Source organism: Meles meles, chromosome 13 (genome assembly GCF_922984935.1).
Source record: "Meles meles chromosome 13, mMelMel3.1 paternal haplotype, whole genome shotgun sequence".
Lineage (NCBI taxonomy): Eukaryota > Metazoa > Chordata > Mammalia > Carnivora > Mustelidae > Meles > Meles meles.
Genome location: NC_060078.1, coordinates 24,983,136 through 25,044,083, shown reverse-complemented (window position 1 = coordinate 25,044,083; position 60,948 = coordinate 24,983,136). Strand labels below are relative to the sequence as shown.

The 60,948-nt window shown below is 40.3% G+C and overlaps 1 protein-coding gene across 2 annotated transcripts; it reads right to left on the bottom strand.

Annotated features, from left to right (window-relative positions):
• Positions 1–495: 495 nt before the first annotated feature.
• Positions 496–35,920, bottom strand: NRBF2 (nuclear receptor binding factor 2). Of its 2 annotated transcripts, XM_046027832.1 has the most exons (4): positions 35,701–35,920; positions 17,922–18,006; positions 13,511–13,551; positions 496–1,990 (listed from the first exon to the last, which is right to left on the bottom strand). In XM_046027832.1, the coding sequence occupies exons 1-4, from the start codon at positions 35,728–35,730 to the stop codon at positions 1,280–1,282; spliced, it is 867 nt and encodes a 288-aa protein (XP_045883788.1). In that variant the 5' UTR covers positions 35,731–35,920; the 3' UTR covers positions 496–1,279. The 2 variants fall into 2 exon arrangements, with proteins under 2 accessions (XP_045883788.1, XP_045883789.1); XM_046027833.1 differs by lacking the exon at positions 17,922–18,006.
• Between the last annotated feature and the right edge of the window lie 25,028 nt (positions 35,921–60,948).

Sequence of the window (60,948 nt, the reverse complement as noted above, 5' to 3'; positions counted from 1 at the left end):
TACCCCTCGGCTCCACTGTCCCTGGGGGCAGTCTCTGAGACAGTGTGGGGTCTGTCCATCTGTCTGGCACTCCCGCAACTCCACACAGCGAACACAGTCTAGGCTTTAAACACACCCAGGGGGCCCGTAGCCACATTTCGCTTCCATCCTCCTCTTCCCCCTCCCCCTCCTTTGGGCTCCTGGAACACCGGTGGACGTGGCAGAGGAAGGGCGCACGTACACACGTGCAGGCTCCAAGCGGGGCCCAGGAGGACCCGGGGACAGCTGCCTGTGGCCTGAGCACTGTCGTGCGGCTGGGCAAGAAGAGGGGCACATTTAAACCTCAGCAACTCCCTTACTCTCTTTCACCACCCCGTGAGAGAAACGGACAACAAATCATGAAGCACGTCTTTAACCGAGAAATCGTTTGGCCGAGTCTCTTCACGTGAGTATTCAGAACCGACAACAGAGGAGCCACACAAAACTTGTCAACTACGACCACATCCAACAAAGGTATAAAACACAATTACTTTATTGACTTCTTACAATCAAACACTGCCAACTACCATCACTTCCACTCATGCATCAGTAAACGATACTTCCTTAGTACTTTCAAATGATACATTTAAACAATGAACAAAAAGTTAGAACTTAAAATGCACCCTGATTAATTATGTAAACTGGTAATTTAAAAAAAAAAGCATAACTAACAATTTGGTTCCTTTCTTCATAAAATGGAAATTTAAATTTCTCCTGATAGTCTTGAGGTTCTCATTATGTCATGAGTAGTGCAAAGTGTGGCACACAGAGTTTCATCTAGAAAGGCGTGTCTTACACACCTGATTCAACAAACGAAATGTGCAGAACAAAATGCATACAGTCAATGCATGATAGAAAGCATGTTTCAAATACAAGGTGGCCCACAGGCCGCCATATTATTTAGGTTTTGCATTATCATTTATGTCATTACAGATTAATTATACATAACATACTTTTATACATTTTAACCCTGAAGATAAGAAAAATAACTGCTGCTCGAAAAATTATTCCAGGTAGCCATTTGGTTTGTATCAGGAGAAAGTGCGCCTCCGAGAGTCTAGCGTCTGCCCCGTCTGGAATCCTCGGCGCGAGTGTCCCATCAGACACGTGACGCATTTCACAGTGAGCGTTTCCAGGCCCCCGCGCTGCCTCTCCCCCCATGGCGCATCTCTGTGTGGTTTTCCCTTTTTTTTTTCCTCTGGATGAACTGTATTACTCTATTATTTGTCTTGTCTTCTCAGCTCTTTTATGGCCTTCCATTTCAATTATTCATAAATCCTTTCAGAATATCCTCCGAGAGCTCCATAAGGGGAAGTTCTGGAGATGGAAAATCCAAGGGTGGAAGGTTGGGTATGGGGATATCCTTGGCCTTCCCTGTGTTCGCGGCAAACTTCTGCCAGCTCGAAGAGGCCGCAGCAGTCTCGGAATGTGGCGGCAGGCTCCACAGCTCCGACTTTTCTACAAAATCAGCATCAACATCCAGCTCCTTCTCTACTGGGCCTTTGAGAAGTCTGGCCTTTTCGGCCTTCAGCTGTTTGTTTTCTTTCCTTAATCTTTCATTCTCCGCCACAAGGAATTCCACGTGCCGCTTCAAATCAGCGATCTTGGTCGCCTGCTCCTCTATAATTGTCTTATCATCTTTGGGGGCTTTGCTTCCGATGTGCGGCTCAGCCGGCTCACTCTTCTGCTGAAGCAAAAACAGTAGTGTGTCTGGATCCCTGTCAAAGACCCCCTGAATTTCAGGCAGATGCTTCTCGGTGGCAGGGCTGTATTTCTCAGAGAGAAGGGGGCTCTGGCCCTCGGCATCCTCAGAAGAGGGCCTGTGAGATGCCTGCAGCGGGGTGGCCGCCTCCCTGTCTGTGCTCTGCTGGGCTTTCAATCTTTCCTCCCGCTTCGCCCTTTTCCACCTCTCCTGGATGAGGAGGAGCTGCTTCATGTGGCTATCCCTTTGCAATTCCAGTGACAGATGAGCCTATTGCACAGAAGGAAAGGTATCATTTAACATTTAAGTCTCTTTAGTAATATCCAATGAATATCATTCCAAGATCCTATCCTCCTTTCCGAATGACTAACAATTAAAATTTCCATACTATATTTGCAATTCAACAGAACCTCAAATTTTTTCAAAAGTACTAGATCTCAGCTGGGCCAGAGGCCACTCCCACCCACAGCAGTCATGGCCCCCCTACACAAAGAGAGGATCCATGCAGGCCACAAGGGGAATTAGGGAGGACTGCACTTCTGAGCCCCACAGGACATCTACATAAGGCCACTCCATCAAGACCAGGAGACGAAGGTGAACTCCCTAACAGATAGAAAGACAGTCAAAATAAGGAGACGGAACACATTCTAAAGGAGAGAACAAGACAGATCCTCAGAAAAACAATTAAATGAAACAAAGATAAGCAATCTACCCCATAAACAGTGGAAAGTAATGGTCATAAAGATGCTCACTGAACTTGGGAGAAGAATGCATCAATGTAAATCATCAACAAAGAGACAGAGAATACCTCCATAATACAACAAAGTGCCAGGCAGAGCAGAAGAATACAATAAATACAAAATACACTATTGGGAATAAACAGATTAGATGACACAGAAGAACAGAGCTGCAATCTGAAAGGGCAAAAATCACCCAAAATCAAAATCAAAAGAAAAACTCGTTTTGGATGAGGACAGTTACTTAAGAGATCTCTGGAACAACAAAGCATAGTAAGAAAACTTATATGAAGAATAACAACAATGTCTACAAGAGCCAAACTATGGAAAGAGCCCAGACATCCACTGACATATGGATAAAGATGATGGGAAATAGTTCTACACAATGGAATACTATGCAGCCATCAAAAGAATGACATCTTGCCATCTGCAATGATGTGGATGAACTAGAGGGTTTTATGCTAAGTGAAGTAAGTCAGAGAAAGACAAATACCATATGATTTCATTCATATGTGGAATTTAAAGAAAAAGAACACATGAACACAGGGGAAGGGAAGGAAAAACAAAATGAAAACAGGGAGACAAACCATTAGAGGCACCAAACTCTAGGAAACAAACTGGGGGGCATAAGGGGGTGGGGGGGTTGGGGTAACTGGGTGATAGGCATTAAGGAGGGCACGTGTGATCTCATCGTAACACTGGGTGTTATAGGCACCTGACGAATCACTAAATTCTACCCCTGAAATTAAAAAAAAAAAAAAAAGCAATAGAGTGTTTTAAAAATAGTTTTTATTTTAAAACAAGATGAAAAAGAAAGAGCTGAGAATTTCCTTAACATGGGGATGAAAACAGCCATCAGGTCCAGGAATCAAAAAAAGCCCCAAACAAAATTAACCCAAAGAGATCCATACCAAGACATCTTATAATTAAATTGTCAAAAATTCAAGTTAATCTTGGGGCGCCTGGGTGGCTCAGTCAGTTAAGCGTCTGCCTTCCGCTCAGGTCATGATCCCAGGGTCCTGGGATAGAGTCCCGCATTGGGCTCCCTGCTGAAACAGGAACTCACCTCTTTGGCTGCCGTTCCCCCTGCTTATGCCCCGCCCCCCCCGAAAAATTATAAAATTAAATTTTAAAAAAATTAAAGCGAATCTTAAAAACAGCAAGAGAAAAACAACTAGTTACATGTAAGAGAATCCCCGTAAGTTACCAGCTAGGTTTCTGTGGGGATTTTTTTGATAAATCTCTTTCCTCGTCTTTGTAACAACATCTAACTTTTAGAGTGGTTTTACTTTATATCATTTCTGCATAGATGTCTGCACTCTGGTTTAGATGAAAACTGTATAACCTCAATTACAAAATAACATGCTGGGATGTTATTAATTACAGAAATCAATTTTACTGTCACCATCAAAGTGATCACGTTCTACAGCAGTGTGAACCTGCTATCCACCACCACAGGAGCCGCTGCTGCAACTAGGCGGAGCAACACGGAAACAGTTTGGCAATTTCAGAAATGAAAACACAATGTAAACGAGTTCTGATGTGAAATGTGCAAATATTAGAATAAAACAGAACGAGCATCCCGTACTACTTAGTAACTGAACACGTCTACTTTTCTTTGGTGACCGAGCGAGGTGCAGGACACAGCTGGAACAGAGTGATCATGGACAAGTTAATTTCCACATGTTTCATTCTCAGGTTTCCAGAGTAGAAGCACAGACTGGACAAGCTGTCATTAAACAAGAGGTAGACCAAAAAACCCTAACAGAGTTGACCACAAATCACATGGTACAAATTTTAGGGAAGTGCAAAAACTCCTGTCTGGAATTGTGTTTTTCTGACCACCACCATGAAGAAGACAATGCAAAAATGTGGTCATCTCTTTTTCCTCTAAGACTTTATCAGGTCTTCTAACACCACAGCCCTGATTTACAGTAACAATACTAGAATCCTAACAAATAAAATCAATTATGGTATCTGGAAGGAAATGGAGAACACGTTTTATTTTCCTAGTACTCCGTTTAGGACCAACTAAGGCCCTAAATTCCAAGATCTCCTCCTAAATGCCAGAAAGGCTCTGGCCTTTTAAGATAAATGCTTTTGGCTGGTGCTCCTGTCTGTGAAAGCCTTCCTGCAAATTCCCTGGGTTCAGGGCTCCTGGTGACCCCCTGCCAAGGTCACAGATGGGGAGGGGAGAAGAGGGAACTCCTCCCAAAGCAAGTAAGGGAACAGTCAGGATGCATCCTCAGCAGGATGCCAGTGACCTTCCAAGGCCAGCCCTCCTTGGAGCCACCACAGGAAGGTAAGCCCAGGGCAGATGTCACCTGCCCCACTCCTGGATAAGAAGACTTGGAATACAAAAAGTGTCAATTCTTCCCAAAGTCGCTAATACAGGTTTAATGCAACTCCATCGACATCAGAGCAAGATGCCAGTTACAAAAGGGGGGCAGGCTAGGCCTCTGGTGGTAACATTACAGGAGGGGAATCCTCTGCCAAAGAAAAGTAAATGTTCTCAGTTATTGAATCCTGAACTCTAAAAATTCGATGTTGTTACAAAGACGATCCAATCCAGTTATAGCAAATCCTCTGCCAAAGAGTGAAAGTGTTCAGTTATTGAGAAGTATGGGATATTTGTTCTGTTTTAAATCTACAATTTGCACATTTCCAGAATCAGCTGGATTCTAAGCAAAAGATCTGCAGGCCATGAGCAGCACGTGGCTCAGTGGTTTGGGCCACTGCCTTCGGCTCAGGTCATGATCTCAGGGTCCTGGGATCGAGTCCCGCATCGGCCTCTCTGCTCGGCAGGGAGCCTGCTTCCCTCTCACTCTCTCTGCTTGCCTCTCTGCCTACTTGTGATCTCTCTCTGTCAAATAAATAAATAAAATCTTTAAAAAAAAAAAAAAAAAAAAAAAAAAAAAAAAAAAAAAAAAAAACAAAGCACGATATATTCAAAGTGCTGAAAGGGAAAAAACAACTATCCAGCAAGGCTATCATTCAGAATTGAAGGAGAGATAGAAGAGTGTCCCAGACAGACAAAAGCTAAAGAAGCTCGTCACCACTAAACCAGCTTTACAAGAAGCATTAAGGGAAATTCTTTAAATGGAAAAGGAAAGACCAAAACTAGAAATTAAGAAAATATATAAAAGGAAAAAAAAAAATCTGCCACCAAGGGAAAACACTTCCTAGTGGATCAACCACTGACGAAGCTAGTATGAAGACCTAAGTTGACATAATCTACTATAATTAGTTAAGGGACTCAGAAACAACAAGGTATATAATAGGGGACACCTGGGTGGCTAACATGTCAGGCCACAATAAACTCAAAGACTGAAATCATTTCAAGCATCTTTTCTCACCACCAGAGCATGTAACTAGAAATCAACTACAAGAGGAAAACTGGAAAAAACACAAACACGTGGAGGCTAAAACATGCTACGAAGCAAGGTCAATATAAAGAAAAATCAAAGAGGACTCCAGAAGAAGGCATGAAGCAATGAAACACAACAGTTCAAAGATGGTGAGAGACAGCAAAAGCAAAAGGGAAGTTAACAGTGATACTGACAACCTCGAAAACAAGAAAAATTTCACCTAAAATTTCACCTTCCTTTTCACTAGAAAAGGAAGAACAAAGTCCAAAGTAAATGGAAGGAGATAATAAAGATCAGAGTGAATATAAGTCAAACATTTTAAAAAACAGAAAAGATAAACGAAAAGCTGGTTTTCTGAAAAGATAACAAAACTGATAAACCTTCAGCAACACTCGTCAAGGAAAAAAAGAAGATACTAACATATAAAATCAGAAATGAAAAGAGAAGTTACAACTAATACCACAGAAATACAAAGAATTTTAGGAGACTACTACAAAAAATTACATGTCAACATACTGGACAACCTAGAAGAAACAGATAAATTCCTAGAAACATAACCTCCCAAAACTAAAGCAGGAAGAAATCGAAAAATTTAAACAAACTGGTTACTAGTACCTGAACAGAATCTGTAATCAAAAATTCCCAAGTCCAAGACCAGATGACTTCAGAGGTGAATTCTACCAAACATTTTAAGAAGCGTTAATATCTATCCTTCTTAACCTATTACAAAAAGTGGAAGAGCTAGAAAAGCTTCCAAATTCTATGAGGCCAGCATTATCCTAATACCTAAATCAGACAAAGAAAAATAAGAAAATTACAGGCTGATATTCCTGATGAACACAGATATAAAAATCCTCAACGAGGGATGCCTGGGTGGCTCAGTGGGTTAAGCCTCTGCCTTCGTCTTCCCTGCTCTGCAGGGAGCCTGCTTCCCTCCCTCTCTCTCTGCCTGCCTCTCTGCCTACTTGTGATCTCTGTCTGTCAAATAAATAAATAAAATCTTAAAAAAAAAAAAAATCCTCAACGAATTATCAGCAAACCAAATCAACACCACATTAAAAGGATCATCCACCACACTACCATCTAGTGGGATTTATTTCAGGGATCCAAGGATGGTCAATGTCTGCAGATGTATCAACCAGATATACCACGTTAACAAAATGAAAGATAAAAAAAATCATACAATCATCTCAAGAGATTCAGAAAAAGCATTTGACAAATTTCAACTTCTATGCATAAAGAAGGTCTCAACAAAATGAGTTTAGAGGGAATATAACTCAACCCAATATGAAAAACCCACAGCTAACATCATACTCAATGGTTAGAAGCTGAAAGTTTTCCCTCCAAGATCAGGAACAAGATAAGGGTATCAACTCTTGCCACTTACTCAATTTAATACCAAAGTCCTAGCCCCAGCAGTTAAGAGAAAGAAATAAAAGGTATCCAAACTGGTAAAATCATCACTATTTGCATATGACACAATACTATACACAGGAAACCCATAAAAAGCCACCAGAAAAGTATCAGAATAAATGATTTCAGTAAGGTTGCCTACAGAAAATATATAGTAATCCATCACGTTTCTATACACTAATATCAAAGTAGCAGAAATTAAGAGAATAGTCACATCTACAGTATATCATAAATTTAAAAACCTAAAAATAAATTTATAACCAGGGTGCCTGGATGGCTCAGGTGGTTAAGCGTCTGCCTTAGGCTCAGTTCATAATCTCCCTGAGTTTGGGCGGGGGGTGGGTTTCCAGCTCAGCAGGGAGTCTCTCTCTCCCTCTCTTTCTGCCCCTTCCCCCACCTCATGCTCTCTCCCTCTTTTTCTTTCTCAAGATAAAGAAAATCTTAAATAAATAAAAAAAAGGGAACACAGCTGGAGGTACTATACTCCCAGATTCAGCTACACTGCAAAGCGATGTAATCAAAACGGTATGGCACAAAAACAGACACATAAACCAAACAGAACAGAGATCACAAAAATAAATGCACATATAGTAAATCTATGACAAAGGAGGCAGGAATATACAATGGGGAAAAGACAGTCTCTTTAATAAAACTGGTCCACTACAAGCAAAAGCATGAAATTAGACTACTTTCTTATACCACCCACAAAAATAAACTCAAAATGAATTAAAGACGTAAATGTGAGACCTGAAACCACAAAATTCCTGGGAGAAAACCTAAGCAGTAAGCTCTTTAACACTGTTCTCAGGGATTATTTTTTGGATCTGTCTCTTCAAGCAAGTACGACAAAAACAAAAGTAAATGGGACTATATCAAAATATTAAAACTTTTGCACAACAAAAACTATCAACAAAATGAAAAGGCAACACCCTACAATGTGGGAGAAGGTATTCACAAATGATGAATCCAATAAGGGGTTAATATCCAAATATATAAAGCATTCACAGAACTCTATGAAACAAACAATCCAATTAAAAAATCGGCAGAAGGGGCTCCTGGATGCCTCAGCGGGTTAAAGCCTCTGCCTTCAGCTCAGGTCATGATCCCAGGGTCCTGGGATCGAGCCCCGCATCGGGCTCTCTGCTTAGCTGGGAGCCTGCTTCCTTCTCTCTCTCTGCCTGCCTCTCTGCCTACTTGTAATCTCTATCTGTCAAATAAAATAAAAAATCTTTAAAAAAAAAAATTAAAAAAAAATCGGCAGAAGACATGAATGGGCATTTCTCCAAAAAAGACATCCACATAGCCAATAGACCCATGGAAAAAAGCTCAAAATCACTACCCATCAGGGAAATGCAAATGAAAACCACAATAAGGTATCACCTCACACCTGTCAGAATAGCTAAAATCAACAACACAAGACACAGCCAGTACTGGCAAGGATGTAGAGAAAAAGGAACCCTCCTGCGTGGCTGGTGGAGCCACTATGGAAGCCAGGAAGGCAGTTCCTTAAAAATTAAAAAATTGAACCACCACACAATCTAGTAACTCCACTACCAGGTATTAACCCAAAGAAAACAAAAACGTTTACTAATTGGAAAAGATCTACACACCCCTACGTTCACTGCAGCATTATTTACAATAGCCCTGATATGGAAACAACCTAAGTGTCTATGGATAGATGAATGGGTTAAAAAAGATGTGGTGTATATAAATAACAGACTATTACACAGCCATTAAAAAGAATGTGATCTTACCACCTATGACAACACAGATGGGCCTAGAGGGTCTCACATTAAATAAATTAAGACAGATAAGACAAATACTACATGATTTTACTTGTAGGTGGAATCTAAAAAGTAAATGAACAGAAACAGACTTAAATACAGAGAAATGGTGGTGGCCACAGGAGAGGGGGATGGGTTGATAGGACAAAACAGGTGAAGGGGATTAAGAGGTACAAACTTCCAGTTATAAAATAAGTCACGGACCCCTGGGGATAAAAATACACTATATGTTTATAAAAAAATAAATAAAAAAATAAAATAAGTCACGGAGATGGAAAGTACAGCACAGGGAATCCAATCAATATTAATACTAGAGTAACACTGTATGGTGAGAGACTAGGACTATACTTATGGTCAGCACTGAATACACAGAACTGTCAAATCACTATGTTGTGCACCCGAAACTAATGTAACACTGTATTATCAACCAAACTTATAAACAAACAAACAAATAAATGACAGCTGAAGACACTCTCAGGAACACGCTCAAGGTCACATAGCGAAAAGGCAAAGCTGAGGTATGGACCAACCAGGGCAGTACAGACCCAGTGTGGTGGTTTTAAAACATGTAAAGAGGGGACCCATGCGTGGCTCAGTCGTTGGCAGTCTGCCTTCAGCTGGAGTCATGATCTGGGAGTGCTAGGGGTCCTGGGATCCACCCCGCCCCGCACTGGGCTCCCTGCTCAGGGGGGACACTGCTTCTCCTCACTTGTGCTTTCTTTCTCTGTCAAATAAATAAATAAAATCTAAAAAAAAAAGTCAAGAGACAGAGTCTGATACCCCTCCCCTCAAACCTGGGTGGGCCTTTGTGGTCAATTCAAGGAACAGAGCAGGAGGGATCATGCTGGGAAACTTCAACTGCCACGTGGCCAGATTACAGAGACCAGAGAGAAGAGGAGGGGGAGGTAGAGAAGGACATCAATGCTGTGCTACCTGAGGAGCTCTGCCTGTCTCAGGCCCTGTCAGTCTCCCCAGCCCAGCCACCGGAAAGAAGCCACCTCGGAGATATCATCAGCTGCCACCTTCTGACTACACGAGAGCTGCCCACTACCCCCAACCCACAACTGGTCAGCTGAGCTCAGCCAACCTCATTTGTGAACAAATAAGTACCTATTAAAAAAACAAAACAAGGGGCGCCTGGGTGGCTCGGTGGGTTAAGCCGCTGCCTTCGGCTCGGGTCATGATCTCAGGGTCCTGGGATCAAGTCCCACATCGGGCTCTCTGCTCAGCAGGAAGCCTGCTTCCCTCTCTCTCTCTCTGCCTGCCTCTCTGTCTACTTGTGATCTCTCTCTGTCAAATAAATAAATAAAATCTTAAAAAACAACAACAACAACAACAACAGAACAAGGGGCACCTGGATGTCTCAGTGGGTTTTTAAAGCCTCTACCTTCGGCTCAGGTCATGATCTTAGGGTCCTGGGATTGAGCCCTGCATCAGGCTCTCTGCTTAGTAAGGAGCCTGCTTCCCTTCCTCTCTCTCTGCCTGCCTCTCTGCTTACTTGTGATCTCTGTCAAATAAATAAATAAATCTTTTTTAAAAAAATAAAAAACAAAACAAAACCAAACCAGGGTGCCCAGCTGGCTCAGTCAGTTAAGTGTCTGCCTTTGGCTCAGGTCATGATCCCAGGATCCTGGGATGGAGCCCTACATCGGGCTCCCTGGTCACCAGAGAGACTGCTTCTCCGTCTCCTACTCTCCCTGCTTGTGTTCCCTCTCTCGCTGACTCTCTGTCAAATAAATAAACAAAATCTTAAAAAAAAACAAAAACAAAAACTTTTGATGGTAATGCAAAAACCTTATGCTCTCCTTCCACTTAATGAAGAGTAGTAACTCATCACCATGCCATACAGTTAACGAATTAACCTTTGTGTGAGCAGCTTCATGTGAAAATCTAGTAACTATGCAGGAAGAACTGTATGAACAGTTTCTGTCCTCATCGCTGAAGCACTCATTGTGTCTGACACCAAATGCAAGACTTGTGTGGAAGCAGTCTTTACATGGGCATAATGTTTTCTTACCATTTTATGCCTTTGCTTTAAAAGAGTTACATTACCATTCAGTACACCTCTCCCATAAATGGGAGAAACCGCATGTTAGCCTACCATCACAGGTTAAAATGTAACAATGTTTCCAATACCACTGTAATACTAAACACCATAAGCATTCTATAGTGAATGATTCATACATTAGTATTCAGGCTAGTCTACCATAAAGCAATCATATTGCCGCTTCTTAGTTATCAGTGCAAGAATTGTTATACGTGTAAATAAATGAGTTTTTTTCACATTTTCATTTTTGATGTCTCGTGTCAGTAACACATATAACACCTACAGTCCTGATGTTGGCAGGAACGACAATTGATCTTGTAGACAACAGAAACTTACTATGTCAACAAATACAAGACAGTACTCAACTTATTTTCTCTTCCTTGTGATTTTAGTATTTTTTTTCTAGCATATGTTTGTAATAAGGATACAGTATATAATTATACAACATACACAATATGTGCAAACAACTGTTTATGTTATCGTTAAGGTTTCTAGTCAATAGCAGACTATTAGTAATTAAGTTTGGCAAAAGCTACAGGCAGATTTTCTACTATTTAGGAAGCTGGCACAGCTAAGCCTAAAGTTGTTTAAGACTCAACAATATGGGGGCGTCTGGGTGGCTCAGTGGGTTAAGCCGCTGCCTTCGGCTCAGGTCATGATGTCAAGGTCCTGGGATCGAGTCCCGCATCGGGCTCTCTGCTCGGCGGTGAGCCTGCTTCCCTCTCTCTCTCTGCCTGCCTCTCTGTCTACTTGTGGTCTCTCTCTGTCAAATAAATAAATTTAAAAAAATCTTTAAAAAAAAAAAAAAAGACTCCATAATATGTATTTTCCACATTTTCTATACTGTGTTTTTTGTCAATGAGTATTTGTAGAAAATTTAACAATTTTCTACTTGTAAAGGTAACATATTCATAGTAGAGTATACACCAAAAAGCTTTAATATTTTGTTTAAAATACTATCTGGTATTCTGTTAACAATATTTACTGGGTGCTTTTAAAAAGTTCTAAGTGAGAAAAACAATGGTCTAAAAAATAATGATAATGTGATTCAATTAGAATTCTATTCTGCTAGGTTTTAAAATTTTTTAAACAAAAAAGTAAAAACAAAATAATTGGGCCTTTCTACCTTAGATAAGCTATTTCGTTTTAATTCATAAACAAAACCCCATTCACTCAGAAAGTCAGAAGTCCTTTCCAAATCAACATGTTAAGTACTTTTTTTGAAATGTCATTTGTACTTAGCTGAAAAGTAGAAAACTTTCCTCTTTAAACATTCATTCTACAACTAGTTAAGATCTTTTCAGAGATTTATTTTAATTATTAGAGAGAGAGAGATTTAGAGAGCAAGGGAGAAGGAGAAGAAGGAGAGAGAGCATCTCTGCGCAGATTTCAGGCTGAGTGCGGAGCCCAGAGTGGGGCTCAATCCCAGGACCCTGAGAGCATGACTTGAGCTGAAATCAAGAGTCAGACCTTTAGGGACACCTGGGTGGCTTAGTAGGTTAAGTGTCTGCCTCTGGCTCAGGTCATGATCCTGAGGTCCTGGGATCGAGTCCCAGGTCAGCCTTCTTGCTCAGAAGGGAAACTGCTTCTTCCTCTGCCTGCTGCTCCCCTTGCTTGTGCTCTGACAAATAAATAAAATCTTAAAAAAAAAAAAAAGTCAGACACGTAACTGACTGAGCCACCCAGGCGCCCCAGCTAAAATCCCTTTTTATTAATGGGGTTAAGGAGGTTCAGTGTACGTTTATATTACATGGCTAACATGAGCAGTTCTATACATTCAAGGGGAAGAGCATAGAATAGAACGTAACTTTAGGTTCTCTTGGTTCACTCTGAGAAAGTGGTATTTTTTCCCTGCCCACTGATATCCTCTTACAGAAAGGATCTCTTTAATTCAATTAGACAAACACTACTGAGTATCTCCTAGGTACCCTGTCACTTTTATAATCAGAAAATCATCTTTGGATAAAGGTATTTTCAAAATCTAGGTAGGCCATCCCCAAACACAGAAGAAATTTAAAGCCATCAGGGAAACAAAATTTAAAGGTACCAGAACTGCTTCGGAATTCAGGAAAAGACAAATTCAGATTTAAATTATTTTTGGCATGCAAAGGGGAGGCCAAATGGTTTCCCATTGACCAGATCTGCTCACTCTCCATGAGTCAATGCTCAGGAAAGGCCCCAGAAGTCTCTATGGAACACATTTAGTGACCCGAGATCTAGGAGTAACAAAGAGAAAATAGAAGTTTCTGCATGCCATGTCTGGGACACTGACAGCAGTTCACTGAGTTTTAATTTCTGAAGTACTCTTCTCTTTTCCATCGTATGTATTTTGGACTACCGTGTTCTGAGAGGGGCACAGTATTTTATTTTATATACAGTTCAAGTCCCCATAAGAAAATCCTTCTAACCCTTACCACAAAAATATTAAGAAACTATCTCACCTGCTCAGACTGTGTGAGCTTCATGGCTTCAGAAAGGTATGCTGGTTTAAAAAAAAAAAAAAAGGCATATTAATATGAGTATCATAATCTTATAATCAACAGGTCAAAGGAAGAGTTTAAGTACTCCTATGACAAAAAGAACTGGTTTTAGAAGCAATTCTGCTAAATGGTTATCCTGTTCCTGAAAAGAAATGAGGTAGGGATTTGAAGACAGGATTCTTAACTTCTCCAAGAAGAAGTCAGTGGTAACCAACTGTAGTTACTCTCTACCCACCCTGAAGGGATCTGTTCTTCAAAATCCTTATAGACTTCATAATTAAGAAAGTACAGATAGCCTAATCAGAAATATAGAATCAGGAAGGATTAAAATGAAACAAGAACCTATCAAAACCCTATTACTCATTTTGATCACAAAAATATCAAAAGACTGATTAATAGTGTCTTTTTACCCACATGAATACCTGGATTATTATCATTTTGGCCTCCTACGGAACTTTTATTGAATTACTTCTAAGCTATCCCATCAACCCACCATGAATCAGGTAGTTAAGAGCCATAAGAACTTGCTGACTTATTTATTGTAAGCAAGTTGTTGAGGATATTATAATGTCTTTTATGAAGACCATAAATGGTCAGTAATTCAATCAACTTCTCTCTGACCTTAGGATCAGTTCCTGGGTGACTTAATTGACTTGGATTTAAAAAGTCACCATAAAAATCCCTAGTTTTCCTCTCTCAGATATCCTCTAGAAAGCTCAAAGCCCAGTTCTCCTTCTATCAAATAAGCAAGAACTCATGGTGCATTTTGTGAACTATGCTTCCTGGCACTCCTTGTTTTATCCTTCTGTGGATTCCTCATCTGCTTATTTTTAATTACATTTTATATTTTGCTGTATTCCTCCCTAAGGCCTTTTATATACTATCTGGAACAGAAGAGTATATGACAAGTATTATAATAATAGATCGCACACAGTCTCCATTTTGTTTATTTCTTGCTTACTATAAACTTTTCAGTATCTCTCATCCCTACATTAAGTTCCTTTTTGCCTTCTTGCAGATATTACAATGCAATGTTTCTGTCGTCTTAATTCAAATATTTTAATGATTTTGTTGTCTGCCAGGTTCCACCAGTCTTTATGATACAGAATTAACTGGATGGTCTCTCCCCAACAGAAAATAGTTGGTTCTATAGCCTTTGCTCTAGCCATACTTACATTTTTTATCCTCAACTTTTCTGCCTTTTATTCTTAGTAAGTCTGAATAGCTACATATAGACCGTTTCTTTTTTCTTCATGTTTAAGGTTGTTGAGACATTCCATCTACTACTCTGATATAGTGTGGATGAACTTCCTAAACTTCCTATTATGTCTGCATACATTTGTGTCCCTATGCGAACTACAGTTTGCTTTAAATTCACTTTATAAACAAATGGAAGTTTCGAAAAACCAAGCTTAGACCAACTGGACCTCCCCTGTAGAACCTTGAAACGTAATATGACAGCAGAGGATACCCAAAGACACCGAGTTTTCAAAGTGCAAAAGGATCAACAAAAGTCATACTGTCACTTAAAGAACGTCCCACACTTCAATTTAAAATCTGGGTCTTGGGACACCTGTGTGGTTCAGTCAGTTGAGCGTCAGCCTTCAGCTCAGGTCGCATCCCAGGGTCTTGGGATCAGGTCCCGCATTGGGCTCCTTGCTCAGCAGAAGGCCTGCTTCCCCCTCTCCCCGCTCTCCCCCTGCTTGTGCTCGCTTGCTCGCTCTCTCTTACAAATAAATAAAATCTTTGAAAAAAACTTGAAAGTAAAATAAAATTTGGGCTTTAAGGTGTACTTGGCTGGCTCAGTCAGTACTATTTTTGACTCTTCATCTCAGGATTTTAAGCTACAGCCCCATGTTCAGTGTAGAGTTCACTTAAAAACAAAATATAAATTTATTTATAAATAAAATAAAATTTGCCCTTTTCGTTATTTGTGAAAAAAACAAAACCCACTTAGGGAAGTGGACTGCGTAAGACTACAAGCCAAGAATTCTAACCCACTGAGCCACCCAGGCGCCCTTAACCACATCAATTTTCAAACTAGCACTACATTCACAACTCCACTCTAAAACACGAGGCTATTTTTAACCAAGTCTGAACTCCAAATCAAATCAGCTCAGTGGGATTAACTAATCACACTTAAATTCTACCTCCCTAATTAGAGCTAATGGGGTCCAAAAGGCTGCCTTTATCTTTTCTACTACTCCTTGAGATGTCGCAGAATACAGATACTGAGAAAGTAGAGAGGCGTGTAAAGCCCAACATCAGTCTTAACTCCTCAGATAAAGACAGGGATGAAGGTTAGGAATGAAGGAGACCTTCCTACCTTTTATATACTCAGAATCTCCTACTGCTCAATGCACAATATATGCTGGTCACTCCACTGTATTATATATTTTTTTAAATATTTTATTTATTTGACAGAGAGAAATCACAACTAGGCAGAGAGGCAGGCAGAGAGAGAGGAGGAAGCAGGCTCTCCGCGGAGCAGAGAGCCCGATGTGGGGCTCGATCCCAGGACCCCGGGATCATGACCTGAGCTGAAGGCAGAGGCTTTAACCCACTGAGCCACCCAGGCCCCCCTCCACTATTATTTTTTATATACATGTAACCACAACCACCGTGGGTTATTTAATCAAAGTTATTATGTCAGTGGCATTCATCCACAACATTTTTAAATAGTATTTTATTGGGGCACCTGGGTGGCTCAGTGGGTCAAAGCCTCTGCCTTCGGCTCAGGTCATGATCTCAGGGTCCTGGGATCGAGCCCCACATTGGGCTCTCTGCTCAGCGGGGAGCCTGCTTCCCTTCCTCTCTCTCTCTCTGCCTGCCTCTCTGCCTACTTGTGATCTCTGTCAAATAAATAAAATCTTAAAATAAAATTAAATTAAAATAAATAAATAATATTTTATTTATTCATTTGACAGAGAGCACACACAACTGTGGGAGAAGCAGGCTCCCCGCTGAGCAGGGAGCCCAATGCAGAGCTCAATCCCACATGACTTGAGCTGAAGACAAATACTTAACCAACTGGGCCACCCAGGCATACCACACAACACTGTTTTTTTTTAAACAGTGTAGTACATTGTCTTTTCTGTGAGGTGACTATAAATTTAACAATTTGATTCACAACAAAATATGGTTTATGAAAGATTTAAAGAGTACGAGCTGCCAAGTTTAATTTTGTATAAAAGCTCTCCATAAAACTCACCATAAAAATTTATTCACAAAGACTTACAGGGTATGTATTATGCACTCAGCCCTACTGCTGAAGGGATACACTTCAGTGGCAAAACTTATTCTTTAAAAACAAGGCCTGAAATTTTCTCTGAAAATCATGGGTGTGTAGGCAAAAATCACTGACATAAAAGAACTTATTCAAAGCAGAGTCCACTGTGTGGTCTGTATTTCAGCACTAAGGCAACACTGGAGGGGTACACTCTGCCAAGAAACAACATGGCTTTAATCAACACAGCAGCCTAGAAGGAAAAAAATAGTGTCTTCCTCCACCAGAAAGACTACAGGACTTGCTCTAAGAAAGGTGGCCTATTTCAAATGCAGCATGAGTAAAACACTCCCTCCCCAAAGCTTCTAGGTTTGTTAACCAGCCAAGAGAAACCAGTCTTTACAAAACAGACCCCAAAGATCTTTTTCTGAGTTCAACATATGCTGAACTGTGCAACTGACTGTGATAAAATAACTGTTGGATGACAAGTTATTAATCCTAAATTTCACACTGAAAAGAAAGCAATCATCAGCAGATACCATGTACAGATGAAATACTCAGAAAGAAGCTAAAGAAAGAGCGTCATCAGCATCTTAGAAAACAGAAATTCAGTGATAACTGATTGGTTAAAATTAATTACTTTCATAACCCAAAATAGCTAACTGTTTGAAATCCATTTTCCCTAACAACTAAGATAAACAGGTAGACTTCTTGCAAGCACGTTTACCTTTAGGAATCTTTGGATTCAGGGCAACCCTGTCAGGACCCCTCTCACTCTTGAGAGTTTTTCCTATATCTTCACTTAATAAACTTCATTCATCACTTTACTCACAAAATAATAAACAAACAAAAGGGAATCTCTGGATTCAGAAACCTGTGTCCAGAGTCATTTACCAATAATATGGCATACACAACCTTCATGGTTTAGGAAGACTAGGTTAGGAAGAACTGGGAAATCCAACATACTCACTGGAAAGTAATCCACACCAATGTTCTCATGGGCCAGTAGTGTCAACCCTGTGTATGCAGGGCAACAACACATCATTACTATTGTGACTTTCGTTCTGAATAAACTGCTGAGAGACGCTGGAGAAAAGAAACTGCCCTCCAGTTTTAGACTCAGTATTTCTTTAGAAAAATACTCACCTGAAGCCTTTTTGTGACAAGAAATAGCCTCTTCGTATTTCCCTGCAGCTAATAAACGATCTGCTCGTCTGCTCTGTTGATGAGCCTAGAAGACAAACATTCCAAAATTCCTCTAAATTATAAAAAGACTTGGCTTTAAAAAAAATTTTTTGACAAGATAAATGATACCCCTTTTTGCCATATAGCAAACCACTACGGCTGTATCGGTGAGAAATCTAGTGGATAGCTCTTTGAGCTGAAAGGACTGGCAACTTTTCTCAACTCTACCCATAAACCATTAAGTTTCACACCAGGCACTTAATTCCTTCAGTGACTCACATTTTTCCACTCTTCAGAGATTAATGAAGAGTTCAATCACAGATTGTTATCTAAAATGTATATTTACTTGATTTTTAACAACCTCCTTTCAAAACAAAAATCATCTTGCAGATCTTTCACTAGTTTGTACCATTCAACAACTAATCAGGAAATTACTTATAGAAAAGTCAAGCTTCTCTTATATCAACTCATTCTTCCCTTCCAACATTACAGTGACTGTTATTAAGATAAAAATTTGTACACTGTACAGCTGAATTAACTATACAAATATTTAATATTAGTGATTTCTTTCTCAAGAACCACTGACCAAAACAACAAAGATAAACTCAAAACTCCCGAAAGCAAATGACTAAAAGAAATAAAGGAAAATGGATTAGTAAGTAGACATTGGTATCTTTGAATCTGTGCTACACTTTAAGAATGCCTACAAATGGGTGCCTGGGTGGTTCAGTTGTTTAAGTGTCTGCCTTCATTTCAGATCATGATTCCAGAGTCCTGGGACGAGTCCCACATTGGGCTCCCTGCTCCCTGGGAGGCCTGCTTCTCCCTCTGCCTCTCTCTCTGTCTCTCATGAATAAATAAATAAAATCTTAAAAAAAAAAAATTCCTGCAACTTTACAAGACTCTCTTTCTGATATAAGGAGGCCCAGCAGACTCCCCAGGGCCACATATCTTACCTAAGGTTATACATTAGCAGGCAAGAAGACAGACAGAAATGATCAATCCAATTCTTCTAACTAGTGTAGTTTTCCTCACATTAACACACAAATATTTAGCAAAGCTTCTTGAGAAAAAAAGTGAAAAGCACCCTACACACATTCACAGCAGCATTAGCCAGAACAGTCAAAAGGTAGAATCAACCCAAATGTGCATCAATAGATCAATGGAGGAACAAAACGTGGCATCCATGCACGTGTGTGTGTACACACACACACACACACACACACACACACACACACAGAGGAATTCGTATTCAGCCTTGCAAAGGAAGTAACTTCTGACACATGCTACAACGAGGACATTATAATAATATCCTATTAATAATAATATATATCCTATTAATCCTATTATTATCCTATTATATTATCCTATTATATATCCTATATATTATCCTATTAATAATAATAAAATAAGCAGTTACAAAAAGATAAATACTGTATGATCCCATTTATATGAGTATCTAATGCGGTCAGACTCATAAAAACAAAGTGAAATGGTTGCTGAGGGTGGCAGAAGAGAAAACTGAGCAGTTGCTGAAGGTGTAGTTTCAGTTTTGCAAGGTGAAAAGTTCTGGAGACCTGCTGCACAACAAGTGAATATACTTGCTACTATGTACTTAAAAAATGATAAAGAGAGTAAATTGTATGCTATGTGTACTTAACCACAATTAAAAAAAAAAAATTGGTTCAACTTCATTTCTTTAGTAATCTCTATAGCCAATGTGGAGCTTGAACTCACAACCCCAAAATCAACAATCACATGCTCTTCCAACAGAGCCAGTCAGGTGCCCCTTTTCCTCAATGTTTTAAGAAGACAAAAAGCAAATCTGTTCTGTCAGGTGTAAAGTGATTTATCTTGAATGCTTTTCAAAAACTGTGCCACAGGGGCGCCTGGGTGGCTCAGTCGTTAAGCATCTGCCTTCCGCTCAGGTCATGATCCCGGGGTCCTGTGATTGAGCCCTGCATCGGGCTCCCTGCTCAGGGGCAAGCCTGCTTCTCCCTCTCCCACTCCCTCTGCTTGTGTTGCTTCTTTCACTGTCTCTCTCTCTCTCTCTCTCTGTCAAATAAATAAATAAATAAAATCTTTTAAAAAAATAAAATTAAAAAAAAAAAACTGTGCCACAGATGCCTCAAAAAACACTTCAGAGAATTCAGTTTTGCAACTGAGATTAGAAATATTCTGGGCATGTTTGCAAATCATGCTCAATGTAAAACAGAGGTGAAAACAAAAGTAGAAAACAGCACTCAGCAATGCTTGCTGTTTACATTTTCCCTTCTATTTTTGTAAGGAAGACCCAGCAACACTCTTTAAAAGCAGGATCATTCATTTCAACTATTTCAGAGATTTTTTATTCCTCAAATAATAATAAAACTTTCCTCCTAATTCTCAATTTATTCCTGAAAATAATAACAGGTAAAAGAAATGGCTAAGGGATTAAAATACTTTTAGCTGAGCAAAAAAAATATGTTCCACTATCATATGATCTCCCTGATATGAGGACGTGGAGATGCAACATGGGGGGTTAGGGGACAGGAGAAGAATAAATGAAACGAGATGGGACCGGGAGGGAGACAAACCATAAGTGACTCTTAATCTCACAAAACAAACTGAAGGTTGCTGGGGGGTGTGGGGGTTGGACGGGGGAGTGGGGTTATGGACATTGGGGAGGGTATGTGCTATGGTAAGTGCTGTGAAGTGTGTAAACCTGGCGATTCACAGACCTGTACCCCTGGGGATAAAAATACATTGTATGTTTATAAAAAATAAGAAATAAATAAAAAATTAAAAAAAAAATATGTTCTGAACCAGGAGTATTTTATAGTACCCAGAAGTGGTACAGATCTTTTGGGAAAAGAATCTACATGAACAAAGATAAGTTATAATCAACACAATTTCTCTAAGTAATGTGTTCTGATAATATAGTTAAAGCAAGTGGCACAAGACTCTAGGCAGTAAATGAAAAACAAAGAAAGGGGTCAATCTGCAGGTGCCTTAACCTTTCTGAGCTTTGCAAGAAGCCATACATAAGAGACAAACCTGCTCTGAAATTTCAAAGTACCTCCTAACTATGGCTAAGTACAGATCCATCCCTACCATGAACCCAGGGCTCTGGGCTCAAGTCTAGGCGTTACCACTAACTAGTTAAATTACGTCATCCTTCAGACTCTATGAAGTGATAGACATGGAACAGATTAGTGCTTCAAGTTTTAATGGAATACAAACCACCTGGGAATCTGGTTAAAACGCAGACTAATTCCACTGGTCTAGAGCAGGTGCAGGTGAAGCACAGGTGGCTCCTGGACACACTGAGAAGCAGGGATGAGATGATCTCTTAGGTCACCTCACTCTGACACTATGTGTCTATGATCTGTGTCTCTGATGACATTAACCACTTTCTATGTTGTATTATATTTATGAAGCTTCCTAATTCAACTTCAAGCTCCAAAGTAACAGAATGAATTGCTTCTTGAACACCAAAGAAACAAAAAGTTCTCAAGTGGTGAAAACAGGGTCTCTTACCCCTCCTACATTCACTAAAACCTCCTCATGTAAAGTCTAATCTCTGGTCACTCTGCCAATTCAGGACTTACAGCTCATTTAAAAACATACACCAAGGGCGCCTGGGTGGCTCAGTGGGTTAAAGCCTCTGCCTTTCGCTCAGGTCATGATCCCAGGGTCCTGGGATCGAGCCCCGCTCTCTACTCAGTAAGGAAGTCTGCTGCCCCCATCCCTCTCCCCCCACCCACCCCTGCCTCTCTCTGCCTCTGCCTGCCTCTGCCTACTCGTAATCTCTGTCAAATAAATAAAATCTTTAAATAAATAAATAAAAACATACACCTACTCTAGGTTATTTGACACCACAGCAATCAAATTCCCTATTAAAAAAAAAAAATACAGATCCTACTAAGTTCTTGTTAGACACCTAGCAAGCCCAGACTCTGTACAGAAAGTGACTGCCTAGGTTCAAATCTCAGCTTGACCAATTACTAGACACATGAAATTCACTTTCCTAATTTTCTGCCTGAGTTTTCCCATCTCTAAAATGAGAGTATTTTTAAAATTAAACTAGTTAAAAGACCACAGAACCCTTGGTGGTACTTGCCATCAAGTTCACAATGTAGTTGGAAGAGACTAAACTGATTTTTTTTTTTTAACTGAAGATATTACAGGAAATTTATTTTGGTAATACTTCCTATTTTGTTTAAGTAGGATCCATCATGGGGCTTGAACTCATGACCCCGAGATCAACAGTCAGATGCTTAACCAACTAAGCCACCCAAGCACCCCAATACTTATTTTTTTTTAAAAGATTTTATTTATTTATCTGACAGAGAAAGATCACAAGTAGACAGAGAGGCAGGCAGAGAGAGAGAGAGAGGGAAGCAGGCTCGCCGCTGAGCAGAGAGCCCGATGCGGGACTCAATCCCAGGACCCTGGAACCACGACCCGAGCCGATGGCAGCGGCCCAAGATCCCTCTAATTGAAAACTGATCTCTTTATTTTTTTTAAAAGATTTTATTTATTTATTTGACAGAGATCACAAGTAGACAGAGAGGCAGGCAGAGAGAGAGGGAGGAGGAAGCAGGTTCCCTGCTAAGCAGACAGCCCATTGCAGGGCTCTATCCGACCCAGGATCCCAGGGATTATGACCTGAGCCGAAGGCAGAGGCTTTAACCCACTGAGCCACCCAGGTGCCCCTAAAATTGATCCCTTTAAATATTCTTCTTGGCAGAATCACAGCCATTAAACATACTAAGTCTATAAATAAAGTTTCTTTGGTAATTCAAAATAAAACGGGAACAAGAAGCAACTGAAATGGAAATATTTGTTGAGAGATTCTAAAAGCAGTCTGGGCAATGACAGATTTTAATTCGGATAACTTGGGGGTTTTTTGCCAAGTATTTCAAGATGCACTGATTTATGGAAAAGGCTTTAACTCAATATTTCATATTCATTAAGAAAGGATAAAAGACACTCCAGGTCTTTTTGAGTGGATTCACTAGTTATTCAAAAAATGTTTAAACCAAGAATGCATCTATTTTGGCTACTGAACAAAACAAATTAAACTTATATTTTATTTATCTTTTTCTGAAAGTATCAGTACCGGCCAGGAAACTGTTAGGCAGAAAAGGCAATATAACACTGTTCAAGAGCTTCAACTCCATTAACCCATTTTCATCTCCCTTGCTGGTAAATAAATGAGCTCAATTTTTTGTCTGTTTTAACCCTCCAGATTTCTCATAAGTGTATAAATCTTTCATAAAAATCAGTGTTTTCCAAAACAACAAAACAGAAACAGACACAAACACAGAGGACTGGTGGTTGCCAGAGGGAAGAGGGGTAGGTTGATGAACCAAATAGGTGTAAGGGATTAAGAGATACAAACTTCCACTTATAAAATAAGTAACGGATAACTAGACTCGTAAGGATCAATTTGCGATGCTTAAAATATCAAATCAGTATGGTGTATACATGAAACTAATATATTTTATGTCAATTATACCTCAATAAAAAAGAAGAAAAAATAAATAAAATAAAATAAGTAAGAGATGAAAAGTGCAGCACAGAGAATATAGTCAATAGCACTTTAATAACATATGGTAACTTTGGTGAGCACTGAGTAATGTACAGAATTATTAAATCAGTACATTGTACACCTGAAAATAATATATAACACTATGTCAACTATACTTCAAAATAAAAATCTGTGTTTTCTGTCCTAATTATCTTTTTCATTCTAATACATTACAATTAACTAATCATTAGTAGCTGCTTCTTACAGGCTATTTTCTTTTTTAATTCAAGTATAGTTGACACGTAACATTATATTAGTTTCAGGTGTACATGATTTGTTATTTGTGTATACTGCAAAATGACCACAATAAGTCTATTTATATTTAACATCATACACCATACATTATTACAAAAAAAAACTTTTTTTTTTTTAAGAGGTGGGGAGCTGCAGGAGAGAGAATCTTAAACAGGCTCAACGTGGGGCTTAACCTCATGACCCTGAGATCATGACCTGAGCCAAAATCAATAGTCACTTAACCAACTGAGCCATCAAGATGCCCCAAAACTTTTTTCTTCAGATGAAGATTTTTAAGATATACTATCTTTGCAACTTTCAAATACACAAACAGTATTATCAGCAACAGTCACCATGCTGTACATTCTACCCTAGGACTTATTTATAACCACAAGTTTGTACTTTCCGACCACCCCTCACCATCACCTAAGGCAACTCCCAATCCACTCTATGAGCTTGTTTTTCGTTTTTGCCTTTTAAGTTCCATATGTAAGTAAAATCACATGTCTGTCTTTCTCTTACCTCATATCACATAATGTTCTCTATGTCCATTCATTTTGCCATAAATGAGAAGATTTCATTGTGTGTGTGTGTGTGTGTGTGTGTGTGTGTGTGTGTGTGTGTGTGTGGCTGAATAATATCCCACTGTATAAATACCACATCTTTATCCATTCATCCAGCAAGGGAAACTTAGGTTGTTTCCATATCTTGGCTATTATGAATAATGCTTCAAAGAACATAGGATCCATATAACTTCTTTTTAAATTTTTTTTTTAACATTTTATTTATTTGACAGAGAGAAATCACAACTAGGCAGAGAGGCAGGCAGAGAGAGAGGAGGAAGCAGACTCCCCGCGGAGCAGAGAGCCCAATGTGGGGCCGATCCCAGGACCCTGGGATCATGACCTGAGCTGAAGGCAGAGGCTTTAACCAACTGAGCCACCCAGGTGCCGCACCATATAATTTTTTAAGTTAGTGTTTTCATTTTCTTCAAACACCCAGAAGTGGAACTGCTGGATCATAAGGTAGGTCCATTCTTACCTTTTTTTTTTTGAGGAACTTCCATATTATTTTCCATAGTGGCTGCTCCAATTTGCATTCCCACCAACAGTGCACAAGGGTTCTCTTCTCTTTACATCCTAGCCAACAACTGTCATTTCTAGCCTTTTTTATATTAGCCGTTCTAATATGGGTAAAATGGTATCTCACTGTGGTTTTGATGTGCATCTATCTCCCTGATATCAGTGATGTTAAGTATCTTTTCCTGTACCAATTGGCCATCTGCATGTCTCCTGTGGAAAAATGTCTATTTGGGGCATTGGGTGGCTTAGTCAGTTAAGTGTCTGCCTTCAGTTCAGGTCATGATCCCAGGGTCCTGGGATTGAGTCCTGAGTTGGGCTCCCTGCTCATCAGGGTATCCTGCTTTTCCGTTTGTTGCCTCCTCCACTCATGCTCTTTCTCTCTCTAATAAATAAATAAAATCTTAAAAAAAAAAAAAGAATAATGTCTACTCAGATCCTCAGCCCATTTTTTAATTGGATGTTTGATTTTTCTGCTATTGAGTTATATTAATTCTTTATATATTTTAGGCATTAACACCTTATCAGATGTATAATTTGAAAATATTTTCTCCCATTCATTTTGTCAATGATTTCCTTTGCTGTGCAGCTTATTAGTTTGGTAGAGTCCCACAGAATTGTATTTTCTTGATATTCTTTATTGATTCAGACGATTAGTTTACAAAAGACTCCCACTTTCAGCTTGGTAGCACTTTCTCTCTCATGCTCACTTTAATGAAGCCAACAGTCCTGTTGTGAACTGCCCTACGGAAAGGCTCACATGGAAAAAACTGAGGGTAGTTTGCCAAGAGCTGAATCCAAAAGCTGATCACAGAGTCTTCAAGAAATTAAATCCTACCATCAACCATGTGAGCGAGCTTGGAAGTAGCTCCTGCCCCAGTGGAACCTTCAAAGAGTACTGCAACCCCAGATGACACCTTGACATCAGTCTTGAGACCCTGTAGCAAAGGACCACCTAAGCCATGCCCTTATTCCTGCCTCACAGAAATTGTAAGAAAACAAATGTGTGTTATTTTAAGCTCCTAAATCTTGAAATACTTCGCTGTATAACTCATATACTAATATATGGCATCTTCATCTTTCATTGTAAGCTGCCTCCAACTCTATTAGAAGTACTTTTTTTTTTTTATTGTAAACACTGCACCCAATGTGGGGCTTCAACTCACAACCCGAGTTCAAGAATCACATGCTCTACTGATTGAGCCAACCAAGCACCCCTAGAAACCAATGTTTAAATAGGGAAAGCAGTGACTGGCCAATCCTCATGAGGTTGTGATACTGTCATTGAGTACTGGGTATTAGACTTCATGATACTACAATCTCATACTAAAGTACTTTCTGGCATTTAAGCTTACAATAAACTGATGTAATTTTGTTGAGAACCTCTTGAATTCTCAGGGAGATTTAGATTTATAACCCAGCTGTAAGGCACCACCAGCTTACCACCAGCTGTAGACAATTACAAAACTGGCTACAATATATAAAAACAACAGTTTACAGACACTGAACAAAATTAACAGAAGGCCACATTTTCAAGAAAAGGATAAGCACAAGGTGAGACCTACATTCACCTGGCTTCCTTCCTGAGATGACTTTCCAAAACATAGTGCAGAAAAATAAAACCCAAGCAGAAGGCAGTATCTAACTGGGAAGGTGGAATGAGGACTAGAGTCAAAAGACTGGAATTTGAGGAGGGTCCAGGATTGGAGGGAACTGCAGTGAAGAAGACAACCTAAAAATAGGCATTAAAAAAATCCTTTCAGGTCCTTAGCCAATGCCTAAGCTGCATATGCACAAGGTTTAACTCCAGGAGACCTAGCAGACACTGCACAGACATTTCAGAAGCCATACAGTGTTGGGGAGACAGGTTGCCGTTTAGGCTGGACAGACTACAGTAACCTTGGTGAACACCAGGGCTTTCAGTTCTGTCAGCCCTATGGACTAAGGATCCCACTCTAGGCATTATGGGTAAAACTAAAATGGGCCCACCCTAATAAAGCCTAAAAACCAAGTTTAGACTAGATCATGGTGATCTGCCAGTATTTTAACTGCCAACCAGCATGAAATACTCTTTAGAGGAAGACTCCTATTTCAGTCTCTACAACACATCATCCACAAAGCATGACATACATAAACTTACTAAGCATGTGAAGCAAGAAAAAGTGACCAGTAATAAAGAGAGAGACAATGGAAACAGACCCAGAGATAATCCATATGCTGGAATTAATATTGAGGAACTTAGAGTAACTATGCTTGAGATATTAAAGAAAAGATGGAACAAGAACACAACAGATGAAAAGAAAACTAAAGACATGGGACAAAAGTTGTAAAAACTGGGACCTTGTCCTCTTCACTGTTGAATCCTTGAGGTCCAGAACAGTACCTCAGGAGACAGTAATTACTCAGAGTTGTTGGTTAGCTGGATAAGGGAATGAATGCTAAGTTGCATGGAAGGATGGAGACTGGTAAATGCTGACAGAACATTACTATATTTCAGAAAAATATCAGAATAAAACTCTGCATCAAAATCTAAAGATAACTATACATATGTATACACATATATACAAAGAAAGAACTGGTCCTTGGTGCACTTCATTCACTATTTCATCCAACAACCAATCTCCCGGGCATTTTAACCAGAAATGTTCCTATTCCATCTTCAATACAAATGAAAGCCCAATACTACAAAATGTTCTAAAACATTTATAAACAGTAAAACAGCTCGATATTTAGTAATGTCTTACTGTGTGTCCTGTATAAATTCCTCCCTTGCTGAATCCTCATTAGAAACAGCTAACACTTCACAAATAACTTCACACATAACTCCTTCTGTGAACTGCTCTTCTTCCTAGGTAATCAACAGGATTCTTATGAAGTTGCCATGATCTTATATTACCTTGTCCTCTGGACACATAAAGAATCTCTTCCACTAGATTTTCAAGCTAGGAACAGAGAGTCTGTCAAGAAAAGTTCTAAGTGGTTTTAACTAATGTGATATTCAGGAATTAAATAATTTAAGTCTGTGGAGAGAAGTAAAGCAGTCAAGCCTGAAGAGGCAGAGGGAGAATCTGATTATCTTTGAGCCTCAGGTCCCCCAAGTTCTTAGACCCACCTACATAGTAGCCCTGGCCTTCCTGCACCTTTCTTTTGATTCCAGTACATTATCCCTTTCAATAAATTATCCCTTTTGGCATTCACTAATCTTAAGTGGCTTTCATCACCTGCAACCAGTGAAAATCCTAACTACAACTAAATTATTTAGTGACTGCCCCCACCAAGAAGTACCTCCTACTTTCAAATACTGCTTTAAAAATACAGACTCAATATTGTCTTTTTTCCCAAAGGAGAAGAGTTTTACTTTCTATTACTCTTCATGTATTTATTTCTGTGTCCTTGGGGAAAGCAGTACGTAAAGATGACAGGAAGAGAACACCATAACAAACACAATACCAAAAAGGCAGAGGAAAATGTAATGTCCTTCTGAACCTTGTGGCAGGGTCTTCAATAGAAAGCACAGGAGAAGCCACATTCACTCTCCTCCCTTCCCCAATAAATCCACTGTAAGTCTCCCACAGGAAAGTAGTACCTCCTAACAGTAAAGTAAGAACTGAACTGACCCATCAAACTAATGTAATATAACTATACTTAAGATAACTGCTCAAGTGTTAGAGAAGTCCAAGACCTGTTTTTGATTTTAAGTCTAATGATCAATTTCTCCCACATGCAGCTCTGCTGAATCTTTTTTGCTACCTCATTTCTAGTGTAGCTTACTTTTCTTCAGAACTGCCACCATCTGCTGTGAAGACAAACTGTAGGATACAATCCACTAGAAAGTTGTGAAATCAATTTAGTGGGTCAAAACCAGCATTTAAAAAACCTAGTAGTAAATATCAGAGTAAATATTTAAGCTCTAATATGAAATATTAGAGTTTTAAGAACCTAATATGAAGTATTACACAGTAATAACAAACATTAGTTTTTTGAAAATATTGCAATAGTAAATATTAGAGTTTTGTTTTGGGAGAAATTTATGAAAGCCCCTGTATTTCCCACAATTTCAAGAGGCATATGCATAATGTGGCCGCTCTGCAGTAATACAGACATATGTATATGTGTCCTGGTCATTACATAAAAATCTCACTGCAGATCACATTCAAAACAAATGAGGCGGGTGGCTCAGTGGTTTAAGCCTCTGCCTTCGGCTCAGGTCATGATCTCAGGATCCTGGGATCGAGTCCCACATCGGGCTCTCTGCTCTGCAGGGAGCCTGCTTACTCCTCCTCTCTGTCTCTGTCTCTGTCTCTCTCTCTCTGCCTGCCTCTCTGCCTACTTGTGATCTCTGTCTGTCAAATAAATCTTTAAAAACAAAACAAAATAAAACAAATGAGGGGTGCCCAGGGCGCTCAAAGCCTCTGCCTTCAGCTCAGGTCATGGTCAGAGGATCCTGGGATCGAGCTCGGCATCGCATTGGGCTGTCTGCTCAGCAGGGGCCTGCTTCCCCCACTCTCTCTCTCTCTGCCTGCCTCTCTGCCTACTTGTGATCCCTCTCTCTCTCAAATAATAAATAAAATTTTTAAAAAATAAAAATAAAAAAAACCAAATGGGCAAACACTGATCTAATACTAAGATTACTATTTTAATGAGAATCTTGCTTTCAAATCCCACTATCACCATTTACTCTGCATTTCAGTATCTTCATCAGTAAAATGGCGAAATATATAGCTACTAAGAAGATAAATAATACAGTTGACCCTTGAACAACAGTGGTTCAAACTGCAGAGGTCCACTTATGCCGGCATTTTTTTTTCCAGTAAATACAATGTAGTATTGTAAAGTACATTCCTTAGGATTTTAATATTTTTTCTCTAGTTTATTATAAGAAAACGGTACATAATACATATACAAAATATGTGCTAATCAACTGTTTATGTTATTGGTTAAGACTTCCAGTCAACAGTAGGCTAGGAGTAGTTAAGTCTTTGGGAAGTTGGGAAAACTGGACAGCAACATGCAAAAGAATGACTGGACCACTTCCTTACACTATACACAAAAATAAATTCAAAGTGAATGGAAGACCTAAATGTGACATAAAAAATTATCAAAATCCTAGAGGAGAACCCCCTTTTAATTTTTTTTAAAGATTTTGTTTATTTATTTGATAGAGATCACAAGTAGATAGAGAGGCAGGCAGAGAGAGAGAGAGAGGGAAGCAGGCTGTCTGCCGAGCAGAGAGCCCGATGCGGGACTCGATCCCAGGACCCTGAGATCATGACCTGAGCCGAAGGCAGCGGCTTAACCCACTGAGCCACCCAGGCACCCCGAGGAGAACCCCTTTGACATTAGTCATAGCAACTTCTTACTAGACACATCTCCAGAGGCAAGGGAAACAAAAGCAAATATGAACTACTGGGACTTCAAGGAAACAATCAACAAAACTAAAAGGCAACCTTCAGAATGGCAGAAGATATCTGCAAATGATCTGAGGAAGGGTTAGCCCAAAATCTATAAAGAACTTATCAAAATCAACATCCCCAAAACAAATAACCCAGTTAAGAAGTACGAGAAGATATGAATAGACATTTTTCCAAAGAAGACATCCAGATGGCCAGCAGACACATGAAAAGATGCTCAACATCACTCATTATCAGGGAAATACAAATCAAAACTACAATGAGATATCACCTCACACCTATCAGAATGGCTAAAATTAATAACGCAAGAAATAACGTGGGTTGGCCACGATATGGAGAAAGGGGAACCGTCTTACACTATTGGTGGGAATGCAAACTGGTGCAGCCACTCTGGAGAACAGTATGGAGGTTCCTCAAAAAGTTAAAAATAAAACTACCCTATGACCCAGCAATTGCACTACTAGGAATTTATCCAAAGGATACAAAAACAGTGATTCAAAGGAACATGTGCATCCCAATATTTATAGCAACATTAACACAACAGCCAAATTATGGAGAGAGCCCAAATGTCCATCAACCAGTGAATGGATAGAGAAGATGTGGTACATATTTACAGTGGAATATTAGTCATCAAAAAGAATGAAATCTTGCCACTTGCAATGACGTGGATGGAACTAGAGAGTATCATGCTAAATGAAGTCAGAGACAAATATATGGTTTCACTCATATGTGAAATTTAAGAGAAAAAAAAACAGATGAAAATAAGGGAAAGAAAAAAAAGAGAGGGGGAGGGAGAGAAGCAAACCATAAGAGAGATTCTTAACTACAGAAAACAAATAGAGTTGCTGAAGGGCAGGTGGGGCAGGGGGTTTGAACTAAATGGGTGACAAGTATTAAGGGTACTTGTGACTAAGCACTGGGTGTTACATGTAAGTGATGAATCCGCTAAATTCCGCTCCTGAAACTAATATTACACTATATGTTAACAAGAATTTAAATAAAAACTTGAAACATTAAACAAATAAGACTATTAGGGTCATGGAAACAGAAATATTTAAGTTTATGTAAATACTGGTAAAATAATAGAGGCATTTTAAAATTATGTTCTCATTTATTAATAATATTCTTTAGGGGGGGAGGGCGCCTGGGTGACTCAGCTGGTTCAACATTGGACTCTTGATTTCAGCTAGGGTCATGATCTCAGGGTCGTTGGACTGATCCCCACATCAGGCTCTGTGTTCAGCAGGGAGTCTGCTTGAGAGTCTCTCTCCCTCTTCCACTGCCCCTCCCCCACTTCCCCAAATAAAAATACCTTTTGTTTTTTAAAAAAGATTTTATTTATTCATCTGACAGACAGAGATCACAAGTAGGCAGCGAGGCAGGGAGAGAGAGAAGGCAGGGGGAAGCAGGTTCCCAGAGAGCCCCATGGGAGGCTTGATCCCAGGAATCTGAGATCAAGACCTGAGCCAAGGGCAGAGGCTTTAACCCACTGAGCCACCCGGGCCCCCATACATAAACCTTTTTTAAAAATTACTTATGATTATTGTTGAATATACGGAAAACATGGAAAATAATAAAGGAACATACAGAAACTTATAGTTAAGATAGTACATTCATAAATAAAAATTGACAGTATACTATCATAAAGTCTATGGGGAGTCAAAAGTTATACATGGAATTTTTGACCACACAGGAGGCTGACATCCCTAAATCCCACATTGTTCAAGGTCAACTATATATGTAAAGTGCCAGATGCCAACCCTAGCATTTAGTAATTGTTGGCTAAGTCTTCGTGCTCTACTACCCTTCCCCAGAGTCCTTCCGGTGAGTCCAACATAGCTGTGAGGGGATGAACTTCACTTAAAATTTTTTAGGGCAACAAGAAAGTGGTTCAAAACAGGCTGTTTTTTACCTTAAACATTTCACTGTCACCATTAAGTAAGAAGGGATAGTTATAAAGGCTCCTGGTATGTACAAGGCTGTTCTCTGGACCATGATATCTGATTCCTTGTCTTCGATGAGAAATGACCACTCCAGAGGGAAGCTCAGTTACTCAACAAAACATTCTCAGCACTTAATAGAGCCAAACCCATACAACTGCGGCCACATAGTCACATGGACCCTGTCCTTAAGAGTTTGCCGAGTAGGTAAACAAAGCATGAGCAACAGTCATGTGTAAATTAAGGTCTGACATCACTTCCCAAATAGGCAGTAAACAAATCAAAGAACTACAAATTATCTCACACAAGTTTTGATGTTTGCTACCAGCACTCACTATGACAAAATTAAACGGAAAGAAATGCCTAAATATACACTAAGTAACTTTATAAGCTATAATTTTTCTATATTAAAGATTGACAAAAAGAAAAAAAACTGATGAAACCAAACTTGTTCAGTCCAAAGACTAGTTATTCCTCTGCACCCAACAATGGATATAGGATTTAGTTTTTCTTTTAACCAATTTCAAAAACCAGAGAACCAGAACACAGTATCTGTATTATATATTAAAATGATTTAAAAAATCTACTGCCAGGAAGTAAACACATAAGGCCCTTACTGCAAACCTGACATAAGAGAATCCATACTAAAGCAAAGACACTAAATGACACAGAATCCACAGTCCAATATATATAAAGGCCACAATGAAATGAAAATGGTGAGTACTGTACATTAATTCAGAACTACTGTCAGAAAAAGTCATGATTATTAAAGTAACTTGTGACCCACAATCTAAGTAATTCATTTCTCTCAGTCTAGGCTTATTTCTCTGTAAAACTGGGAAGCAGTTCTTCCTAAATACCAAGGATGTTCTAAGGACAAATAATTATAAACCTAAGTACTATAATAAGTCCTTATACAACAAATCTAGACTATACTACAATGTCATTAGAAAAATCCTTTATAGGGCGCCTGTATGGCTCAGTAGGTTAAGCTTCTGACTTAGGCTCAGGTCATGATCTCAGGGTCCTCGGATCAAGTCCTGTGTCGGGCTCCCTGCTCAGTGGGGAGCCTGCTTCCCTCTCTCCCTCTCCCTCTCTGCCTACTTGTGATCTCTGTCAAATAAATAAATGAAATCTTTAAAAAAAAGAAAAAAGAAACAGAAAAATCCTATATATATACTGGGATTTTCACAAGCACTCATTAAATCATAGCACCGAGAACTATTTCTCACATTTAGTCAACTGGATACTAAGTTGGTTAACTGCTGACATTAAAAAAAAGTGATAATCTTAAAAAAAAAACAAAACTGTCTTTTAAAACTGAGTGACAAATTCAGAGGCCTCTCATTGGCACTTAGCAGTTAAAATGATTCAAGTAAATGTTAATCTCTGTTCATCTGTTACCTTCCAACTCAGATCTTTCAAATCTCAAATGGTCTGATACTTGTCCACATACATCTTACGGATGGATAACAGAATTATGCTAGCCTGCTCGACAAGGTTCTAGCCAAAATTCTCCTCTATAGAAAGATAATACTACTGTCACCATTTAACGAATTTCTCCTAAACTGGTGAATCTGCTGCTCCATCTTCAACTGTCACCTAGCTCCAGTCTTCTCATAAGCTACCACACACGAGTGGGGCCGCTGGCTGGAGTTATGCTGCAGCCCGTAGCCAAATAAAGTGAAGCAAACTGGAACTGAACCAATGGTCATTTTGCAAGGACACTTGAACTTTGAAGCACTCTGTAAACTGCTGGTTATTTCTAATAATATTCCTGTGAAGTTTCAGTACTGAGCCATCTATTATATTTCACTTAAACTATTCATCACTTTAAAAACAGAAAAAGTGCAAGATGTATCCCTGGTTTTTAAAAAAACTCACAAATCTCATCCAATTCCTTTTAAGTGTAAACAACTCTTAACCAATGGGGGCAGGCTCAACTTAAAACTAGGAGGTGCTTCTCAGAGCAGCTAACCTGGCACCAGTCATTTGGGAACATCAGCTATAGGTCCTAGAATCTTGGGCTTTTCAAGTGCATCAAGTCCAAGCATTCATTTTACAAATGAGTTTTTATTAAAGATTTTTTTTTTTTTAATTTGACAGACAGAGATCACAAGTAGGCAGAGAAGCAGGCGGGGCAGCTGGGGTGGGGAGAGAAGCAAGCTTCCTGCTGAGCAGAGAGCCTGATGTGGGGCTGGATCCCAGGACCCCAAGATCATGACCTGAGCTGAAGGCAGAGGCTTAACCCACTGAGGCACCCAGGCGCCCCACAAATGAGTTTTTAAATTAAGAGCTTATGGTCTGGCTACTGTAATAGCTAACTCTTACATTGTACTAGGTACAAGGTGCTGTTCTAAGCCCTTTACACCTCTTTACTCCTTTAATCCTCACAACAAACCAGAAACAGGGTAAGGTCAACTAATTTGCCCAAGGTCAGAGAACTATTAAGCGACAAAAGGCAGAACTGAAATCCAAGCAGTCTAGCTTCGGAATCTATACTCAAACCACCAAGCTCGACTGCTTCTCTATAGAATGGTTTAAATGCAGCCTAGAGCTCTTCCACCACACTAGGGTTCAGAGTTCCAACCTCAGAAATTAATTCTCTATACCTCCCTCTCTCCAATGCCACCATCGCCCACCATCGCAAATGAACTGCAAACGTGTGACTCCAAAAGTTCCTCCTGTCTACATTAAGCAATCTGACTTCAGTATCCAAAAGACGTACCCTCTAGGAAACCAAAAGATGCAGTAGTCAGTCAGAAAAGTACTCGTGTTGCTCGCTGCTGTTTTAATGGGAACATCTGAAATGCCTAAAAACATAAATAACTAAATAGCCTATGTGCGCTTTTTCTGAGAAGCACAAACACCTACCGAATTTTCATGATGTCTAAAGTGATGAAACAGAGCTAAAAACAGGGACGGCCCTGTTTTTTGTCCCCGCCCCCCCCCCCGCCCCCAGCAGTCTCTAACTTTCTCGAGAAGGGAGATTCTCAGTTTATGCATCTGAATGTAGGTGAGAAATGCGTGGAGAGAAAAATGGGGGTAGGGGCTATTGCACCAACTCTCCAAAGTAAGGAGGCTCAAACTTCAGACCCTATGTGTTGGAAGTTAAACCCAGTGCTACATATCACTGCTGCCCTGCCGGCTTCAGTGCCCCTCCAGGCTGCAGCGAGGTGGTTACGTGGCGCTTGGAGGCATTTCCTCCAGCCTGAAGAGGAGGTGGCTTTCCCCGCTGGTGGAAGCCCCTCGCTCAGGGCACTGCGACTGGGGGAGCCCCAGGGCGGCGGGAAGCGAGACGTGATAGCTTCCCGGGATAGTGAAGGGGGCAACGTCTGGGGCTGCTTGCGCGGAGCCGCTGGGGGACCACGCCTGCTCTCCTCCCTTTCCCCTCAGGACTACCCCCGCCAGCCTGGAGGGTCTGCAGCACGCCGGAGACACGACAGCACTCCTGAAGCAAAAGCTCCCGAGCGCGGACACGACCCTCTGTGGGCTACTCACCAGGTTGAGGGGTCCTTCCATTACTTCCATAGACCCCGGGGTAAGCGGCGGCCTGAGGAAGGGGAGCGACGACGCCGGGGCACATGGAGGGAAACAGTAGTAGAGGGGGTGACGCAGCGGTGGCGACAGCTGCCCCTCTCCGCGCCCCGGGAGCCAGCAGTGGGCGCAGAGGGAGCAACAACCGCACCACTTCCTCCTCCGGTGGCGCGCCTCGGGCCCGCCCCCTGCGCCGCGGCCACGCACGCGTCATGGCGTCACACGTGGCTGGTCCAAGGTGGGAGTGGGGAGCGGGGGGGAGTAGGTGGGGCTCAGGGAAGGCGGGGCATGGGCGGTCTTTCCTCTCGCGAGAGGCGTATCTTTAGCTTCTTGACGTATTCTCTGACGTCACGAAGGGGTGGTGGACAGCCTTGTTGAAATTTGAATAAGATGGCTGACTTAGCTCTTGAGCTCTCTCATTTTCTTCCGTATGACTTTTCCCCAAATCCCTCTGCTTTGCCACGTCTTCTCTTGCTCTCTCGTTCCCACCTTTATTCTTGCATCTGATTTTTTTCGCTGAACTAGACTTACCCCTGGAGGGAGACAAAAGAATGATAAAGGGCTCTGCCCTCTAGATGATAGCATACTAATTAAGAAAGTAATAGGTGTAATAGGTGTAACAGAAGTAATAGGTGTTACAAATAGCCAAATAGAATACTTTATCAAATTAGCAGTTGTGTGTTAAACCACTCTGCTAGGAATTCCTTCTGTCAAGGAATTCGCTGACAAAAAATAATTGTGATTTATGTCGTAAAGGGTACAGATAAGGAGCTGGGAGAGAAGCACCATGAGTTCCACGGCTTCAAGGAAATGAATTTGTTCAAGAGCCATGTGATCTTAAAAGAAGACCCCAAGCTTCAGGTGAAGTCGGAGCCCAGGCATACACCTTGATTGCATCCTTGTGAGATCCTGGGCAGAGAACTCACTGAAGTCACGCCCAGACTACCGACCGTTGAAAATTGTGAGATAATGAACGGGTGTTGCTATAAGCCACGCATTTGGGATAATTTGTTATAAGGCAAAACAACAACAAAACTATTATAGACCCCTTCTAGGTGAGTAGACAAACTGTAAACATGGGTTGTAAATCCATGTCACTACACTAGTGAATTTCCAGCGGTTGGCTGTGCAGTGGACAGGTTTAATAAACTTCAGTGATAGCTGGACAAGGAAGGAGAGTATGATGTATTCAAGTACTCACCAGTGTTTGAGAGAAACTTCAGTCAAATCAGTAAAAGAGAGAACATGATGGATGTATACAACCATATCCAAATGGTGACACAGACATTGCACCCACTAGCCCTAGTTTTCTGCCACTTGCTGTCACCCTGTTGGCCCAACAAGCCAAAGGCTATGAAGAGCATGCTGGACATGGCCATGTCATCAAAGGAAAGGGTCACAAGCCTACAAAGACTTTAGAGCTATCCAAGCTGATTCCTTGAAAGTTGGGAAATAGCAGCTGCACCAGAAGCTTGCCACTGGCTGTTTTTGACTATTTGCAGCTTTATATCCCTTCAGACACATGGACAGCATCTTTGCCTTTTGGGAAAAGCTCATTTATCTCCTGAGACCGTCAATGTGTTGTATCCAAGCAGGGTGGCAGGTATGTAGGCACTGCCTGTTGTGATTTTCCCTATTTAACCATGTGCGAGATCAGGTGATCTTATAGTCATTTATGCCAGGTGGCAGTTGTGATAAAGTTGCATTACCGTAGAAAAAACCTTTAACCAACTTTCTTTCATTTATGTTTACATTTTTATGTATACACGAGAGTCATATGGGGCAAAAATACATTTAAGTCTGAAGGACCAACCCCTTTCACTATATATAAAATAAAAATCTGGGGTGCCTGGGGCTCAGTTGTTAAGCATTTTTCTTTGGCTCAGGTCATGATCCCAGGTTCCTGGGATCAAGGCCCATATCTGGCTCCCTGCTCCACAAGAATCCTACTTCTCCCTCTCCCATTCCCCTTGCTTGTGTTCCCTCTCTCTGTGTCTCTACCAAACAAACAAACAAACAAATAAATAAATAAATAAAATCTTAAAAAATAAAATAAAAATTTAAGTGATGAAAACAGTGGCTGCATTTCAGAGAAAACCAGTGCAAGCTGGCCTAGTTGGCCTGTAAGTGGGTAATAACCCTTTTTCCTGTGCTTATTCTGTATAAGGACTCATCTTCCTGCTTCATCGTTTCTTGCCTTGAAAGAAACTGCCAAATCCTTCCCTTTTACAAATTCATCATGAACAAAAAGTAACACTTCTTTGAACTGCAGGGGTGCCTGGGTGGCTCAGTCTGTTAAACAGCCAACTCTTGGTTTAGGTTCAGGTCATGGTCTCCTGGGCTTGGAGTTGAGCCCCAGGTCAGGCTCCAAGCTCAACAGCAAGTCTGATCCAGGATTCTCTCTCCCTCTCTCTCTGCCCCCAACCCCCCCCAACTCTCTCTCACACAAATAAATAAATAAATCCTTAAAGAGGCACCTGGGTGGCTCAGTTGGTAAAAAGCCTCTGCCTTTTGGCTCTGGTCATGGTCTCCCAGTCCTGGAATTGAGCCCCGCATAGTGCTACCTGCTCAATGGTGGGGGCGGGGGGGGGGTGTCCTGCTTCTCCCTCTCCTTGATCATGCTTTCTCTCTCTCTCAATCTCTTGCTCACTCTCAAATAAATAAATAAAATCTTTTTTAAAAAGTAAAAATAAAAAAGGACTGAACTTCCTTTACCTTTCAATGGAGACTATAGTTTTAGTTGTTTTTACGAGTGAGCATTATGTTGAACACAGGGTAAACACTATCTCACTTCAAGTTGATTCCAGAGCTTCTTAAAGATTTAAGTTTCTTCTTTTTCCTAAAACTTTTCTATCCCCATTTCTCAATAGAAATGGTTTAACTTTGTGTAACACTTTGCAGGGGTCCAAGTACCTACATGAAGGCTTTTTCATTTAATTCCAACAGGCTCAAATTAGTGACTTGCCCAATGTCATAAAATTGGTAAGTAGCTGAACTAGTTTTGAAATCTAGGTCTGTCTGGCCATAAGCCCAGTATTCTTTCCACTACAAGCAGCTAAATATCTACTGGAGTGACATCGAATGTTGGTAATAACAGAAATAGACTGTTAGGGTAACCCACTGTAATTACATAGGTTATTTTGGGTTTTCCTAAATTCACAGTCCTGAGTACCAAGAGATTGAAGCTAAAAAGGGAGTTGCTATTGTTAGTGGCTCTATTCTCCTCCGGGGTATTTGCCAAGAACTATTCACAAATCAGACTGGGCAGGAACAGGCCCTGTGAGGGAGGGGGAGGGCAGCCGTGAGGTCACAGGCCCTAACTCCTTGGACTCTGAGCCAGGCTGTCCAGTTGCTTCAGCAGGAGCCAGGATGAAGAGAGCCAAGTTAGGCAGGAGTCAGGCATTCTATTCAACAAAGTTCAACAGAGGGGAGGCCAAGGAAAGTAGAATTTCAGGGCAGGTTTCTTATCCAGTAAGTTGACACCTGGGAAAAGTCAGTCAAATAAAGGCAGAAAGGCAATGATTCAAGCAACTTTGTATTAGGTTAGTGTTTGTCAAACAAGGGAGCAGAGGAGAGCTCTCCCAAATCCCAAAATGTCCTTGGACCATGTATCTGCTGTTGCATCAGTAGAGCTGCTTCATTTCCATCTAGAAAAAATAACTTCCCTGTTTATTTGTGGTAGGTCTGGCATGAGGGAAACCCATTCTACATATATATATTTTTAAAGATTTTTATTTTTCCTTTTAAAGTAAGCTCTACACCCAATGTGGGGCTTGAACTTATAACCCTGAGTTCAAGAGTCATATGCTGTACTGACTGAGCCAGCCAGGCGCACCTTCCCCCCGATATTTTTTTTAACAAAACATATTTTTTTAACTTTTATTAACTTCAGGACACCGAGGCATCTCTAATTAAATCCTCTTCATTATAGTTCCCGCCCCTGATTACACAGACCTCAAACTTCCAGGTCTACCTCTTGCTCTGACCCTTTGCTGCAAAATGCTGATCCACCTGGACTTTGTTTCAAACAGAGTGGGTCACATATTGGAAAGGGATCACGGGAATCCTGAGATGTTGGAAGATGATAGGGCTTGGTTACTCTTAAGTAAATCTAGATGAGAGGAGACTTTGAAATGGGATGGTACAGAAGAAATGATTGAAGTCATAGGGCAGAAGTTTAGAGATTATTCTTCCTTGTGTTTCTAGGAGAGGTTTGCCTCCAGCTTCCTCTCACAAAGTATTTTCTGAAGTTGTCAAGATTCACAAGGCCATTGTTAATCTGTTTAGTCCCTCTGTGACCATGCTTCCTGCCGCCATTCTACCTGAGCAACATCAGCACCCAGCACCTCTCACTGACAATCCTGGGAAGCCATGTGAGGGCTTCAGGGAAGGAGGGGTCATAGCAAAGTAGCACAGAGAAAACACTCAATTTATTAATTAAATATTTTACCACTTGCTTTCACTGTACTCTTTACTTCTGAGATGGTCTTTTTCATGTCTTTATACTTTCCCCACCCTTCAGGGAACTGGAAAACCCTCTGGGAGCTTCTCTTTTAAACCCTTGTAGGCAAAGGATTCCAAAACAAACAAAAAGTAAAGGGGGGGGTAGGGAGAGAGGAAGTGGGGAGAAAGAAAGAGAGTGAAAGAAAGAAGAAAAAGCAGGAGGAGGAGGAGGAAGAGGAGAAAAGAAAGAAAGGAGGAAAGAAAGAAAGAGAGAGGGCACCTGGGTGGCTCAATGGGTTAAAGCCTCTGCCTTCAGCTCAGGTCATGATCTCAGGGTCCTGGAATCAAGCCCCACATCGGGCTCTCTGCTCAGCAGGGAGCCTGCTTCCTCCTCTCTCTTTCTCTGCCTACTTGTGACCTGTATTTGTCAAACAAATAAATAAAATTAAAAAAAAAAAAAAGAGGAAGGAAGGGAGGGAGGGAAGGGGGGGACGGGGGTGGGGAGGAAAGGAGGGAAAGAGAGAAAGAAAAAGAAATATGATAAATATACTTTCTATCCTGATGTGTTTACATCATATGCTGTTGACATTCAATCCAGAAGCAACCGTGGGAAGAATGATGTAACCTCAGATGTGAAGACCTCGGGATTGTGGCCAGAGAATTTTCACAGCATAGATGGAGGCTGGCCAGACTTCAGCCTTGGCCAGACACTTAGGATATTTCCATGCTGAATTCTCTCTCGCCAGTTCTAAAACCTGCAAAATTCTGATTGACTCTTATCTGGCTTGACTGCCATATTCATCACATTATTTTTTTTCTGTTCAGTTTTTGGAGGGAAGGGAGAAAAGTAACTGGGGAAATAAACCAATAGGAGAATTTTTGGTCACAAAGTTGAAATAATTTGCAGAACTCTCCTGAATTCTTCAATGATCACAGAGCAACTACTACTTGATTGAATTGTAATTATTAGCTGTGTTTTATAGAAGTATATTTTGTAATTGTATAAACCATTAAAGCCTTTTTGCGTAGGTGTACTTTGTATATCTCATATGAAAAATTTCAAATATATCAAAAATTATAATAGTATAATGAACACCCATATACCCAAAACCCTGTCTTTAGTAGTTAACATTTTACCATATTTTCTCCATCTATTTGTTTGCTAAAATTTTTTAAATTATAAGCAACATATCACTTCCCTCTAATTACTTTAGTATTCATCTCTAAAAAATAAAAGCATTTTCCTTACTTTACTATGATTTATTATAATGCCTTAGTTGTACACAATGGAAGTATCAGCAATTCCTTAACATCGGCCTATATCATAGAGTTCCCCAACTGTCCCCAAAGTGCCAAAATTGTACCAAGTCAAAATCTAATCAAAGTTCACACCTTGCTCATGATGGTTTTATCTCTTAATTCTCTTAATTTGCTTTTAATCTAGATAAATCCTGGCTCTTTTTTTTTTTTTTTTTTTCATGACATTTGCTTGCAGAAGAGACTTAGCCAGTTGTCCACCCTCCCACTCTATTTTTAATCATGGCTCGAACTGTCTTTTAAAATCACTGGGTAGAAGAGCACCTGGGTGGCTCAGTTGGTTAAGCATCTGCCTTTGGCTCAAATCAGGGTCCTGGGATGGAGCCCTGCGTTTGGCTCCCTGCTTCTCCCACTGCCTGCTGCTCCCCCTGCTTGTGCTCGCTCTCTCTGTCAAATAAATAAATCTTTAAAAAAAAATAAAATAATTGGCTCTAGATAAGATATTAACTATATGAATACCCAACTTTTGTAGCAACATGGACGGGACTGGAAGAGATTATGCTGAGCGAAATAAGTCAAGCAGAGAGAGTCAAGTATCATATGGTTTCACTTATTTGTGGAGCATAACAAAGAACACGGTGGACATGGGGAGATGGAGAGGAGAGGGAGTTGAGGGAACCTGGAAGGGGAGATGAACCATGAGAGACTATGGACTCTGAAAAACAACCAGAGGGTTTTGAAGGGGCGGGGGGGCGGGGGGGGGGTGAGAGGTTTAGGAACCAGGTGGTGGGTAATAGGGAGGGCACGTGCTGCATGGAGCACTGGGTGTGGTGCAAAAACAATGAACTCTGCTACGCTGAAAATAAACAAATAAAAAATAACTTAAAAAAAGATATTAACTATACTTTCTTCACATATTCATTAATAATAAGCCTTAAAGTAAATAAAGAATAGCAACTTATGACTTAATAACCAAGAATCTTATGCCACCTATTTTTGTGGGTCCTAGCAGAAACCAACCTTGACTAGATTAAATCAAATGGGGAATTTTATTGAACTTGTTAGTTACGAATTGCATTTTCCTGCATGCAGTATAAAATCACAGAATAAAAATGTCTTTAAGGAAGATAGAAGTCTGTAAAAGACATCTGGAGGAGAGCAATCCAGGCCTGGCCTGGCAGAGCTGTAGCAGGGGCCCAAACACTCTCTCCGCTGTACACACAGTCACTTGGCTTTCACCTCAAGGTTAACGCTGATCCTGCTACCTCTTCCTTTGCTTTAATCATCAGTGTGCTCCAAAGGAGAAGTGCATCCTCACGGACCATTCTCATTAACAACTTAGACTTCTCCCTTTTCTTGGGGACCACAGTACAGATTTGAATGAATTATAATCCTTGGTTCATGACCAAATGTCATTAGTAATCCATGCATGGCACTTTTTATTTATCTGTAACTGATGCATTTAGAATATAATAAGTGCCCATGCACTCACCACTACTACAAAATAAAATATGAACATTCTTCTCCATGTATTTTGGAGCATGTATGCATGCATGGCTGCTGAGCAAGTATCTAGGACTAGAATTGCTGGGTCATGTGTGATGCATGTGTTCAGTGTTAGTAGACATTGCCAGTTTTCCAAAGGCTTATGCCAGTTTACATTAACACTGGCAGTGAATGAAAATGTCATTTGCTTTAAATTGCTGTCGATACTTTGCATTTTTTGTCTTTACCATTTTAAACATTCTATTGATGGGTAGTTCGTCTTACCATTTAACTCTTTAAAAGCTGACCTGTGCTCCCAAAACTTCATCCTAGTAGAGGATATGCTCCTGAAGATATCTCTGTTGATTTTTTGATCACCACATCTAATGACCTTTCTTCAATGTATGCCCTCCATCTCTCAGTAACGTTTGATATCACTAATCACCCTTTCCTCTGGAAATTCTATTTCATTGACTTTCATGCCTTTGCATTACCCTGGAACGTCCACCTTTGTCCACAATTCCAAAATCCAGTGAAAACAAAAGTTTTTGTATTACTCATTTGGTGGCAAAACCTCTCCTCAGCTATCATGAGACTATTTAATCCTTCTTTATCCCACTTGGTGTTATGTTTACACGATTCATTGAAGATTTGTTAATGCATCTTTTTATTTTGAGATACTGCCCCAGTCTCTGTTCTATTACATGGAGTAAAAGCACCATATTAGCTTTGAAAAGTTAGAAAATTCTGAACTCCAAAATAGATCCAACTCTTAGAGTTTTCGATAAAATTCTGTAGACTATAGTAGAAAAAACCTAACTTTGGAGTCAGATAAACCTGGGTGTCCATCCCACTTTTTTAACCTCTTAAAACTTAAATTTTGTTTTTTTAATCTCATCTCTAAAGCAGGGATTGAAATAATTAGCTGATAAGGCTGTGAATATCCTTACTTGTATGACTCACACATCTAAAACTCAATATATTGAAAACTGAGCTCACCATCCTCCCCGCCCCCGACCATCTGTTTCTTTGTTCCCTGTCTTAGGGCATGGCACCATCTTCCCACCCATTTGCCCAACTCAGAAACCTAAGCACTAACCTCAGTTTATTCCTCCTTTTCCAGTCCATTAGCAAGTCCCATCAATTCTACATCCTGAGGGGTTCTCAGTTCTGCATATATCTCTCCATTCCCACTACCACCTTGGCTATTTCATCATTAACAGACTCCTAAGAGTTGTCTTCCTGTCTACAGTGTAGCCACTTTTCTGTTCACTCCCCCACTAGAGCCGAAATCATCAAGGCAAATTTGATTATGCCACTCTCCTGCTTACAGCTGTTGTCTTCTTATTGCCCTAAGATCAAGTCCCAGTTCTATCCTGATTTCCCAGGTCTTCCCAGGTTGTCTGCTTACTTCTCTAGATTCAATGGGCAAACTACCTTTCATTCCCAGGATGCCTGAGTGGCTCACTCAGTTAAGCAATTGCCTTTGGCTCAGGTCATGATCCCAGGGTCGTGAGATCAAGCCCTGCATTGGGCTCCTTGCTCAGTGGCGAGCCTGCTACTTCCTCTAGCTCCACCAGCCTCTCCCCTGCTTGTTCTCTCTCTCTGTGACAAATAAATAAATAAAATCCTCAAAACAAAACAAAAAACTACCATTCATTCCCTAACTTGCTATATTCTTTCTTGTGCCCTGGTCTTTGACTATGTTTTAACTGATGTTTGAAGCACACTTTCTCCATATCCTATACCTGACTATTTTCATGCAAACTTAAGATCTTACTTTGAATGAGACTTCTTTCTGAAAAGCTAATCTGTTTTGGACTGAATTGTGTTTTTCCAAAATTCATATATTGGAGCCCCAATCCTCAATGTGACTCTGTTTGGAGATGGGGCCTCTAGGGAGATTATGAAGGTTAAATGAGGTCATAAAATTGCGGTCCAAACCCAGTAAGACTAAGCTTCTCTTAAGAAGAGGAAGAGACACCAGCGAAAAGCCCATGTGAGGACACAGCGAGAAGGTAGCCAAGGAGAGAGAAGCCTTAAGAGAAAACCAATTCTGTTGGCCTTGATCTTGACCTTTTAGTCTCCAGAACTAAGAAAATAAATTTCTGTTGTATAAGCCACTTGGTCTGTGTTGTTTTGCTGTGACAGCTCTAGTGGACTAGTACATAATCCTTCCCCTGTCTTCTCAGGGCATGCTAGAATTCTTCCGTTAGAATCTTCATCTTATGGTATTGTAATCATCTGTTTTGTTTTCCACATCTCCCTATCTCCTTTAAGGCTTAAGAAGCTACCTCCAGGGGAGGGACATGTCTTTTTTGTTCGCCATTGCAGCCCTAGCTCCTCACAGAATAGCTTGGACGTCATGGGCACTTAATCAATATTTTTAAATGAATAAATTAACTAATAGAATAACATATGTAAATGTTCTTGTGTGGTTAACAACAGACATTCACACTCGGTAAGTCTTTGTTACCTCTTTTTCTTTCTCCTGTTTCCAATTGCTTCTTCCTATCACAAGCTCATTTTCCCATCCAGTAATGTCATTGCAGCTTGAGGTCTCCTATTTAAATTGAAACATGCCCAGGCATGTCTGCAAATCTTATAGGATAGACCCACCAGCAATGTCTGTCTATGACAGGTTGCGTCAGAATGCAGCATGACGCATTTGACTTAGGAGTAACAAGCCTTGGTGGTCTGTGGGGAGAAGTGACCCAAAGTGGAGTGTGATCTCTGTTCCTAGGAGAGTCTACCAACCAGGTGCCATTCTAATATAGATCAGCTCCAAAAGGGAGTGTACTAGTTTGCTAGGGTTGTCATAACAAAGTACCACAGACTTGGTGACTTAAACAACAGAAATTTATCCATAATAGGGAGCTGGGCATTCGCTTCCACATTGCCATCAAATGTGGCAGCTTGGGTACCACACTGGGAACCTGAGCCAGAGAAACAGAGTATTGCCCCGCAGAGGTGGCAGGAACCCCTGAGTGAGAAGGAAGTGGCAGTGGTGCCCAGCAAAGAGAGACAAAACAGAAAAGGGAGAAATGGAAGTTCTCAAGAACTCCCAGAAACACTTGAGGGAAACTTTGAAGAGTCTTGGGTCCTATTCGAATAAGAGAAAGCTGCTGCGATGTGTTACTTTGGTATTTTTCAGGACTGTGAACCCCCTACTATGAACTCCCTTTGGACCATGCACATTTTCGAACTTTGATGATTACCTTTTCAATGGTTCTAGTGAAAATTACTTCTTCTTCTTAACCTATTTCCTGAATCTGGATTTTCCACCTGTCCTTCATTTCCAGCTTCTGGTTTTCCTGTGTTAGTTCATAGCTCCAACATTCTTTCATCTTTGATCTTCCCTTTTTCTCACTTCCAAAATCCAAAAATTTACCAATTGTAGAGATACTATCTCCATAATTTTTCTGAAGGATGTTTTCTTTCATTCATGATTCATTCATTCATGATTCCTCACTGGTCCTATTAAGTCGCTTCCAAATTTTTCTTCACATTCCAACTAATCTTCATATTTTTATAAATGATGATAATGATGATTTGGCTTTGGCCACAATTAACCCCACCCCTCTCAGCTTCAGTAAAATATAGCTTTAGTCATAGCTGGACTCACAGCAGGTCCCAAGAAAAATTCATAAGTATTGGAGTAAGCAGGCAGTGCTTATTGAGTTTGAGTATGAGTGCTTACGAGTTATGAGACACCATGCAGCAACGAAAATGAATAGCAGTTATACCCTCTATCTTGGGTGAATTATTACTGAGTGTGAGTAAAACAAGTCACAAAAGAACATGGGTGATGTAGTTTCATTTATTGATCAAGTCACAAACAAGAACAATGTTGTTTAGCGTACATATTTGGTAAAAATGAAGAGGAAACAGATGTTAAACTCAAAGTTTAGGACAGTGGCTGTCTCTAGAGTGGGAGGAGGACATGTGATGGGGAGATATGTGTATGGAACTGCAGAGTGATGGGTATGTTGGTGCTTACTGTTGTATTTTTTTTTCCCATTTTACCATCTCTGAAAGGAGGTGATCATACAATTACTGTCAGCCAGGTGGCAATTCTGATGAAATTGTGTTACTTTAGAAATACTTTTAATAGGTTATGAAGACTCATCTGCCTGCTGTGCCATTCCTTGTCTGGAGGAGGAGTTCAAATCTTTTCCCATTTCCCACTTCATAGAATGAAAAATAAGAATGCCTTTAACTTTAAACAGAAACCAACTATAGATTGATTTGTTTTAAGACTGAACCCGGTATTGTGTGGATGGTGAGCGTCATCTTGATTCAAGTGTAAAATCTTTGACCCTAGAGACAATCTTAAGTACTTCCGTTATCTGTTCCCCAAGCCTCTCTCACCCCAGTGGCTCACCTAATATTTTGTGTGTAGTAGAATAGGTGAAGTTCTTTTTTTTTTAAAGATTTTATTTATTTGACAGAGAGAGATCACAAGTAGGCAGAGAGGCAGGCAGAGAGAGAGGAGGAAGCAGGCTCCTGCTGAACAGAGAGCCCGATGGGGGGCTCGATCCCAGGACCCTGAGATCAGGACTTGAGCGGAAGGCAGAGGCTTTAAACCACTGAGCCACCCAGGTGCCCCTAGAGTAGGTGAAGTTCTTAAATGAATAAATTTCAATATAACTGAGGCATGCTAAACAATTAAATGAAAGCTAAAATGTGCATTTATTGGTTTATACCTATAGTTTTGTTACAGGATTTCCTTCTCCTTTAGTGCCTGAAGCTCTTGGTTGTGCCAATTTGAAGAATGAAGAGGTAGACCAGAAGAGTGGTGGGCAGCAAAGCAAAGTTTTACTGAGGACAGTAGAGTGATAGTACAAAGCTCCTGAAGAGGGATGGACCCGAGAGGGTTGCCACTGGAGTTTCTCAGTCTAGCATTTTTTATGGGCTTGGTGACAGGCTGTTTTAATCTGATAACCCTCCAGGTGCCTGCCATCCAATCAGGTTTTTGTCATCCGTCTACCATATGTACGAAAGGGTGGAGGGCTCCTTCCAGGGTGGGTGTAAAATTCTTTTAAGCGTGGTCTCCTCTTAGGGCAGGGGCCTTTGTCCATGTCTGCCTTTCTTCCAACTCTCCTTCGTTGTTTTCATGTTAAGTCATCTCAAACCAGCATATATCCACTCCCAGAGGTGACTTACCATATTTGCCAGAGTCCCAGAAGAGAGGAACGCTTCATTCATCGTCCTGCCTTGTCAGTATTACTTGTGAATGAATATTTGAAAACATTATTTTATTTGTACCTTAGACTTCAAAAAACTAATTTATTTGTTCCAACTGATGTAGGCTGACTAGGTCCAAGGACCCAGGGGGGTCTCATAGGACCAGCCAAGAGGGTCCTTGATTTCATGCAGGATGGAAATCAAACATGAGCCGAGAAGAAGTGAGAACAGAGTTCACTGAAGATATAGAAGTGATGTGGTTTTGGAATATAGGTGAGGTTTGGTGGGGTGGAGTCCAGAGCCAATGACCAATGAAGAATTCTTGAGAGATCTTTGGTGCAAAATGGTGGTTTTATTAAAGCACAAGTTAGGACCTGTGGGCAGAAAGAGTTGCTGCCTTGAGGTCTTGAGGAGTGCCTGATCATATGCTCAGGATTTGGGGGAAAGTAAGGAAAAGGGAGGTTTCAAAAGAATTTTCCTATGCTAAAGAAGACCTACAAGCTAATGGAGGCCTTGCCATCTTCAAGTTAAGGTTGTTTTCCCCTCCAGCAATATATTAACATTATGATAGTTGGAAGATCCCTGAAAGACTGTCACACTGTTCCACCCAGGAGTGTGTGGCTGGAGTACATGTTCTCTTAGGCATCCAGGAACTGATCAAAGACCAGGAACTGATCAGAGTTGAGTGCTCAGGTGTCCTCCATAAGTCACTTCTGCTCTGGAGTCTGAGTTCTTGGCATCAAGGTGTATGCGGTTGGTGGTCTTGGAAAATGTTCATGATGACCTTGACCTGTCACTCCTTAGATGTTATCTATTGTGCTAGAAAACTCCTAAGAAATCATTAACTCCTTGACCATTACAAGGAGGACATACATTTAGGCATGTGAAAGGTGGGGGTGCAGGTCTTAGTGATGTAGGAATTGGTCAGGGTTTAGAGCTGATGACCAAGTAAGAATTCCTGAGACGTCTTGGGTGCAACAAGGTGGTTTCATTAAAGCTCAGGGATAGGACCTGTGGACAGAAAGAGCTGTACTGGGGTTATGAGGAGTGGCTGGTTATATACTTTCAAGTTGAGAAGGGGTTAGGGATAGCTAAAGCCTCCCAGGTATTTTGGAAACAAGGTTTCCAGGATTGTGAGAGGGCTAGCTATTGTTAGGAAAAGGTCATTTATTACTGTTTGGCAAAAACTCAGTCCTGAGACCTTTTAGATGTATACCAGTGGGTCATATGCTTGGGGGAAATACGATTGCCAATATGTATCTTGGGGGTTAGAGACAAAGGAAATTTCTAAAGGAATTTGTATATGCTAAAGTAAACTCACAGGATCCTGGGGGTCCGGCCTGAGATTGCCTTCTGTCCTTAGCACAGTATTAACATCAAGGCAGCTGAGCTCTTAGAGGAATGTCACTCTGCCTGTTTCAAGGACTTGTTAATGGACTGTAAGTAGGAAGGAAATTTAATTTCTCTTTTAACTTTGTTTCCCACATCACTAGCAAGAATAGAGGCTATAAAAAAAGCAGTCTTTTGGGGTGCCTGGGTGGCTCAGTGGGTTATGACCTTTGCCTTCGGCTCAGGTCATGATCCCAGGGTCCTGAGATCAAGCCCCACCTCAGGCTCTCTGCTCAGTGGGGAGCCTGCTTCCCCCTTTCTCTCTGCCTGCCTCTCTGCCTACTTGTGATCTCTGTCTGTCAAATAAATAAATAAATAAATAAAAACCTTTTTTTTTTTTTTTTTTTTTCAAAAAAAGCAGTCTTTTATATGAGTCTCTTCAGTTTCTTTGTCTCACAACCTCTTGTACACAAGCCATGATAAAGTTAATAGTTAATAGCAGACTCCAAAATGTTCTCCTAGTGCTGAAGCAACTGAATGGATTTGTTTGGTTTTGTAACTCTGGCAGAATAAGTAATTTTGGTTTCTTTTGTGTTATTTTATTTAGTTATTTTCCATTTAATGGTATTTATGGGAGATTTCTTCTTTGCAATAAGCAATAACCAAGGCATTCCCAGAACAAGGCTACAGAGGGCAACACCCTTCAGGGCTTGGAATTGTTAAAAGAATAAAACTCAACTGAATAAGTTTGAAATCTAATTGGCTTTATTCATTGATTCATAAAGTGGGTTATACTCCACCTAAGAAGTAGAAAGGAGTTCTGAGGAACTATATAAAATGGAAGGTGTTTATAGGCAGAAGGGGGCGGGGACAAGAACCTTATAAACAAAAGAAAGGATTATTCTGGGCAAGGTCACGTTCCTTGGGGGAAGGGTGGAGATATACCTTGCAGATTCCCTCAGGAGTGTTGACCAGGAAATTCCAGGATGATTAGTGTAAAATTCCACTCCGGGCTAAATCTGTAATTAGGTTAGGTATTAAGTCCTTGTTTGCTGGCCTCCTGGGCTCAGCACAAGTGACTCCATCTTGGGCCTGCTGTTTCTTTTTTAACAGAATGTAGATTTTTTACACTTGTCTCCAAATGAAATTACTCTTACACCCCCAGAGATACAGAAAAGACTGAGAACAGAAGGCATTTATCACACAATCTGAAATGTGTATCCCCTCCTGGATGCCATGCTTGTAGTGCACTATGAATTAATTTGTTTTATGACTCTCCCAATTATCTTTTGAATGACATGATTTAACTTGTTAGATGTGCATATTTAAACTATGTCCTATTTGGGGTGCCTGGCTGGCTCAGCCGGAGAAGCGTGCAACTCTTGATCTCAGGGTCATGAGTTTGAGCCTCACATTGGAAGTAGGGATTACTTAAATAAATAAATAAACTAAAAAAAAAAAACCAAGAAAGCCAAAAACCTATGCCCCGATTTTAGGCTAGCTTTTAGCATATCTTCATCATTTAATATGATATAGCTTGGCCCTTTCTCATACACAAAGAGCCCTGTAAAACTACTGATTGGGTCATTTTGTTCAATATTGAGTGAATGCAACCTGTGAAGCCCTCTTTGTGAAACTTACTTGGGTGGGATCCCTGTTCCCTATTTCTTAAAGCTTCACCTTGAGCGAGAACAGGGGTTAAAAAAAATACTTCCAAAGCAGTATTTCTCTAAACCCCATCTCTGAGGAAACTCAAATTCTTTCCAAATAGGTCTAGGTGTTGCCAGTAATTCAAGTGTGTCTCATGGGCTGAGATACTGGAAAGCAAATAAGGGACAATATGGATTATATGGTAGCTATTATTTATTGAACGCTTGTTATGTGTCAATGCTATGCAATTCACAAGGAAAGGGGCAATCTGGGCAATGGCGGGAGACTTTCTCCTGTCCTTTGTATAAACTCTGAAGAAGGAGAAGTCTTATTGCCCACTGACATCTGATTGAAACTTGACCTTAATAAAGAAGATGCACTCTCTATATAAATACAATACGACTTAGCTATAAAAAAATGAAATCTTGCCATTTGCAATGACATGGATGGAACTAGAGGGTATTATGCTAAGCAAAATAAGTCAATCAGAGAAAGAAAATTGTCATATGATCTCATTGATATGTGAAATTTAAGAAACAAAAGAGAGGTTTATAGGGGAAGAGAGGGAAAAATGAAACAAGATGAAATCAGAGAGGGAGACAAACCATAAGGGACTCTTAATAATAGGAAACAAACTGGAGGGTTGCTGGAGGAGAGGAGGGTGGAGGGATGGGGTAACTGAGTGATGGACATTAAGGAGTGCTTGAGATGTAATGAGCATTTGGTGTTATATAAGACTGATGAATCATTGAACTCTACCTCTGAAACTAATAATACATTATATGTTAATTACTTGAATTTAAATTTTTAAAAGTACCAGAAAACAAAACAAAAACAAAAACTTGGCCTTAAAGATCTTTTTTTATTTTTTGGCCTTAAAGATCTTAAAGTCTTGAGGAGACGACAGGAAACCAGAAAACATTGTATTTTCAAAGTCTTGGGTGTTTCTGTATGTTGGAAGTTATAGAAACCTGAAGTCACTTTTGTGGCCAGCTACCTCCTGATCTGGAACAATTCTTCTAATAGGTTGTTAGTCCTAAAATGAAAGGAAAGAACTTTTGCTGACATAGAGACATTTGGAGGAACTCCACTTCCTGTGGCTGACAGCTGCTCTGGGCGTGACAATGATTTTAAAATGTTTTTTTTTTTTTTTTTTTGTGGGGAAGGGTGAGTTGCATCTGGGAAATGAGTAACCTTTGAGGGAGCTGCCTTTTAGCTGAGAGACTAGGCGCATACCTGGTCAACCACCTATTTTCGTACTATCCTTGTGTGGTATCTTCTCTTGTTCCTTTCCAAAGTAACTCTCCCCTTCAGACTTCCTGCACCCCCAGCACTCCCTCACTTTTCATTGATGATCTTGCTTCAGACTTTACCAAGAAAATAGAGTTAATCATTTGGGAATGATTCCTTCAAACCTCTTCCTTTCACCAAATCTGCCAATTTGCCTTCAGCTGTACCTTCTCTAGCTTCCTTCTCTGTGTCCACGGATTCTAAACTGTTTGATCATATTCTTACCTAATCCTAATCAAACCTCCACTGTGGCCCATATAGAGGGACCTGCCTTAAACCAGACTCCAAAACTTTGTAAATGATTTTGCCCTCCCCACTCTGAGACACTAGACTATGCAGGTGGTGCTCTCCCTTATCTTGATGAGAACAAACTTACCTTATCCGCAGCCAGCTCTGTCCTCAAGAGAGCTGAATGGCTCTCCTCCCACCTAAGGCACTTGGCTTCTACAATTAGCCTTTCTCTTCTGCATTATTACTCTCTTTCTCTCTACTTAATCAGCATTCAAACCTACCCATCCTTAAAGACCCATTTCCCCCCAACTTGTGTCTCTTCTAACTTCTGGCACTTTACTGCTTCCCATCACAATTGCATTTTTTTTTTAAAGATTTTATTTATTTATTTGACAGAGAGAGATCACAAGTAGACAGAGAGGCAGGCAGAGAGAGAGAGAGAAGCAGGCTCCCTGCGGAGCAGAGAGCCCGATGCGGGACTCGATCCCAGGATCCTGAGATCATGACCTGAGCCGAAGGCAGCGGCTTAACCCACTGAGCCACCCAGGCGCCCCCACAATTGCATTTTTTAAACACACACACTTTTGAAAAATTGTTAAATTTTTATTTATTTATTTTTAAAAAAGATTTTACCTATTTATTTGACAGAGAGAGACTCAGCGAGAGAGGGAACACAAGTAGGGAGAGTGGGAGAAGGAGAAGCAGGCTTCCTGCTGAGCAGGGAGCCTGATGTGGGGCTCCATCCCAGAACCCGGGATCATGAGCTGAAGCCGAAAGCAGACGCTTAACGACTGAGCCACCCAGGCAACCCCATGATGTTTTAAATAATATATTCACAGGCTTCAAAAACTCTAAAGACTAATTTTCCTTGCTAGCGGAGTCATGTATGTACTTGGAAGGTTTACATATCAATGCATTCGGCAATAGTACCATAATGCACCCACTGTTCTTTACCTTTGACTACATCCTGGCAGTCTTTCTGGCAGTCTTTCTGTATCAGAGCAGAAAGATCATAGCCAAACTTCTGGTAGTTTTTCCCCTAACTTTCCTAAGTTCCTATTCTCTCTTTAATTCATTCTCATGTAGCTTCTGGTCCATCTAGTGAAATGGCTATTTTCCAAGTCACCAGAAGTCTCCACCTGCTAAATCTAAAAGTTGCATGTCGGTCTATAACTGGGGCACATGGATATAAGAGCACCTGGCTCCAGGGACCCACACAGATCAGGTTTCGCTAGTCACCTCTGACAAAATCCAAAGACAGAGAGATAGGTGGTGGTGATACAAGAAAGGGATTTATTTCAGTGAAACCAACACTGGGAATACAGAGGACTAATGTCTCAAAGACTGTCTAGATTTAAATAAGAAAATTCTAGATTTATATAAATTATAGATTTATATAAAGAAAACATGGAACAAAGGTCAGTGGGTTCCTGCAGGTGGGCAGTGAAGGTCAGGTCAATCATTGTCTTGAGGTCAGTCACAGGTGGGCAGGGGCTTGCTGGCTCAGGGGAGTCTCTATTCTTTTTTTTTTTAAGATTTTATTTATTTATTTGAGAGAGAATGAGAGCCAGAAAGATCACAGAGGGAGAAGCAGGCTCCCCACTGAGCAGGGACTCCGATGTGGGGCTCGATCTCAGCCCCCTGAGATCATGACCTGAGCTGAAGGCAGATGCTTAACCGACTGAGCCACTGAGGTGCCTAGGGTGGTCCCTATTCTTGAGGTGGTAGATTTGGTTCTACTGGTGCTTTGCCGGCAGGGTCTTTTGCCTGAGTTAAGAGATAAGCTGGATAGAAGGACTCACTCAATTAGGAAATACAGACTGAAGTAAAAATGGAGATAATTAAAGTCCTCTTTGAAGTCCTCATCATTTCATTTCTTGGCAGCCTTGGACATAGCAAACACTCTCTCCCTTGTACATTTTATTGCCTTGCAGAGAAGAATTTGCTGCAAAGTAAACAAAGCATGGGTCATTAGTGCCCCTCACTGGCACCTGTTCTGCCAAAGGAACTACAAGGAGTTCTTACCATGTGTTGACAGGATCATGTAATTTTGTAAAATTTGTGAATTTTACACAGGATCACAGAACTCTACTTCTGAAACTAATAATACATTATCTGTTAATTTTAAAAATGCACTGTGTTTTTAAAAATGGGAATCATGCAAAACAGAATCTAAGAGAAAGAAATTATAGGGCAGGAACCTACATATCACTGCAGTGAGTATCCATGTGTGTACAATTCTGACATACTGGATTGCATTTTAATGTACTTGCCACTTCAAAATCTGGTGGTTTCAGATGGAATGGCACCAAAATTGGCACCAGGAGGGAAACTAGTGTTTCAGGCACAAAATTCCTATACTTTTTCATCACTAAGTCAATGTATGTAGAATAAAGGAAATTTGGTTTCACAACTGCATTGCTCTATGCAGTGTAGCAGCAATTTAAAACATATTTGAGGGGCACCTGGGTGGCTCAGTCATTAGGCATCTGCCTTCAGCTCAGGTCATGATTCCAGGGTCCTGGGATTGAGCCCCACAGCAGGCTCCCTGCTCAGCGGGAAGCCTGCTTCTCCCTCTCCCATCCCCCCTGCTTGTGTTCCCTCTCTCACTGTGTCTCTCTCTGTTAAATAAATAAATAAAATCTTAAAAAAAATTGAATTGCTCTTTTGTATCCATTCATTTTAGATCTTTATTTTTTGGCACTAGCGATTATTTCACTATTCAACTATGAGGAGGTGGTATTCTTGTGAAAGCTGAAAACATAAACTGAAAGAAAGAAAGGACAGGTAGAAGGTTTAAAATGATCCTACCCCCAATTTTTTTTTATTATATTGCAACAGAAACTAAAGTTTCTGGTATTCAAAATCATGAAGATTAGGGAAAGATTCATGATAGCCAACAGAAGAGATAAAAATGCTTATGATAATCAAAATACTTGAAACAGGAAACAGAAAACAGAAGGAAGATGAAAATAATAGTAAAGAAAAGTAAACATTGTACAATCAATAAAACACATAAACATCAGAGGCTGTTTCACCTTGATGAATTAATTGATTTTGGTAATAGCCCATGATTTTTCACTGTGGTCTGTTATGAGGGACAATAATTTCATTCAACATTGAGTAATGATAGAGTTCACTTTTTCCAAGTTTTGATCAAATAATATTCACAGAGAAGTCAACAGAACAGATCATGGGAAAACATATACTTCTCAAACAGACACATTTTATATATATTTAAAATATGCAGGGGCACCTGGGTGGCTCAGTCAGTTAAGCGTCTGTCTTCAGCTCAGGTCATGATCCCAGGGTCCTGGGATTGAGCCCCACATAAGGCTCCCTGCGGTGGGGAGCCTGCTTCTCCCTCTCCCTCTGGCTCCTGCTCCCCCTGCTTGTGCACTCTCTCTCTCTCTGTCAAATAAATAAAGTCTTTTAAAAAATAAAATAAAAATAAAATGGCCAAAGTGCTATGAGAACCTGACTAGCACATTTTAAAACTAAAGGTTGCATTAATTATTTTGTTTGCAGACTGTTTTCAACAAGACAGATTACATCAGGTGGGTTTTGGACTGGTTAAATACACTCAGACGTTTAAAAGCCGAGTATATCCCACAGAAAGCTAGGACGCCATGTTTACTTGAAATACCAGTTGACTCTTGAACAATACAGGTCTAAACTGGATGGGTTCACTTATTCAGATTTTTTTCCTAATAAATACAGCACTATAAATGTATTTTCTCTTCCTTATGATTTTTTAAAAGATTTTATTTATTTATTTGACAGAGAGAGATCACAAGTAGGCAGAGAGGCAGGCAGAGAGAGAGGGGGAAGAAGGCTCCCCGCTGAGCAGAGAGCCCAATGTGGGGCTCGATCCCAGGACCCTGAGATCATGACCTGAGCCGAATGCAAAGGACCAACCCACTGAGCCACCCAGGCGCCCTACTTATGATTTTCTTAATAACATTTTCTTTTTTTCTAGCTTATTTATGTTATTATATTATTATGTAATATTATGTATATTATGTTATATTTATGTTATTAAGAAAATAACATTTTCTTTTTTTTCTAGCTTATTTTAAAAATATAATATACAGTATGTGTAACATAGAAAATATGTGTTAATTGATTGTGTTATAGGTAAGGCTTCTGGTCAACATTAAGCTATCAGTAGTTAAGTTTTTGGGGAGCCAATAGTTATACACAAATTTTTGGCTTCCTGGGAGTTGGTGTCCTCCCACTGCCACATTGTTCAAGGATCAACTGTATATATAAGCCTAATAAAAAATGCACTAAACCAGCTTCTTTATTTTTATTTTATTTTTTTTAAAGCCAGTAAAATTTAGCAGTGGGGGGTTGTATATAAACCAGCTTCTTTAAAAATAAACAGGAAAAAAAATAGGGGCGCCTGGGTGGCTCAGTGGGTTAAGCCGCTGCCTTCGGCTCAGGTCATGATCTCAGGGTCCTGGGATCTAGTCCCGCATTGGGCTCTCTGCTCAGCAGGGGCCTGCTTCCCTCTCTCTCTCTGCCTGCCTCTCTACTTGTGATCTCTCTCTGTCAAATAAATAAATAAATAATCTTAAAAAAAAATAAACAGGGTAAACATTCTGAGTTATTTAGAATGTCAGAAGCAGTAGCAGCAGCTATTAAATTTGTTTTTAAGATTTTATTTATTTATTTGTCAGAGACATAGAAAGGGAGCGAGCACAAGCGGGGGGAGTGGCAGGGAGATGGAGAAGCAGGCTCCCAGCTGAGCGAGGACTAAATCCCAGGACCCTAGGATCATGACCTGAGGTAAACGCAGATGCGTAGATGCGGAACTGACTGAGCCACCCAGGTGTCTCCAGCTATTAAATTTTTAAATAAAAATGAAATCAGAGGTCCTAGTCAAAATGTTGTGTTCTTAAAACAAAGGTAATTTTGTGGTAATCCCCGAACTAACCACAGAATTCTATTTTTGCATAAGAACTTGGGGGAAAAAAAAGCCTGAAAGTGACTTATCTAAAGCCTATTAAAGGCTAATAGATGGAAAAGGTGTATAAAATTAACTCATGAATCAAATGCATAAACCAGATAGCCAACATTACTCTATTAGTTGAAGTCTATATATAGTACTGCCAAATAGTTTCAGATGGTGATTGTGTTCTATATGAACCCCCTTGAACAATTTTTAACTTCTCACTAACTGAAATCTATCTGTGACTTTATTCAACAATTGCACTCTTTTTTGAAAAAGATTTTATTTATTTGATAGATCACAAGTAGGCAGAGAGGCAGGCAGAGAGAGAGGAAGGGAAGCACGCTCTCTGCTGAGCAGAGAGCCCAATGCAGGGCTTGATCCCAGGACCCTGAGATTGTGACTTAAGCCGAAGGCAGAGGATAACCCACTGAGCCACCCAGGCACCCCAGCAATTGCACTGTTATACTGCACAGCAGTCATGATCTGGTGTACTATCATGTAACTGCTGGGCATGGTGAGAGCAAACAGCTACAAGCCTTTTTTTAAAAACATTAATTATGGGACACCTGGCTCCCTCAGTTGGTGGAATGTGGGACTCCTGATCTCAGGGCTGTGAGTTTGAGCTCCATGTTGGTCATAGAGATTACTTAAAAATAAAATCTTTTTTAAAATCCATTAATTATGCAGATTTTTCTTAATTTGGGAGAAATTTCTGCCTTGGTAGTACCTGAAGTTGTTGACTACTTCAATATTTTGCAACAGTTATATTTTCTTTTCAAAATATTATTTAAACTCTAATTAGTTAACATATAGTGTAATATTGGTTTTAGGAATAGAATTTAGTGATTCCTAACTAACATACAACACCCAGTGCTCAACACAAGTGTCATCCTTAATGCCCATGACACATCTGGCCCATCCCCCACCAACATCCCCTTCAGCAACCCTTCCAGTTTGTTCTCTATCATTAGGAATCTCTTATGGTGGGGCGCCTGCTTGGCTCAGTGGGTTGGGACTCTGCCTTTAGCTGGTGTCATGGTCCCAGGATCCTGGGACTGAGCCCCCTGTCGGGCTCTCTGCTTGGTGGGGAGCCTGCTCCTCCCCACCCCTGCCTGCCTCTCTGTCTACTTGTGACCTCTGTCTGTCAAAAAAATAAATAAAATCTTAAAAAAAAAAAAAGAATCTCTTATGGTTTGTTTCGTTGTTTCTTTTTTTTCCTTCCCATATGTTCATCTGTTTTGTTCCACATGTGAGTGAAACCATATGGTTGTCTTTCTCTGACTTATTTTGCTTAGCATAATACTCTTTAGCTCCATCCATGTCATTGGAAATGAAAAGATTTCATTCTTTTTGACAGCTGAGTAATATTCTGTTGTGTATATATGCCATATCTTCTTTGTCCATTGATCAGTCGATGGACATTTGGACTCTTTCCATAATTTGGCTATAGTAGATAATGCTGCTATAAACATTGGGGTAGATATATCCCTTGGAATCTCATACAGAGCATTTTTATTTTATTTATTTATCTGTCAGAGAAAGAGAGCACACACAAGCAGGAGAAGTGGTAGACAGAGTCAGAGGGAGAAGCAAGCTTGCCGCTGAGCAAGGAGCCCCATGTGGGACTCAATCCCAGGACCCTGGGATCATGACCTGAGCTGAAGGCAGACACCTAACCAACTGAGCCACCCAGGCATCCCTCATACAGAGTATTTTATTTTATTTTTTAAGATTTTATTTCTTTATTTGACAGAGAGAGAGAGATCACAAGTAGGTAGAGAGGCAGGTGGTGGGTTGGGGGAGCCAGGCTCCCCGCCAAGCAGAGAGCCAGATGCAGGACCCAATCCCAGAACCCCGAGATCATGACCTGAGCCGAAGGCAGAGGCCCAACCCACTGAGCCACCCAGGTGCCCATATGCAGAACATTTTAAACAAACTTGCCAACTTGGATTTTTTAAAAAAAGATTTTATGTATTTATTTGAGAGTGAGTGAGCGAGAACACATGATTGGGGTGGGGAGGGACAAAAGGAGAGGGAGAAGCAGGCTTCACGCTGAGCAGGGAGTCCATTGCAAGGCTCCATCCCAGGACCCTGAGGTCATGACCTGAGAAGAAGGCAGATGCTTAATCAACTGAGCCACCCAGGTGCTACTCTGATTATTTTTTTTAATCTAAGTGTAATGAGATGATCTGCCTATATAAAGCTGTTCTAAGCCTTGCAATATGGATATAACAATGTTTCAAGGATTCTAACACATATTTATTTTTCAAAGACCCAGAAGAGAAAGCTTAACACAAACAGATGCAAAGAGTTTATCCAAAACGTTGGTTAAATTAGACTATGTTGTTTTAATTGCAATTTGGAAAAACGTTTTGGAGTATTTCAGAAACAAGTGAGAAATTATAGACTTCTGATTCGGACTTATGTAAAGGATATTTCTTCTGTCATTTAAAATTTATTGATGTATTAAATAATGGAGAGAAAATTCAGAAGAAAAGGGGATGAAATGTGAAACAAGAATGATATGTTAGGGGCACCTGGGTAGCTCAGTCAGTTAAGCTTCTGACTCTTGATTTCAGCTCAGGTCATGATTTCAGGGTCCTGAGATTTAGCCCCATGTCTGAGCAAATAGCCTGCTTGAGATTCTCTCTATCTCTCTCCCCCCTTGGCCCCTCCCCTTCTCTTTTTCTCAAATAAATAAATAAACATTTTTAAAGAAGTGATAGATTAATTATCCTGATATTGAGAAGCAAATTGTAACAAAATGTTCACAGATTGAAACAAAAGCAGCAACACATTGTGGGAAAAGATACATGTTGAATGGAGGGAATGAATAAACTTGTGAATTTTTTTTAAAAGATTTTATTTATTTATTTGACAGAGAGAGAGATCACAAACTTGTGAATTATTTGGAAATCCCACTAATAAAGAGATGTAAATCATATAAACATATTTGGAAAAAGACTTATATTTCTTGCTAATTTACATGGAAAAGTGACAGTGATGAAATGAATATAAAACTTCAATATGACACCATGAGGATATCAGGACATTGATGACAACTGGTAAAGAAAAACTATGGAAGAAAACTTAAAATGCCCTACTCTCCCACAGCTTGTGAAACAACCTTGATAGAGGTTTTCTAAATTTGGCATCAGTCCTAAAAAAGTACATGATATTACAAACTGTGACTCGCAAGGTTGAAAGCAACTTAAAAAATTTTTTTTTTTACTTGAGAGAGAGAGAGAGAAGCAGCCTCCCAGCTGAGTGCAGAGCCCAACACAGAGCTCGAGCCCAGGTCCCTGAGATTATGTCCTGAACCGAAATCAAAAGATGGACGCTTAACTGAATGAGCCACCAAGGGGCTCCAGTTGAAATCAACT

Coding starts and splice junctions, on each gene's coding strand:
- NRBF2 (XM_046027832.1), bottom strand. CDS start 35,730: ATGGAAGTAATGGAAGGACCCCTCAACCTG. Junction 18,007..35,700: donor TGGAAGGACCCCTCAACCTG/GTGAGTAGCCCA, acceptor TTTGTCTTCTAG/GCTCATCAACAGAGCAGACG. Junction 1,991..13,510: donor AGCTCACACAGTCTGAGCAG/GTGAGATAGTTT, acceptor TCTGTGCAATAG/GCTCATCTGTCACTGGAATT.